The 67,793-nt window shown below is 48.6% G+C and overlaps 1 protein-coding gene across 1 annotated transcript; it reads left to right on the plus strand.

Moving 5' to 3' along the window:
- The first annotated feature begins 30,624 nt into the window (after positions 1 to 30,624).
- On the plus strand, positions 30,625 to 60,638 carry LOC134925931 (OCIA domain-containing protein 2-like). The gene is made up of 7 exons (XM_063920952.1): positions 30,625 to 31,275; positions 36,315 to 36,399; positions 39,801 to 39,854; positions 49,007 to 49,054; positions 50,648 to 50,804; positions 59,463 to 59,550; positions 60,542 to 60,638. The coding sequence occupies exons 1-6, from the start codon at positions 31,210 to 31,212 to the stop codon at positions 59,542 to 59,544; spliced, it is 492 nt and encodes a 163-aa protein (XP_063777022.1). The 5' UTR covers positions 30,625 to 31,209; the 3' UTR covers positions 59,545 to 59,550; positions 60,542 to 60,638.
- The last annotated feature ends 7,155 nt before the right edge of the window (positions 60,639 to 67,793 follow it).

The following is a 67,793-nucleotide window of genomic DNA, read 5'->3' on the forward strand; positions in this document are numbered from 1 at the left end:
AGTGCCAGATACAATGCCCCACAGTGCCAGATACATTGCCCCACAGTGCCAGATACATTGCCCCACAGTGCCAGATACATTGCCCCACAGTGCCAGATACATTGCCCCACAGTGCCAGTTACATGCCCCACAGTGCCAGTTACATGCCCCACAGTGCCAGTTACATTGCCCCACAGTGCCAGATACAATGCCCCACAGTGCCAGTTACATTGCCCCACAGTGCCAGATACAATGCCCCACAGTGCCAGATACAATGCCCCACAGAGCCAGTTACATTGACCCACAGTGCCAGTTACATTGCCCCACAGTGCCAGATACAATACCCCACAGTAACGGATACATGCCCCACAGTGCCAGTTACATGCCCCACAGTGCCAGTTACATTGCCCCACAGTGCCAGATACATGCCCCACAGTGCCAGATACATGCCCCACAGTGCCAGTTACATTGCCCCACAGTGCCAGATACAATGCCCCACAGTGCCAGATACATTGCCAGATACATGCCGCACAGTTCCAGATACATTGCCCCACAGTGCCAGATACAATGCCCCACAGTGCCAGTTACATTGCCCCACAGTGCCAGTTACATTGCCCCACAGTGCCAGTTACATTGCCCCACAGTGCCAGTTACATTGCCCCACAGTGCCAGATACAATACCCCACAGTGCCAGATACAATACCCCACAGTGCCGGATACAATTCCCCACAGTGCCGGATACATGCCCCACAGTGCCGGATACATGCCCCACAGTGCCAGTTACATGCCCCACAGTGCCAGTTACATGCCCCACAGTGCCAGATACATGCCCCACAGTGCCAGATCGAATGCCCCACAGTGCCAGTTACATTGCCCCACAGTGCCAGATACAATGCCCCACAGTGCCAGTTACATTGCCCCACAGTGCCAGTTACATTGCCCCACAGTGCCAGATACAATACCCCACAGTGCCGGATACAATTCCCCACAGTGCCGGATACATGCCCCACAGTGCCGGATACATGCCCCACAGTGCCAGTTACATGCCCCACAGTGCCAGATACATGCCCCACTGTGCTCTCTCTCTCCCCCCCCCCTCCCCCCGGTCACTCACCGCTTGCTCGGATATGTGAGGGGAGGAGAGCGCAGCGCAGCGCCTCTCCTTCCCCTCACCGCTCCAGGTCTCCGGCGGCTGTGTGGCGCCGGTTCGCTAGCCAATCAGAGCTCGCGGACCGGAAGCCAATCAGGAGCCGGGCCGCAAGCTCTGATTGGCTAACGCCGCCGGAGACTGGACACAGCAGCGCTGCTGGCAGCGGCGGTGAGGGGAGGGAGAGACGGTGCGCTCTCCTCCCCTCACATATCGGCTTGACAGGGGTGAGTGGGGCATCATGCCCTGGCCGCCGCCGCCCCCCCCCCCCCCTCTCCTGTGCCTGCCAAGGCACCCAGGGCACGTGCCCCACTCGCCCTACCCTAGATACGCCTCTGACTATTAATTATGCTTACTGTAGAGAACTATTAAGATCAATGTGTTTTGATAAACATTTATATGAAAACAAGACCTAGGTCTGGATGTACTAACGGGAAAATGCGGTAAAAAAAACAGTTTTAGGGGTTTTACTGCATTTTCTATGTGGACTAAAGCGCCGCCAGGTTTCCGATTCAGGGGTGGCGTTACCCTACAGAAGCCTTTGGGTTTCTTCTCACAATGGTGCTGTCAGAGGGATCACATTGGATTCCTTCCCGCACCCCCGCAGCCGCCACGTCAATGCACATGTGCATATGGACTCCAGGGACCATCAGCCATTGCAAAGGGCAGCGCTCATCGGGAGAGTTGCCATTAGCTGTACTAATCACATATAGAGCTAAATTAAGGCTATGGGGGGCACGGGGCACTTCAACTGGCGGGGCCCCTAACAAGGAGGCAGACTAAATAATTTTATTTTAGTCTGATGTCAGCAAGTAAAGTGCAAAAAGTGCTCTTAATAAATCATCATATGAAATTTACCAGAGGGCACCGGAGCAATTTATACTGTATGAAGTGAATGCCGATACATTTGCTGCATATATATATATATATATTTACATATACACACTTTTCTTTCATTTAATGTTAGTGGTTGGGTGAAGCCATTTATTGTCAAACAACTGTGTTTACTCACTTTAAATCATAATGACAACAGAAACTACCCAAATGACCCTAATCAAAAGTTTACATACCCCAGTTCTTAATACCGTGTATTGCCCCCTTTAACATTAATGACAGCTTGAAGTCTTTTGTGGTAGTTGTGGATGAGGCTCTTTATTTTCTCAGATAGTAAAGCTGCCTATTCTTCTTGGCAAAAAGCCTCCAGTTCCTGTAAAATCTTGGGCTGTCTTGCATGAACTGCACGTTTGAGATATCCCCAGAGTGGCTCAATGATAATGAGGTCAGGAGACTGAGATGGCCACTCCAGAACCTTCACTAGTTTATTCTGCTGTAGCCAATGACAGGTCGACTTGGCCTTGTGTTTTGGATCATTGTCATGTTGGAACGTCCAAGTACGTCTCATGCGCAGTTTCCGGGCTGATCAGTATAAATTTTCCTCCAGTATTTTCTGATAACATGCTGCATTCATCTTGCCATCAAGTTTCACCAAGTTTCCAGTGCCTTTGTAGCTCACACATCCCCAAAACATCAGCGATCCACCGCCGTGTTTCACAGTAGGAATGGTGTACCTTTCATCATAGGCCTTGTTGACGGAATGGTGTACCTTTCATCATAGGCCTTGTTGACTTGACTCCTCTCCAAATGTAAAGTTTATGGTTGTGGCCAAAAAGTTAAATTTTGGCCTCATCACTCCAAATGACTTTGTTCCAGAAATTTTGAGGCTTGTCTCTGTGCTGTTTGGAGTATTGTAAGTGGGATGCTTTGTGGCATTTGCGTAGTAATGGCTTTCTTCTGGCGACTCGACCATGCAGCCCATTATTCTTCAAATGCCTCCTTATTGTGCATCTTGAAACAACCACACCACTTTTTTTTTTTAGAGAGTCCTGTATTTCAGCTGAAGTTATTTGTGGATTTTTCTTTGCATCCCGAACAATTTTCCTGGCAGTTGTGGCTGAAATTTTTGTTGGTCTACCTGACCGTGATTTGGTTTCCACAGAATCCCTCATTTTCCACTTCTTAATTAGAATTTGTACACTGCTGATTGGCATTCTCAATTGCTTGGATATCTTTTTACATCCCTTTCCTGTTTTATACAGTTCAATTACCTTTTTCCGCAGATCCTTTGACAATTCTTTTGCTTTCCCCATGACTCAGAATCCAGAGACGTCAGTGCAGCACTGGATGAAAGATGCAAGGGTCTTTCAGGAGTCCAGAAACTCACTGAACTTTTATACACACACACTGATTACAAACAAACAGATCACAGGTGAGGATGGTTACCTTTAGTAGCCATTCAAACCCGTTTGTGTCAACTTGTGTGCATGTTATCAGGCCAAAATCTCCAGGGTATGTAAACTTTTGATCAGGGTCATTTGGGTAGTTTCTGTTGTCATTATGATTTTAACAGAGTAAACACAGTTGTTTGACAAGAAATGCCTTCACCCAACCACTAACCATGAGTGAAAGAAAAGTTTCTGAGTTATCATTCATATTCTCTGACAAATGGCCAGAAAATCACAAATTCTGCTAGGGTATGTAAACTTTTGAGCACAACTGTATATATATATATATATATATATATATATATATATATATATATATATATATATATATATACGGGTTGTAGTTATGTGACCGGTGGACAGGAGACTGCCGGTAAAAATACCTACACTGGGATCCCGTCCCCTAACAATCCCAATAGTCAGCATGCCAACTAACAGGGACTATTCCCACTCGTGGGTGTCCGCGACAGCCATACAGTGGGAATAGAACCTGTGTTACGCTCGCCCCCCCTCTGCCCATCTCCAAGCCGGGATCCTGGCGTATATATATATATATATATATATATATATATATATGTAACAAAGAAGAAGCGGCACTCAGAGGCTGTAGACATCAAAAGTGTATTTCACACTGGTATTACCAACGTTTCGGGGTGCTTACGCCCCCTTTGTCAAGGTGAACAGTGAAGTGACAAACCAAAATACGTACCTTAAATACTAAAGAAACCCCGCCAAGTGCATAGCGTCCGCCCGGCCGTGCGTGTCCCGGTGTCTCTTCCGTCTCTCTGTTACTGACGTCACCAAATCGCGTCTGGTCAACATGGCAACTCCTGACGCTGGACGGCCGGGCTGCGGCACTGTGTAACAAGAGTGAGAACAAATTACAGACACCCAGCACCAGATAAAGAAAGAAAACATGATGGATACTCTAATATGCCAATATTGAGATGATCCTTCTGGTTCTGATTTGGGTGTACAACATCAAGGTTTTCTGAACCGACGACTTAGGTCATCTTTCGACCCCATGTCTTCTAATGCCTCCATTAAATCCTTTTCAAGATTGATGGAGGATTCCATCACGATGTATAATGCGGCTTCCAACTCGTCATCATTACACAGCAATATGTCCAGAATAGAATGGATGGCATTGAAGAAATTAGGAGACTATAGGGACATTGTTATCCGCCCAGCGGATAAAGGGGGCGGAGTGGTAATTTTAGATCTGGACTATTACATTAATGAAATCTATAGCCAGTTGACTGACAACACCACCTATGAGGAATTAATCTCGGATCCGACCACACAATACCAGAAAGCTTTAATAGATACCTTGGATGCAGCAGTACTTAATGGCACACTGACACAGAAATTACATAAAGCCTTAATTCAACCTCATCCTCTGGTACCCATTTTCTTTACGGTCCCGAAAATCCACAAAAACCCCCTGACTCCGCCGGGCAGGCCTATTATATCCGCGAGAGATTCAATCTTCCAACCCGTGTCAATTTTTCTGGATGATATTCTACAGCCGCTGATACTCAAGCACAGGCACGTTATCAAGGACACCACCAGCTTTTTAAATCGCCTTGGGTTGATCAAACAAGTACCAGAGGGCACATTGATATGCGTTGTGGACATCATCAGTCTTTACACAAGCATACCCCATGAGGCAGGTTTGGAGACTATGGAAGACTTCCTGAAAAAATAGAATATGGATGCGATTGACCTCTCCTTATTTTTGGAACTCCTGCGGATGACATTAGAAAATAATTTTTTCTTATTTAACGGCAAATTTTATCGCCAGAAAACGGGGTGTGCGATGGGGAACAATGTCTCCCCATCGTTTGCTAATATCTTCATGTTCAGGGAGGAAGAAGAAGCATTCTTCAGTGACGAGTCCGTTTCATGTGACATTTTACTGTTTACACGGTACATAGACGACCTGTTCATTTTATGGACAGGAGGCACTGAGCGCTTTAATCAACTAATGAACACCATTAACGCGAGACCATCTAGTATTAAATACACTTTCCAGACCAGCACCAGTTCACTAAACTACTTAGATGTTCAAGTCACCATCCGTGATGGCACGCTACATACAGGCCTTTATCGCAAGCCGACAGATAGGAATACCCTCCTTAGAGCTAATAGTCATCATCCAAAGTCGCTCAAGGAGGGCCTCCCGTGTTCCCAAATGATCAGGACTTCACGTATCATTAGTGATCGTGATACACTGGGCAAGGAACTGGATGTTATGGTCGCGAAATTCCAGGAAAGGGGTTATGATCGACACTTGCTAAAATCTGCTAGATCTAAGATCTGCTAAAACAAAAAATGGAGGTTCTCCAGCTGTCCAGAGAGACTCTTCTTACCCCCACGGTACGGCAACAGAAGCCAGTCATCCCTTTCATTTCAAGGTTCAATATATCCAGTCCTGCTATACAGAGAGCCACCAGAGCTCTGTGGCCGATAGTGGCCTCCGATGGTTCACTACCCACACTCAAAGATAAAAGACCTATGATGTGTTACTCACGAGGTAGCAATATGAAAGACCGAATTGTGCATACGGACATCACCGGGTTCCAGACTGAAATGAACAAACAGAAAGCACCCATTTCCATGTGTTTGGGTAGAAAACCCTGGTGTTATAAGTGCATTAAATGCACTACCTGTGAGAATATGGTCACAGGGTCCAGCTTCAGGAACCCACATCACGATAAGATCTATAGAATTAACTTTGTCCTCACTTGTACTCAGGGGTGTCAGAACGTTTTTTGGTAGGGGGGGGGCAAGATGAAATCTCAGTTTGGCGCCCTTAACTTCTGACCACCTTAGACAGGACACTTGTACCTGTACTGAACTCTATGGAGTAGCTGGGAGTGAGTATCCCCTTGTACACATTATGCCAGATAGAGCCACTTATACACATTACGCCAGGTAGAGCCCATTATACACATTATGGGGGTCATTCCGAGTTGATCGCTCGCTGCCGATTTTCGCAGCGCAGCGATCAGGTGAAAAAACTGCATTTATGCGTATGTTTCGCAATGCGCACGCGCGTCGTACGGGTACAAAGACCGTTGTGGTTGTGCACAGGTTCTAGCAAAGTTTTTCTTCACACTGACGGCCGCAAGAAGATTGACAGAAAGTGGGCGTTACTGGGTGTCAACTGACCATTTTCAGGGAGTGTTTGCAAAAGCGCAGTCGTGGCTGGGAGTTCGCTGGGCGGGTGTATGACGTCAAATCCGGACATGAATGGGGGCGTGGCCACGGCGGCAAAGGACTAGGCAGCGGGACAGAGGAGCTCCCTGGATAATTAATCCTGCATCAATCCTGGGGCTCTGTTTGTGGTCTCCTCTGGACTCATCTCCTGCCTGGAGGTACTGGGGAGGCGGCGGGCACCGCTGTGGATCCGTGCGAGCGCTCCCGGCTCGCGTCGGCGGCCGCCCGGACTCCGGGCCTAGGCCGCAGTTCAGTCCCCGGCCTCGATTTTGGAGCTCCGCCGGGCGCGTGCGCACACGATCGAGCGCCCGAGGCGGTCACGGCGGCCAGCGGCACCGGAGAAGAGCGGCACCCCACTCCTGCACCCCCAGGGCTCCACATATAAATTATCCTGCTCCCCTGAAGGCTGGTGCAGGGAGGGAAGAGGGAGAAATCTGTGTGCTGGGCGGCCATTTTACCTGCAGCTCCCTGTATTACTACTCACAGCAAGGTGCAGTGTGGATGAAGACTGTACTGGGCTGGAGGATTGGATCTTGTCCCAGCTGCCCTGCCAATTGCTTATATTGTTGGAGTATCACACACTGTACATATTTATTTATACCATTGGACCCCCCTGGTCCCCCTTCACTATAACAGCTGGCTATCCCAGTGCCTGGCGTGCTGCTGATACTGCATTTACCGCCCACTGTTATACTTTTTGACACTGAATATTGGGACTCTCAGTATTGCTGGGCCTTAACACGATGGTGAGGGGCGGCCAGAGTGCGGCCGCGGCTAAACTGGAGAAGTTTGCTCGACAACCTGCAACCCAGTCGACGCAGTCATCTCCTAAGCTCTCCCCCCCTGCCAGAATGGATCCATCGGCTGGGACCGACTCGGGGGCGAACGCACAGCCATCTGCTCCTTCCATCCAGCAGGTCCTGGAGGCCATAGCGGCCAGTGAACAACGTCTGTCGGACAAGATGGAGAAGGTGCAGTGTGATCTATCACTGCTGCGACAGGACGTCCAGCGAGTACGGGAGAGGGTGGGCGAAACTGAGACAAGGGTCTCCAACCTGGAAGACCTCAGCGGTCCTCTACAACGATCGGTGTCTGCAGTCATACAACAAGTCACAACGTTGCAAACCAAACTCCTGGACATGGAGGGCAGACTCCGCAGAAATAATGTGAGGTTCGTAGGCCTCCCCGAAAAGGAAGAGGGGGCACATCCCGAAGATTTCTTGGAATCCTGGCTAAAAGAGGCATACGGTGCTGAATCCTTTACCTCTCAGTTTGCAGTGGAGCGGGCTCACCGCGTGCCCTTCCGGCCTTTACCCCCAGGCGCCCCACCACGAACTTTTATAGCAAAATTCCTGCACTACAAGGACCGGGACTCAGTCCTGCGCCTGGGACGCGTGAAGGGCCCCCTGATCCGGAATGGAATCCGGGTGTCGGCATTTCCGGACTTTGCAGCAGACGTTCAGAAAGACCGAGCCCAGTTTCTTCCCATAAAGCGACGCCTTCGTGACCTGAACCTACCCTACTCGATGCTGTTTCCCTCCAGGTTGCGTGTGGTGGCGGACGGGGAGACCAAATTCTTCAGCTCGCCCAGGGAAGCGGCTTCCTGGTTGGACAGATATGCTCCGGGGGCCCGCCAGCTGGCTCCAGACTGACATCGGGTCGCCCTCCTCTATGGGCCTACATTCCGCAAGTATAAGTCCAGGGAGCTTCCTCTCGTTTAGTGGTTCTGGACTTTGCTGAGAAGTGTTATAAACGTATAAACGCATAAAGGTTTAGGTATTTGGGTTGTTTTGATCTGTACGCCTAGTACAGTGTTGCCGTAGGCTTTGGGATCTCCAGGGCTAGAGTTCGGTTAGGGATATGGGTATGCCACAGTTCGGGGAGGTATACGCGGTGGGGGGATGCTTGGGGGCCGCTGTTGGCCCCTCAGCAGTTTTTTTTCTGTTTTCTGTTTTGAATTTACGAAGCCTATATACTTGTTATTCAGAGGGTGTGGTGGGGTCGCACTGTTTTCAGGGGTTCGGCTCGGGGTCCGGGGCCTGCGGACGACATGATTACGTGAGCGGAGCGCCGGGTGGATGGGTGGTTGCTAGGAGTGTTGTGCCCCTGTTGATGACTTGGCCGACATGCCTCCCTTAAAAATCTTGGCGTGGAATGTCCGGGGCATCAACAACAAAGTAAAGCGATCCTTAGTATTTAAAATGATCAAGAAATATGGCCCGGATATCATTTGTCTAAGCGAAACCCATTTGGAGGGAAATAGGCTGTTGTCGCTCCGCGGGCCTTGGGTGGGGTGGGCATATCATTCCTCGCACTCCTCTTATTCCCGAGGGGTGTCGGTAATGATAAAGAGGACCATACAGTTTGAGATGATCAGAGTAAATACAGATCCACATGGTAGATACGTGTTCATAGAATGTAAACTGTTCTCACGTAGTCTTTTCCTATTGTCTGTGTATGTTCCCCCCCCTTTTTCATATGTTGTCCTGCAAAAGGCCGCCTCATTTGTTGCCTCCTCCCCCCATACCCCTGTCATCTGCCTGGGGGACTTCAACGCTGTGTTGGATGCCTCTTTGGACAGATGGAGGGCTCCTCGTGATCAAGGGACGGGGGGCGGCTTAACCTCATCTGGATCTAAATTTGCAGATTTTCTAGATAGCATGCAGTGGGTAGACGTCTGGAGGATTCGGAATCCTACTCTTCGGCAATACTCCTGTTATTCGGGTACACATGGCTCTTTTTTTCCAGAATCGACCTGGCCCAGGTCTCACCTGGGCTTCTGCCTGGTGTGACGGATGTTCGTTACGAAGCACGGGGGGTGTCCGATCATTCGCCCCTGGTGCTCTCAATAGATGGGGACTGTCAGAGGGGACAGTCATATTGGCGACTGCACCCATCTTGGCTGGCCCAGCTGGGCGATTGCCCGGATTTAGCGCCCAAATGGGAGGGATTTTTTGCGGATAATGTGGGATCGGCCCCGGCCCCGGTTGTTTGGGATGCATTCAAAGCGTATTTGCGAGGTACATTGAATGGCAAAATTGCTGCCTGCAAGGTGGCTAGCAGGGCGATGGAAAGACAGCTTGAGACTGAGTGTAGGGATCTGGAGACGCGATACCTGACTGAGGGTACCCCCGCGCTGAAGGCCCGCTGGCTGGTGGCTCAGGAGGCCTGGCTGGCTCACCTTTCAGACAAAAATGCACGTTCCCTTTTGTTTAGGGCCACTAACATCTATATGCAGGCGGACAGACCAGGTAGCTTGCTGGCCCACTTAGTGCATTACGATCGACCTGGGACCACGATAGCGCAGCTGCTTGACTCCGACGGCTCCATGGTAGATACCACCCCTGACATCGCACAGATGTTCCTTGGCTACTTCAGGGAGGTATACGATAGCCGACTGACATGTTCCACGGAGGAATTAGACCTGTACCTGACAAATATTCCCCTTTCTAAACTCTCCCCTGAGGCTAGGGACGCCTTGGACGCGCCTCTGACCTTGGAGGAGGTGACGTCGGCGGTGGAGGTGTCTCCTAGTGGTAAATCCCCGGGTAGTGACGGTATTCCCACGGAACTATATAAACAATACATCGACTTCTTTGGTCCTCAGCTGCTTGACACGTACGTTGAAATGTTTGCCGCTAACAGCCTTCCTCCCTCAATGTCCGAGGCGATTCTCATAATGCTTCCAAAGCCTGGTAAGGACTCCAAGCTGTTGGAGTCCTACAGGCCGATCTCCCTTATCCCCACTGACGCCAAAATCCTGGCGAAAATTCTTGCTGTCCGGCTCAACCTAGTAATTGAATCTATAATTCATCCGGATCAAACCGGCTTCATGCCTGGGAAATCCACATCCATTAACTTGCGCAGGCTATACACCATTTTGCAGGCTCCTCGCGACTTCCCCTCGGACGCGGCTGTGGTCTCATTGGATGCAGCCAAGGCGTTCGACAGTGTTGAGTGGCCTTACCTATGGGGAGTCATGAGGAACATGGGCTTTGGCCCAAACTTTATTCAGTGGATCAAACTGCTATACCAGAATCCACGTGCCAGGGTCCTGGTGAACGGCTATATTTCCTCCTCCTTCCCTTTGACACGGGGCACCAGAGAGGGATGCCCCCTCTCTCCTGCCCTGTTTGCCATAGCCATAGAGCCCCTCGCCTGCTTGATCAGATCGCACCCGGACATTGGGGGAATAGGTACGGGTTCCTGCACCGATAAAATAGCCCTTTATGCGGATGACTTGCTGTTATTCCTTCGAGACTACGCAGTGGAGATGCCCACTGTGCTGCGGGTCATCGAGACCTTCGGTGGGTATTCGGGTCTCCGCATAAACTGGTCCAAATCATTTATTATGCCCATTATAGGCTCCCTCCCCCAGGTTCCGAAAATATCCCTGCCGCTGTGTTGGACAGTCCAGTTTAAGTACCTCGGGATTCTAATTACCAACGACCCATCAGACTTTGTGCCCTTAAACCTTGACCCTCTTGTACAGACAGTAGTGCGCAAATCGAGAGCTTGGTGTAAGCTACCACTGACAATGACGGGCAGGGTCGGCCTCATTAAAATGGTAGTTTTGCCTAAACTATTATATGTTCTATTGCAGTCCCCTGTATACATCTTTCCAGCCTTCTTCAGGAAATTAAATAGTGTCCTGACGTCCTTGATATGGGCCAATAAAAGATCTAGAATAAAATTAACCACCCTCACCAGACAAAAAAGGGACGGCGGCCTGGCCTTGCCCCACTTACAACTGTATTACTATGCTGCCCAGCTATCACATATCGGTATGTGGCTTCAAGGAAGGGAGGGGGCGGAGCTGGGTCGGGCGTTCCTTCGGTGCTATTACCCGGATCTTTCTCCGGCACAGGTCCTGGTGGGGGGAAACCCTTCTAGATTCTCACCTCCTATTGTCTTTCAGGCAATGAAGATATGGCTAGCATTGAAGGGCCTGCTCGGGTATGAGGGTATGGACCCAGATACTCCCCTATGGCACTCCACATTGCTTAATGAACGGAGGTCTCTAGAGGGCGGGGAGGTATGGGCTCCATATTCGATAGACTCGCTGTCCCAGTTATACGGTGACGGTTCATTGAAATCATTTCAGCAATTAAAGGAGGAGTTTGGACTCCCGAACTCTCACTTTTACAGATTTTTACAGCTCCGGCACGCCTTGCAGGCGCAATTCGGAGATTCCCCCCCGGCGCTCCTCCCCTTTCCCATAAAAACATCTCCACATTCACTGGGTCGAGTCAAGGTGATCTCCTTCACCTACTCGTACCTTCTTCAAACAATACATGCAGACCCGCTCTCGAATCTTCGGGAGAACTGGGAGTGTGACTTGGGTCCCATAGACGGGGAAGACAGGGAGGGCGCTCTGGGCAATCCGAGCCAGGTCACCAAATCGCTGCGGTTTCAGCAGATACAGCTTTTCATTCTGCATAGATCGTACATGACACCGAGCAGGCTGGCCAGATTTAGGTCTGATAGTGCTGATGTTTGTCCCAAGTGCGGGGCTGCCGGAGGCACATTCTGGCACCTCATATGGGAATGCCCGTTGCTGCAGGTGTTCTGGGCTGGGGTCGGGTCGATTCTGGAACATACGGGAATGCCGAGAGGATTGCTGACTCCGAGATTTTGTATTTTGGGGGTGGGCGACTCTGATTCTGGGTCCCGATGGGAAAGCATGTATGCCCGCAGTGTGTGCACGCTTGCAAAAGTGTGTATCGCGCGGACATGGATGGCCCCGCGTCCTCCCACGATACCTGCTTTCAAAAGTTTGGTAAACGATACCCTACTAAAAGAACGATATGTATATATGAAATATAATGCCCTTACCAGATACGAGAAGATATGGTCTCCCTGGATCGCTTCCACATACTCCTCCCTTGCCCTTCAAACTTAGAGGGCACTGGCTCTCGCTGCAGAAGCGCTATTTGGGCCCCGGGGCGTTGGGCCGAGCCTTTTATCTCCCCTTAATGCAGCTGGTTAACTACCTAGCTGCCACACCACACCATACACACCTTAGCTTGAATAGGCTTGAGTTTGTTTCAGAGGGTTCAGTTCGGGGGTAGTGGGGTTGTGGGCTATATATGGCCCACTAGACGGGGTAATTACACTAAAGATGCGGGGAGAAAATATTAAAATGTTAAGTATGTGAATCATGACCTGCTTACAGACTTCAAACAATATGCATATTGCGGGAAGACCGCACGGGAATAGTAACACGGGGAATGTCATTCGTATATGTATACCATTTAAAATAAAAAAGAATGACTCAGAATATTGTGATATTCCAACTGTGCTTCCCAATGTATACTGAAATGTCTGTATCTTTAACATGCTGTTGAATAAAAATTACTCTATTTAAAAAAAAATCTGGACATGAATAGGCTGAAGTGATCACAAGCGCTGAATAGGTTCAGAGCTACTCTGAAACTGCACAAACTTTTTTTGCAGAGCTCGGCTGCACAAGTGTTCGCACTTCTGCTAAGCTAAAATACACTCCCCAGTGGGCGGCAGCACAGCATTTGCACGGCTGCTAAAACTAGCTAGCGAGCGATCAACTCGGAATGACCCCCTATGCCAGGTAGAGCCACTTATACACATTACTCCAGGTAAAGCCCATTATACACATGATGCCAGGTAACCCCTTATACACATTAGGCCAGGTAGAGCTCATTATGCACAATATGTCAGGTAACCTCTTATACAGATTAGTCAGGTAGAGCCACTTATACACATTAAGTCAGGTAGAGCCTATTATACCAGGTAGCCCCTTATACACATTACGCAGGTAGAGTCTATTATACCAGGTAGCCCCTTATACACATTACGCCAGGTAGATATACACATTATGCCAGGTAGAACCGCTTATACACATTACGCCAGGTAGAGCTCATTATACACATTATACAAGGTAGCTCCTTATACACATTACGCCAGGTAGAGCCCATTATACCAGGTAGCCCCTTATACACATTATGCCAGGTAGAGCTCATTACACATTTGCACACATTTTGCCTGGCAGAGCCACTTAGGCCCAGATTTAGAAAGCTTTAGAGAGTGATGAATTGCGCATGATAACGTAACAACCAATCAGCACCTGTCATTTTTTAAACACAGACTGTAAGATGACAGTTAGGAGCTGGTTGGTTGGCACTTTATCTCCGTGCTATTTACCACTCTCCAAGGTTTGATAAATCTGGGCCCTAGTCAGAATGAGAACTCTACAGGCTCAGTAAGTGAGGGCTCATTCAGAAACAATGAAAATTTACAGCCATTGATGCCAGTTCTGCTAGGGGCCATAAAGTGCAGCTGCTCTTTGTGTTCTCTGGCACTAAGCAAATACACAATAAACAGGTTCAAAAGCCAAGTGTCATGTTTGCTAACAGCGGGATGAGCGAGTCTGTCACCTGCCCCTCTGTCACTGTCACCTGCAGCCGGGTGAGGGATATGGGGACACACATACTGGGGGCCCAGTGGAGGACATGGGGGTACACATACAGGGGTGGGTGAGGGTTACGGGGACACACATAGTGGGGCCGGGTGAGGGATATGGGGACACACATAGTGGGGCCAGGTGAGGGATATGGGGACACACATACTGGGGACCCGGTGGGGGACATGGGGGTACACATACAGGGGCTGGGTGAGGGTTACGGGGACACACATAGTGGGGCCAGGTGAGGGATATGGGGACACACATAGTGGGGGAACGGTGAAGGACATGGGGGTACACATACAGGGGGTGGGTGAGGGTTACGGGGACACACATAGTGGGGCCGGGTGAGGGATATGTGAAGGCACACAGTGGGGCCGCGTGAGGGATATGGGGATGCACACAGTGGGTCCAGGTGAGGGATATGGGGATGCACACAGTGGGGCCGGGTGAGGGATATGGGGATGCACACAGTGGGGCCGCGTGAGGGATATGGGGATGCACACAGTGGGGCCGCGTGAGGGATATGGGGATGCACACAGTGGGTCCGGGTGAGGGATATGGGGACGCACACAGTGGGGCCGGGTGAGGGATATGGGGACGCACACAGTGGGGCCGGGTGAGGGATATGGGGACGCACACAGTGGGGTCGGGTGAGGGATATGTGGAAGCACACAGTGGGGCCGGGTGAGGGATATTTATGACACACACAGTGGGGCCAGGTGAGGGACATGGGGGTACACATACAGTGGGGTGGATGAGGGGTACGGGGACACATATAGTGGGGCCGGGTGAGGGATATGGGGACGCACACAGTGGGGCCGGGTGAGGGATATGGGGACGCACACAGTGGGGCCGGGTGAGGGATATGGGGACGCACACCGTGGGGCCAGGTGAGGGATATTTATGACACACACAGTGGGGCCAGGTGAGGGACATGGGGGTACACATACAGTGGGGTGGATGAGGGGTACGGGGACACACATAGTGGGGCCGGGTGAGGGATATGGGGACGCACATACTGGGGGGGGGGGGTGTGAGGGATATGGGACACACATACACAGGCTTTAGCTACAGTGATAATAGATGATGGAACAGCACAGCATTGCTCACCTCAGATTGTCAATGAGCTGCACCCAGCGGAGGAGAAGCTCAGGCAGCACACAGGATGCAGCAGATCAGAGCTGCAGATCCCGAATAAAGGTGCTTCCATCGGCTCCACCATAATTTCTGATGACCTGCAGCGTTGAGGAGAAAGAGAGGGGAGAGGAAGCAGTGTACACTGCTAGAGCCACTACTGCTAGTACACTGCTCTGACAGCACTCGCGGCTCGCGGCTCCCCGTTCCGTTCCGCCCCGCCCCACCCCCGGGTCCACATGTACTTGCTGGTGATCACTTATATGTGGGGATCGGTGGTACGTCCTCCTCTTCCCACGGCCCTCCCGTTTCCCGTATGGCAGAACGCAGAGGCTAAGCACATTCTGGAGCCGGCTCTGGCACTGCCCGCGCTATTTATTAGCAACACACAGCGTGCTCTGCTGCAGCTGGTGGTGGCAGCGGCATGCACAGGCAGAAGAGGTTGTATGGCGCCTCTCTCATGTTTGGGGGGAGCGAGCTGCCCCCTTGCCCCCCCCATTCCGACGCCCCTGACTGTGATATATAAGAATACAGCACCAGCTGCTGCTGACTAGTCATAAGCTGCTAATAGGTTATTACTAGAACCGGATCTGGACATTCTAAGGGCACAGAGTCACTAACTCTGGCAAAATAGTGGATACAGCGATCCCAAATAAAGGTGTTCCCAAGTAGGATGTAGAAGTGTCCTTAACGCGTTTCTCCGTTATGGCATTAGAACGGTTTAATCAGAAGGTATACACCAGTTGATAACATCCTGATATTTAAACACAATCTCCTCCAATCATGTGCTGGCACTCATTATGACATACAGGTGTGCTGCAGGTATTATCTAAATAAGTAATCTTAAATCTAAGATAATCTTCAGTATAACAATACACTGTGGGAACCATGTCCCTTATAGATATCTCCACATATTATAAGTTTAACATAACTTAAAAATCCAATGGATGTACATAATAGACATTCAAAATTAAAAAAGCTATAAAAAAGCTGGCAACACGTAGGTCTGGAGAGAGCAGAAGGAGGGTAACATGAGAGACAAATGGAAGTGAGACATTGCTTATCATATTATAATCAAGTGGTTAGAGCCTCTGCCTAGCAGTTTTCAGCAGTTTCCAGCCCCGGGTTCAAGACCCACTCCCCAAGATTACAATTTTAAACTGTGATCAGGGGTGTCAGAACGTTTTTTGGTTGGTGGGGACAAGATGAAATCTCAGTTTGGCGCCCCTAACTTCTGACCACCTTAGACAGGACACTTGTACCTGTACTGAACTCTATGGAGTAGCTGGGAGTGAGTATCCCCTTGTACACATTATGCCAGATAGAGCCACTTATACACATTACGCCAGGTAGAGCCCATTATACACATTATGGGGGTCATTCCGAGTTGATCGATCGCTGCCGATTTTCGCAACGCAGCGATCAGGTGAAAAAACTGCATTTATGCGTATGTTCCGCAATGCGCACGCGCGTCGTACGGGTACAAAGACCGTTGTGGTTGTGCACAGGTTCTAGCAAAGTTTTTCTTCACACTGACGGCCGCAAAAAGATTGACAGAAAGTGGGCGTTACTGGGTGTCAACTGACCATTTTCAGGGAGTGTTTGCAAAAACGCAGTCGTGGCTGGGCGTTCGCTGGGCGGGTGTATGACGTCAAATCCGGACATGAATAGGCTGAAGTGATCACAAGCGCTGAATAGGTTCAGAGCTACTCTGAAACTGCACAAACTTTTTTTGCAGAGCTCGGCTGCACAAGTGTTCGCACTTCTGCTAAGCTAAAATACACTCCCCAGTGGGCGGCAGCACAGCATTTGCACGGTTGCTATTACTAGCTAGCGAGCGATCAACTCGGAATGACCCCCTATGCCAGGTAGAGCCACTTATACACATTACTCCAGGTAAAGCCCATTATACACATGATGCCAGGTTACCCCTTATACACATTAGGCCAGGTAGAGCTCATTATGCACAATATGTCAGGTAACCTCTTATACAGATTATGTCAGGTAGAGACACTTATACACATTAAGTCAGGTAGAGCCTGTTATACCAGGTAGCCCCTTATACACATTACGCCAGGTAGAGTCTATTATACCAGGTAGCCCCTTATACACATTACGCCAGGTAGATATACACATTATGCCAGGTAGAACCGCTTATACACATTACGCCAGGTTGAGCTCATTATACAAGTTAGCTCCTTATACACATTACGCCAGGTAGAGCCCATTATACCAGGTAGCCCCTTATACACATTACGCCAGGTAGAGCTCATTACACATCTGCACACATTTTGCCTGGCAGAGCCACTTAGGCCCAGATTTAGAAAGCTTTAGAGAGTGATGAATTGCGCATGATAAAGTAACAACCAATCAGCACCTGTCATTTTTCAAACACAGACTGTAAGATGACAGTTAGGAGCTGGTTGGTTGGCACTTTATCTCCGTGCTATTTACCACTCTCCAAGGTTTGATAAATCTGGGCCCTAGTCAGAATGAGAACTCTACAGGCTCAGTAAGTGAGGGCTCATTCAGAAACAATGAAAATTTACAGCCATTGATGCCAGTTCTGCTAGGGGCCATAAAGTGCAGCTGCTCTTTGTGTTCTCTGGCACTAAGCAAATACACAATAAACAGGTTCAAAAGCCAAGTGTCATGTTTGCTAACAGCGGGATGAGCGAGTCTGTCACCTGCCCCTCTGTCACTGTCACCTGCAGCCGGGTGAGGGATATGGGGACACACATACTGGGGGCCCAGTGGGGGTACACATACAGGGGTGGGTGAGGGTTACGGGGACACACATAGTGGGGCCGGGTGAGGGATGTGGGGACACACATAGTGGGGCCAGGTGAGGGATATGGGGACACACATACTGGGGACCCGGTGGGGGACATGGGGGTACACATACAGGGGCTGGGTGAGGGTTACGGGGACACACATAGTGGGGCCGGGTGAGGGATATGGGGACACACATAGTGGGGGAACGGTGAAGGACATGGGGGTACACATACAGGGGGGTGGGAGAGGGTTACGGGGACACACATAGTGGGGCCGGGTGAGGGATATGTGGACGCACACAGTGGGGCCGCGTGAGGGATATGGGGATGCACACAGTGGGTCCGGGCTAGGGATATGGGGATGCACACAGTGGGTCCAGGTGAGGGATATGGGGATGCACACAGTGGGGCCGCATGAGGGATATGGGGATGCACACAGTGGGGCCGCGTGAGGGATATGGGGATGCACACAGTGGGTCCGGGTGATGGATATGGGGACGCACACAGTGGGGCCGGGTGAGGGATATGGGAACGCACACAGTGGGGCCGGGTGAGGGATATGGGGACGCACACAGTGGGGCCGGGTGAGGGATATGGGGACGCACACAGTGGGGCCGGGTGAGGGATATGGGGACGCACACCGTGGGGCCGGGTGAGGGATATTTATGACACACACAGTGGGGCCAGGTGAGGGACATGGCATACCCTCCAACATGACCCGCCCCACTAGGTATAAAATGCTCTGTTTCTGGACTTCCCTCTTCATTTATGATTGCCATCACCTGTAAGGATGGAGAGGGTGACCTTCTGGTGCCCCGCCGGCTTGCTCTAATCAAATAACTGGAGACGAGACTTGTAATTTTGTGCAAAGAATAAATGGTCACAGCTTTATTTCCACCTAATACCAAAAACACACCATTGCAGGGTAAAAAGGAGAGGAAGCGGTGCACGGCTCTCCCGCTGTTTAGAGAAACGCCTCGGGCGTGCCTTACGCCGCCTTACCGGCAACGGCCACGCCCCCTCCCCGCCTGAGGCGTACCCGGCCCGCCCTTGCGGGCAGACGGACCACGCCCCCTGCGCTGGGGGACCAGCTACCATGCGCATAACACCCTACCACGGCGCGCAACCCGTATGGCCCCTGCCGCATTTAGCTGGAACTAGGCGTACGGCCTACTAATTGGTGACTCATGCGAGGCATTCTGACAATACCCCCTTACCATGCCTTGTGCACCGCTCCTTCCCCGCCACACGAGGTCCCAGCGACCTGCGGACCGAAGCCCCACCCTGCGCTACCACCGCAAACCCTCCAACGCATCCTGCAACGCATTGTTGAAGATATCAAGGCCTATGTCCGACAGGTGCACCCCATCGTGCCTGTAAAAACCCTCACATCTCCCTGCAAGGTCATTGTGGTGTATAACGCTTCCCCCGTTGGCTGTGACCACTTTACCGATGGCCGCATTGACTTTCTTCCTAGCTCTGTCTATTCCGTGCCCTGACCTAGCACCCCTCCAGGCTAGTCGCGGGATAATTTTTGACCAGACTATGCGCACGTTGCTCCACCGCCCTTTTATCCAGGCAATGTCCTCCCTGGCCTGCCTGATCAGGTCTAGCGACTTTGTTTTCCCGATATCGTTTCCCCCAAGGTGCAACACCAACACGTCGGGCTTTCCCAATGCCCGCTCGGCTTTGAGCCAGGCCTCCCTGGCCTGCTCCCATACCATGCCCCTGTTGCCCAGCCAAAAAACTGCTGCCTCTTCTCGCCTCATCCCCAGCTGGCGCCCGTACGGTCTTTTTGCGGCCCGTGCCGCTGCCCAGAATATGTATGAATGGCCGAAGATCCAACACCGCTTCCCGGCGATCCCAGCGAAGATTGGAGGAAGCGGGGGGGGGGAGGGGGGTGTTAGGACAGTTGTCAATTCCTTCTATTGCGGCGGCGCCCTGGCCACCGGCCTGACGTAAGATTTGTAACTGTTTGACTTCCACCCCCCTTTCCCCTTTATCTCTTCGGCTGAGCATCCCTGGCTTGCGGCGGATGTTGCCGCGCCGATCCTAAATGAGTGGGTTCCGAACTTCCTCGGGTTCCAGCCTAACTCCTTGATGCATTTTTTAAATATGGCTGTGAACTGGAACCTGGTACCCCTGTCCTAGCTACTACCGACCCTGTTCCTTGCCAACTCAGGGCGGGTGGGTGGGCTTCCTTTCCTGTGTGGGGAAAATGGAGCTATTAACTCTCTCCCCCCCGGCTGCTGCTTTTATCTGCCTCTCCCTCCTCACCCCCCCCCCCCCCCCCCCCCCGCCTCTGGGCCGCACCTTTTACTGGCCCAGGGCTCCCTGCAGGTGATGCAAAGGGGAGGGGGTCCCGCCTCCCTGCAGGCAACCCCCCCTCCCCCGGCGTTCGCGCCTTCGGGCCGCCCGGCACCCCTCCTCCTTATCCTGCTGCGGCGCCATTGCTGCCCCCTTCGCCCCTGTAAGGAAACAGCTTTCTTATCATTCAACTAGTTCAACACAGGTGATGGAAATCATAAATTAAGAGGGAAGTCCAGGAACAGAGCATTTTGTACCTAGTGGGGTGGGTCATGTTGGAGGGTCTGACATGGGGGTACACATACAGTGGGGTGGATGAGGGGTACGGGGACACACAGTGGGGCCGGGTGAGGGATATGGGGACGCACATACTGGGGGGGGGGTGTGAGGGATATGGGGACACACATACACAGGCTTTAGCTACAGTGATAATAGATGATGGAACAGCACAGCCTTGCTCACCTCAGATTGTGAATGAGCTGCACCCAGCGGAGGAGAAGCTCAGGCAGCACACAGGATGCAGCAGATCAGAGCTGCAGATCCCGAATAAAGGTGCTTCCATCGGCTCCACCATAATTTCTGATGACCTGCAGCGTTGAGGAGAAAGAGAGGGGAGAGGAAGCAGTGTACACTGCTAGAGCCACTACTGCTAGTACACTGCTCTGACAGCACTCGCGGCTCGCGGCTCCCCGTTCCGTTCCGCCCCCGGGCCCACATGTACTTGCTGGTGATCACTTATATGTGGGGATCGGTGGTACGTCCTCCTCTTCCCATGCGCCCTCCCGGTTCCCGTATGGCAGAACGCAGAGGCTAAGCACATTCTGGAGCCGGCTCTGGCACTGCCCGCGCTGTTTATTAGCAACACACAGCGTGCTCTGCTGCAGCTGGTGGTGGCAGCGGCATGCACAGGCAGAAGAGGTTGTATGCGCCATGCTCTCTCATGTTTGGGGGGAGCGAGCTGCCCCCCCTTGCCCCCCCCCCCCCCATTCCGACGCCCCTGCTTGTACTACAACTCACATCATTTACCTCTTAAGTTGCCCATGTAAGTTACATTATGTGGGGAAATCTGTCAGGACTCTGAGGGAAAGAATGGCGCTCCACCGTTCAGCAATTAAGCAGGCACTGTCAGGCAAGGACTCAGAGCAGCCGGTGGCTAGGCACTTTGCCTTGGTTAAACATTCTTTGGGGGATCTTCGCCATCTTATCATTGATCACGTCCCCAAACATATCAGAGGAGGCGACAGGGACGAGAGACTCTTGCAGTTAGAAGCTAGGTGGATCTTTGAGCTTAACACCATCAGCCCGAAGGGGCTTAATGAAAAAATGAGCTGGAACATCTTTAAATAGTACTTTTTACAGTTATATAATCATTGGTTTATGTGGTGTTAGAGATGGTAGCTGGGTGCAGTGTAATCAGTCCAATGTTCACAAGTTGTCTATACTTAGGCATATAGAGAATTTATATAGGAATGTAAGATCCCTTTAGTTAAAAGACTCATATGGGTGCACATTAACGGACCGTCCCCCAGCATAATCTGATTAGTTACAAGCCCCGTTCACCCTCTGGTTAAGTAATTCCCTTCCAAATCGGATGCATTCCCCAGCAATCATCTCAATATTGGCATATTAGATTATCCATCATGTTTTCTTTCTTTATTTGGTGCTGGGTGTCTGTAATTTGTTCTCACTCTTGTTACACAGCGCCGCAGCCCGGCCGTCCAGCGTCAGGAGTTGCCATGACGACCAGACGCGATTTGGTGACGTCACTAACAGAGAGACGGAAGAGACACCGGGACACGCACGGCCGGGCGGACGCTATGCACTTGGCGGGGTTTCTTTGGTATTTTAGGTACGTATTTTGGTTTGTCACATCACTGTTCACCTTGACAAAGGGGGCGTAAGCACCCCGAAACGTTGGTTATACCAGTGTGAAATACACTTTCGATGTCTACAGCCTCTGAGTGCCGCTTCTTCTTTGTTACATACACCATTCGTTTTTGAGGGCACCGGAGCAGACTTTTACATTAAGGAGGGAGTGCCGGTCCACAACGTCTCTCTCTTTCTCTCTCTCATATATATATATATATATATATATATATATATATATATATATATATATACACACACACATACATACATACATACATACATACACACACACACACAATGCCAACACGGCATAGAGCCTAAAGTTCCAAATTAACAACATGATAAATATATATATATATATATATATATATATATACACACATACACACACATACATACATACAGTCAGCGTACTTTTTTTCTCTGCAGCTGGCAGGCTGCTTGTGACACATTGAGACATAGGAGAGTGAGAGCTCGCTCCTCCACGCTGCCACTGCTGTTAGGTTTACACACCATTGGACAGCTGAGCTGTCGCTCAGCTGTCCTGTACTTCTGTGAGGCGCCAGCAACGCTGCCTATATGGAGCCGCTGGGAACGCAGTGCCGCAGATCAGAGGTCCGATTTTTGTGTGGGTGGTGGGGGGCCCTTTTAAAGAGGGGGGCCCGGGGTATTTACTCCCTGCCCCCCCCCCCCCCTCTTAATCCGGCTCTGATCCCATATGTTAGTACACATGCGATTAGTGTCAGCGAGATGTGTGGAGGGAATAGGTTGGTATATCCCGGCCAAAACCAAAATGCTCTACTTATACAAAGTGTTAATTAATTATAATTATCATTTTTCAATCACCTAAACAATAATATTCCTGGGGCCATTCTTTCTTTTTCAGTACTGTATATAATCTTTAAGCATTGGGTATGCTATGTCAGCATACCGACACCGGGAACCCGGCTGGATTAAGGGAATAATTGCTATATGAATGGCTGTACTGGTATGTATCTTTACCCCCCTAACCCTGCACACAATACTGTACCCTTACCCCCCTAATCCGGCACACACTACTGTAACCTTACCCCCCTAACCCAGCACATACTACTGTACCCTTACCCTTCTAACCCTGCACACACTACTGTACCCTTATCCCCTTAACCCAGCACATACTACTGTACCCTTACCCTTCTAACCCTGCACACACTACTGTACTCTTACCCCCCTAGCCCTGCACACACTACTGTACCCTTTCCCCCCTAACCCTGCACACACTACTGTACCCTTACCCCCCTAACCCTGCACACACTACTGTACCCTTACCCCCCACATACTACTGTACCCTTACCCTTCTAACCCTGCACACACTACTGTACCCTTTCCCCCCTAACCCTGCACACAATACTGTACCCTTACCCCCCTAATCCGACACGCACTACTGTAACCTTACCCCCCTAACCCAGCACATACTACTGTACCCTTACCCTTCTAACCCTGCACACACTACTGTACCCTTATCCCCTTAACCCAGCACATACTACTGTACCCTTACCCTTCTAACCCTGCACACACTACTGTACTCTTACCCCCCTAGCCCTGCACACACTACTGTACCCTTTCCCCCCTAACCCTGCACACACTACTGTACCCTTACCCCCCTAACCCTGCACACACTACTGTACCCTTACCCCCCTAACCCAGCACATACTACTGTACCCTTACCCTTCTAACCCTGCACACACTACTGTACCCTTTCCCCCCTAACCCTGCACACAATACTGTACCCTTACCCCCCTAATCCGACACACACTACTGTAACCTTACCCCCCTAACCCAGCACATACTACTGTACCCTTACCCTTCTAACCCTGCACACACTACTGTACCCTTATCCCCTTAACCCAGCACATACTACTGTACCCTTACCCTTCTAACCCTGCACACACTACTGTACCCTTACCCCCCTAATCCTGCACACACTACTGTAACCTTACCCCCCTAACCCAGCACACACTACTGTACCCTTACCCCCCTAACCCTGCACACACTACTGTATCCTTACCCCCCTAACCCCGCACACACTACTGTATCCTTACCCCCCTAACCCCGCACACACTACAGTATCCTTACCCCCCTAACCCCGCACACACTACTGTATCCTTACCCCCCTAACCCCGCACACACTACTGTACCCTTACCCCCCTAACCCGGCACACACTACTGTACCCTTACCCGCCTATCCCGGGACACACTAATGTACCCTTACCCGCCTAACCCGGGACACACTATTGTACCCTTACCACCCTAACCATGCACACACTACTGTACCCTTACCCCCCTAACCCTGCACACACTACTGTACCCTTACCCCATAACCCTGCACACACTACTGTACCCTTACCCCCTAACCCTGCACACACTACTGTACCCTTACCCCCCTAACCCGGCACACACTACTGTACCCTTACCCACCTAACCCGGCACACACTACTGTACCCTTACCCACCTAACCCGGCACACAATACTGTACCCTTACCCCACCTAACCCGGCACACACAACTGTACCCTTACCCCCCTAACCCGGTACACACTACTGTACCCTTACCCCCCTAACATGGCACACACTACTGTACCCTTACCCACCTAACCCGGCACACACTACTGTACCCTTACCCACCTAACCCGGCACACACTGCTGTACCCATACCCCCCTAACCCGGCACACACTACTGTAACCTTACCCCCCTAAACCTGCACACACTATTGTACCCTTACCCCCCTAACCCGGCACACACTACTGTACCCTTACCTCCCTAACCCTGCACACACTACTGTACCCTTACCCCCCTTTCCCCCCTAATCCGGCATACACTACTGTACGCTTACCCACCTAACCCGGCACACACTACTGTACCCTTTCTCCCTTAACCCTGCACACACTACTGTACCCTTACCTCCCTAACCCTGCACACACTACGGTACCCTTACCTCCCTAACCCTGCACACACTACTGTACCCTTACCCCCCTTTCCCCCCTAATCCGGCACATACTACTGTACCCTTACCCTTCTAACCCTGCACACACTACTGTACCCTTATCCCCTTAACCCAGCACATACTACTGTACCCTTACCCACCTAACCCGGCACACACAACTGTACCCTTACCCCCCTAACCCGGCACACACTACTGTACCCTTACCCCCCTAACATGGCACACACTACTGTACCCTTACCCACCTAACCCGGCACACACTACTGTACCCTTACCCACCTAACCCGGCACACACTGCTGTACCCATACCCCCCTAACCCGGCACACACTACTGTAACCTTACCCCCCTAAACCTGCACACACTATTGTACCCTTACCCCCCTAACCCGGCACACACTACTGTACCCTTACCTCCCTAACCCTGCACACACTACTGTACCCTTACCCCCCTTTCCCCCCTAATCCGGCATACACTACTGTACGCTTACCCACCTAACCCGGCACACACTACTGTACCCTTTCTCCCTTAACCCTGCACACACTACTGTACCCTTACCTCCCTAACCCTGCACACACTACGGTACCCTTACCCCCCTTTCCCCCCTAATCCGGCACATACTACTGTACCCTTACCCTTCTAACCCTGCACACACTACTGTACCCTTATCCCCTTAACCCAGCACATACTACTGTACCCTTACCCTTCTAACCCTGCACACACTACTGTACCCTTACCCACCTAACCCGGCACACACTACTGTACCCTTACCCCCCTAACCCGGCACACACTACTGTACCCTTACCCACCTAACCCTGCAGACAATACTGTACCCTTACCCTACCTAACCCGGCACAGGGGTGTGGCCACTGAAAATGGCCCACAGTGCTAGTTACATTGCCCCACAGTGCCAGATACAATGCCCCACAGTGCCAGATACATTGCCCCACAGTGCCAGATACATTGCCCCACTCGGTGCCAGATACATTGCCCCACTCGGTGCCAGATACATTGCCCCACTCGGTGCCAGATACATTGCCCCACTCGGTGCCAGATACATTGCCCCACTCGGTGCCAGATACATTGCCCCACTCGGTGCCAGATACATTGCCCCACTCGGTGCCAGTTACATGCCCCACTCAGTGCCAGTTACATGCCCCACAGTGCCAGATACATGCCCCACAGTGCCAGATACATGCCCCACAGTGCCAGATACATGCCCCACAGTGCCAGGCCCCACTCAGTGCCAGTTACATGCCCCATTTGGTGCCAGTTACATGCCCCACAGTGCCAGTTACATGCCCCACAGTGCCAGATACATGCCCCACAGTGCCAGATACATGCCCCACAGTGCCAGTTATATGCCCCACAGTGCCAGGCCCCACTCAGTGCCAGTTACATGCTTCACTGTGCCAGTTACATTGCCCCACAGTGCCGGATACATGCCCCACAGTGCCAGATACATTGCCCCACAGTGCCAGTTACATGCCCCATAGTGCCAGTTACATTGCCCCACAGTGCCAGATACATTGCCCCACAGTGCCAGATACATTGCCCCACAGTGCCAGTTACATTGCCCCACAGTGCCAGTTACATGCCCCACAGTGCCAGTTATATGCCCCACAGTGCCAGGCCCCACAGTGCCAGATACATTGCCCCACAGTGCCAGTTACATTGCCCCACAGTGCCAGTTACATTGCCCCACAGTGCCAGTTACATGCCCCACAGTGCCAGTTACATTGCCCCACAGTGCCAGATACATGCCCCACAGTGCCAGGCCCCACTCAATGCCAGTTACATGCCTCACTGTGCCTGATCGCTAGGGTGCGTTTTTTGCATCCCTGAGATCAGGTAGTCGCCACCTACAGGGGGAGGGGGAAAGCGCTGTGCAGGGGTGCGATCGCATGTGCAGGAGAGCTGCTGAAACAGAAGTTTGTGCAGTCTCTGCACAGCCCAGATTTACTCTTCCAGTGCGATGATCGGGGCCGGAGCTGACGTAAGAAACCCTCCCTTCAAACGCCTGGTCCCTCCTGCGTTTCTCAGGACACTCTTTAAAAACGGTCAGTTGCCACCCACAAGCAGCCTCTTCGTGTCAGTCACCTTGCGATCGCACGTGCGATCGATTTTCTCGCACATCCCGTCGCTGCCTGACAATCCCTGTCCCTGCGGACCGACGCGTCTGCGCATTGCGGTGCATACCCATGCGCAGGCTGTACGAAAACGCAGCCTAGCGATCAGGTCTGAATTAGGCCCTAAGCGCCCAATTCAACATCATTAGCAGAACTGCGGAAATCGCTATTCGGCGAATAGCTATTTCTCGCAAAACTCCAACTTATGCTGAATCAGGGCCTTATACAGAGTTGTTAGCATACCAAAAATTTTTAACAATTGGGCAAAACCATGTGCACTGCAGGTGGGGCAGATATAACATGTGCAGAGAGTTAGATTTGGGTGGGTTATATTGTTTCTGTGCAGGGTAATTACTGGCTGCTTTATTTTGACACTGCAATGTAGAGCTCAGTTTGAACATACCCCACCCAAATCAAGGTGGGTACACACTAGGCGCTGTGCTCCATAAGCGACATCGCCTAGTCAGTAGCGGCTCTTGCTTTTTGCCTGGGGTGCCGCCACCCTGAGGACACCGCCGTGGCAAGAGCCGCTACTAATCCTCCCTCCCCGCTCCCCGGCTCCCGGCTGCAGCGAGCGCCGTGTGCTCCCGCTGCAGCCGGCGTCACTGACTGAAGCTAGAGGTCAAAGTTGACCCCTAGTGTCAGTGCGGCGCTGCTATGGGAGAGACATCATGACGTCTCTCCCATAGAGAGGAGCCGGCGCCCGGAGACAGCAGCAGCGGCAACAGCGGTCCGGAAGCAGGAGCGAGGCTGGTAAGTATTGCTTTTTTTCCTTTAGGCTTTGAAAGCATCGCTACTACTGGGGACACATACAGGGGGCACAGCTACAAGGGGCACAACTGCATAGGGCACAGCTACAGAGGGCACATACTGGGGGCACTGCTACAGGGGGAACAGCTACTGGGGGCACATACGGGGAGCACAGCTACTGGGGGCAGATCTACAGGGGGCACATACTGGGGGCACTGCTACAGGGGGAACAGCTACTGGGGGCAAATCAACTGGGGGCACAGCTACTGGGGACACTACTACAGGGGGCACTGCTATAGTAGGCACTATTACAAGGGGCACAGCTACTGGGGGCAGATCTACAGGGGGCACATGCTGGGGGCACTGCTACAGGGGGCAAATCAACTGGGGGCACAGCTACAAGGTGCACTGCTACAGAAGGCACAGCTACAGGGGGACCAGCTATTGGGGGCAAATTAACTGGGGGCACAACTACTGGGGGCACAGCTACTGGGGGCAAATCTACAGGGGGGCACAGCTACAGGGGGCAGATCCACTGGGGGCACAACTACTTGGGGCAAATCTGGGGGCACAGCTACTGGTGGCATAACTGTGGCCACGACCCTCCCCTATGAAGCCATGCCCCTATTTTTCTCAAACTAACTGTTTTGCGGGGAGGGGGGGGCGCCAGTGGAAACTTTTGCACTGGGCGCTGCAAGGTGTAGAACCGGCCATGCGCCTAGTGTATTCAACATCCAACAGGAGATGTGGACGCAACTGACAGCACAACAGGCAGAGGATAGAACAGATGGGAAAAGACAACGGGCCGGTAACAGGTTTTACCGCTGTGTTACTGCTTATACATACCACCCTTATACTGGACAATAGAAAAGTAAGTTTATAATTACCAAAAGTTTTCAGAATCTTGATTTGGATCTTAAATTGTAAGCATACGCTACACCCCTGTGGATTCTACTGTCTATATGATTAACCTCTCTGTATCCCCAAGTGATTAGGAGTCATCGTACTTATATATAGGGCAGTAGCGAGCCTTGTTGGGCCCAGGCATATCTCCCAACATCTAAGGTAGTGGAAGCAGGACCGCGTCCGATTTTGAAAGGGGTGTGGCCTATGGAAAGGAGGCATGGCTTTGTGAGTGCCGCTATCGCAAGCCACGCCCAGTTTTTGTCACTGAGGGGGCATGTCCAGCGTTCTGTGAGCTGCTGGCATGCCCCCTCTTTCTCTGTCTCCAGTCTATTCACCACTGCACTGCTAAGTAGGGCAGCGAGTGCGCACACACACACATACACAAACAACCAGGGCCCTCTTAACAGCAGTGTAGGCCCCTGGACACAGCAATGCACTGGGCCCCATATCCATCCACAAGCGGTAGGGGTGGGGGGTGCTATCAATGGCAGCTTTGATGTCCCGCGGGCGGTAGGTGTTGTTCTATCTTCCGCTCAGCATGTAGGACTTGGAGCAGTAATTTCTGCTAATTACTCCTTGACTGCACAGTTGGGGCAGGAGGGAGAACACTAAACTGTAGAAGGGGGCATTGGGCTGAATGAAGAAGCCCTGGTACATGACTTCCAGGGTGGTAGGGGGTGTTTAATATGTAGGGGAGGGGTGGATAGTAGAGTGGGTTTAATATTTATCATTTTCCGGTGGGAGGGCAGCTTGCTTGACTGCAGATATCTCAAGTTCCTGAAAATATATTTCTTAGCTTTGAATGGGATAAAAAACTAGAGAGTCTCACCTTTAAGAAGGTTCTGGGGACTTGGGGATCAGAATTCAGGAACCAGAGCAATTTACCAATGAAAATCTAAAACTGCATATTAGGCGTGTGGAGCTGGAGCAGGGACCAGCTGCTTGAAGTCTGATATCTCTGGTTCTGAGCACAGTAGAGACAAGGAGCCAGTGTCCACCAAAAACGGAGAGTCGCAGCTTTTGGAATATACCCTCAGAAAAACGTCACACAGAACCTGAGATATCTGGCTGGGAAGAGCAATTAACAGGCTTGGATGAGGACCACTGCTTTCAAGTCGGATATCTCCAGTTCCCCAGGGCCGATTTTCAAAAATCTGGTACCCCTGGAAAGAGGGGACCCTCAGCTATCAGCCTATGGCCCTTATACTCCTGGGGCCCTTGGGCAAGAGCCCACTGAGCCCATACGAAAAGACGGCCCTGCACATAACCCCCACCCCCCGCGGAACACTGCAGCCTGCGGGTAGGACAGCGGGACAGTCCTATAAAAATGTGACTGTCCCACGAAAATTGGGACAGTTGGGAGGAATGCCCAGGTACTTTTCAGGAGGTGTGGCCATGCACCCTTTGAATAAAATACAGAAAAAAAAATATTTTAAGTGCCTCCCTGTTCACAATGCAGCCCTGCACACAGCAGCGTATGCAGGGCTGAGGAGAAGAGCTACAATTGCTGCTGCTAGGGAGGTGGTGGGCCCTGGGGGTTAGGGCCTGGGCCCCTCGATCAGACCTGGGCCTAGGTAATTTGTACCCTCCCCCCTCTCTCGGCGCCTCTGCTTATATATTCTGACTATGTCCTGTTCACTGAAAAACAGTTTCCTATACAGGTTGGTATCGAGACCCCGGCGTCGGCATTGTGATTGATGTCGGTATTCCAACTGCCGGCACCCTGAACGCTGGTATGGTGACTGCATCCCTACTACACAATGACCCATGGACTTAAAACACACATGCACCGATATGCATTATAGGCTTACCATACTATCCCTTTAACCTGGGACTGTCGTGGATTACACAGGTTCTGTGGCTGATTAAACCACATAAAATGCAGGCTTAAAGTCAGCCAGCCACAGAACCTGTGTAATTCATTAGTGTCCTGGTTTAAAGGGAGAGTATGGTAAACCTATGCATATATATACAAACGGCTTTAGATAATTATCTATCCATTTAACTTATACAATGAATGACCTGGCTTGGCCAGTTTGTACAACTATGGGAATTGTGATGAAACTCAGCTACAATCGGGAATGAAGGCACAGTCTAACATTTACCCCTTCCGGTCCCCAGCTCAGATTACCAGCGTCATCCAGCAGTGGGTAGGCCCAGCATTATCTCCTGTCTATATACACAGGCTGCAGCATGCTCCTATAAACATTACACGCACAGAGCTGGGGTTTGTGTATACACATAAAGCTCCCTTTCTCTCCAAACTTCTACTACATTGGCCCAGCAAGAGACATGGCTACCGGAGCAGGGCAAGCACCAGGACAGGAACCAAACCCTGCTGAGCCGCCGAAATCTATAGTAAGTTGTTATTTACAGTACTTTATTATTAAAGGGAAAGGGGAGATGAAGGGCTGCAAAGTGCTGCATTTACATGTCACACATCTGCACTGGCAGGCAGGTTGGATATGAAATCCCAGCGGACGGTCACATATGCCTGCCTGCTCCAGTCTTCACCTATGTTTGGGACAACTTGTGACCCTTTTATCCCTAAGAATAAAATGTGATGCTGCCATATTTACCAACGATTGCTCCCTGTAGCTAACACCTGAAGAAGGGGGTAACCCACTGTACTACACATTGGGGGTAATTCCAAGTTGATCGCAGCAGGACATTTTTTAGCAGTTGGGCAAAACCATGTGCACTGCAGGGGAGGCAGATATAACATGTGCAGAGAGAGTTAGATTTGGGTGTGGTGTGTTCAATCTGCAATCTAAATTGCAGTGTAAAAATAAAGCAGCCAGTATTTACCCTGCACAAAAACAAAATAACCCACCCAAATCTAACTCTCTCTGCAAATGTTATATCTGCCTCCCCTGCAGTGCACGTGGTTTTGCCCAACTGCTAAAAAATGTCCTGCTGCGATCAGCTTGGAATTACCCCCATTGTGCCCAGATAGCATTGGAAATGCAATTTGATAAATGCCCCCTTAATGTATGATTGCCGTCGTGATAAAAACAGCTTTCTCATCAACTAATTAGACAACACAGGTGACTGAGATCATAAATGTAGTGGGCAGTCCAGGAGGAGAGCATTTTGTGTGTGGAAGAAGGGGTCATGTTGGTTTATCTGTTTAAAACCAGGAGTGGCCAACCAGTCGCAGTCTAATAGTCCACTTTTCATGGTACCTCTCGTACCGATGGGGTAGAGCCCTTTCAACCTAACTCTCTGCATGTAACATCTGCCCCACCTGCAGTGCAGCATTGTTTTGCCCAATTGCTTACTTTTTTACTTTTATATAACTCTGAATAACCCCCTCAATTTATTAAACTGGGATAAGCACAGTTTGAGGAAAAAACATACTTAGGATATCGTAATGTATACTCATATGATGTGGCGACTCCGGTATTTATTCTTCACATGTTCAGAGCCAATTATCAGTACAGCAGTGATTTCAAATAATTTCTCTTCTTGAATCTGCTGTTCTTAGGCCCTCATTCCGAGTTGTTCGCTCGCTAGCTGCTTTTAGCAGCATTGCACACGCTAAGCCGCCGCCCTCTGGGAGTGTATCTTAGCATAGCAGAATTGCGAATGAAAGATTTGCAAAATTGCGAATAGACATTTCTTAGCAGTTTCTGAGTAGCTCGACACTTACTCTGCCACTGCGATCAGTTCAGTCAGTTTCGTTCCTGGTTTGACGTCACAAACACACCCAGCGTTCGCCCAGGCACTCCCCCGTTTCTCCAGCCACTCCCGCGTTTTTCCCATAAACTGCAGCGTTTTTTCACACACACCCACAAAACGGCCAGTCTCCACCCAGAAACACCCACTTCCTGTCAATCACACTCCGATCACCAGAACGAACAAAATTCCTTGTAATGCAGTGAGTAAAATACCTAACTTTTGAGTAAAATAACTAAGCGCATGCGCTCTGCGAACATTGCACATGCGCAGTAAGCGACTAATCGCAATAGAGCGAAATTCGGCAATGAGCGAACAACTCGGAATGAGGGCCTTAGTTCACACATGAGGTCTTGTCTATTCTGCACATGAGCAAGATGACATTAGCAAAGAAGAAATGGCTGGAGGAGTTTGCGGTTACACTGACTGCAGCTGGTAAAATTAAAGAGCAGGAGAAATGGTTTTTCAAACTACTGTACCTCTGCAGAGGGTGTAAACCATGTAATAATATTGATAAATGGTTGCAATACTTGATTCTGTATCACAAAGATGTGCTGCAATACAGTACAGTATGTTAATTACCACAGTTAAAAGAACAATTATCTATCTTATGGTATACACATACATTGAAAATATAGTATTATTTAAAATACCTTGGTGATAAAAAAAAAAAAAACATTTTAAATGTGCTGCAGTTTTTGACTAAGTAAGATTTTTGTTAAGTCTTAACTCTATCCTCATGTGCCTGTTATAAACCCATAATACATATTTATAGGGGTGGCCAATGTCAATAATGGTTCTCCACCATCTAGGTCTGTCAGGCAGTGTTTGTTTGTTTTTTCTTCTCGACACTGGTGGCATGGAGCTTAGCCCTGCTCCCCAGCGGGCTGCTATGCTGTGCCTCGAGTCCTTCCCTGAATGGACCAGCCTGACATTGCCCACAGCTGTAACCACCATCGATGGGTGCAACTGCAAACAATTGATTGGTCCCTATCTATGCTTTCATGCCATCTATGTTAACACACCAATGACCATCTCTAACTCTTCACATGGCCATCAGACATGGCATTCCCACACATGCCCCTTAGAATAGGGCCATCTTATCATATAGGTACACTGGGCAGCTGCCAAAAGCCCCACGATTTTAGGGGCCTTCAAGTGGGGGAGGGGGGTGGGGGGTGGTTGGGACCTATGGAACTTCATTTGGAAGGCAGATAGAATGCTGTCCAGCCCCTCTGATTGTGAATTACACAGTTAAAGTGGCCTGGCAGCAAAAAACGGCTTTTAGACAAATTGGTTAAGAACTGTGAATTAGCCAGCACTTCCTAATGTGCCCTACGCATTTGGCGATGTTTCCGATTTGGACGATGTTCGTTTTCAATGATTAACGACCATCATCCAAATTGGCTTGCTATGCTAAACGAGGGAAAATCAATGATGAACATCTGCAGGGACACGCATCGTTCATCGTTGTTGTATACACAGTGAGCGATATGAACAATTTATCGTTCATTACTGAACGAGATCGTTCATATCGCTCATACATATTACCAAAGTGTGTAGCGCCCATTAAATGCTACGGTAGTCCTCATGGATCCTGTGCTGCTGTGCTCCAATACAGGGACTACAATAGCTACAATTAAATCCTTGGTGATGGATGGAAATTGGTAACATATCCATTACATCTCAATGGACCATTCACCTCATTCTGTATAGTACTGTAAAATATGCACCTTTCTCAAGCAGAATTTGGTTTCAAAACTTCCGTGCAAGGTGTCCCTCATCAATTTTGTTCTGTCTGGAATCCAAACCCCAACGTAGAGCAGAATTGAGCATCGTTTTATTGGCTCTACTGCTAGACTGTACATCACACAGACGGCTGTGGAACGGTGGAACAGAGAGCGGAACCCTGCAGGTCTCTTTAGAGAAATGATCTGTAAAAGAGAAGCTATGAGGTTCTGCTGTCTCTGGATGACTAGTTTTTCTGGTCTCTTTTCTGTCAGCAGCCTGGACCTGGCTAATCATTGTACAGCCTGTTACAATTACAACCTTTCTCCCACTTCTGTTACATGTGTGGGTGTGTTAAACCCTTTGTTATGAGATTCTGTGTGCACAACTGCTGGTTATTGTCAACAGACACCTGGAAATATTATTTCAGAAGGAATAAGCTTTGTATTGCTGCACCTAGATGTGGAACGTGGGTGTGGCTATCCTCCCTATCTCTGTAAAGCTGGGTACACACGGAAAGACCAAAAGATTGAAAGACTGAAAGATAAAATCTTTCACTTTCAGCTCCCTGCTCCTGACTCAACGATCTAGAGTGTGCACATGGAAAGATCTAGAGTGTGCACATGGAAAGATCTAGAGTGTGCACATGGAAAGATCTAGCCAAATCTATCAATCTTTCAAAGATCTTGCCTAGATGGTATTTGGCTCCAAATTTAAATATTTTCTTAGTGACTAGATGACATCATCTAGCCAAAATCGTTCATCGTTCATACTCACTGTGCAGACAGTGAACGATCTAGTGACGATATTGTCGTTTACCCGCAGGAGCGCGCCTAGTGAACGATCTGGCCTGTACACATGGAACGATATTATTGTTCAACGACCTATCTAGCCAACTATTTTGGCTAATCATCCCGTGTGTACCCAGCTTAAGATGCAAGGTACTGTACAAAGGCCATATAAAATATATAACACAGATGTGGTCGTAGCTCCTGAAATTCATCTGTCAGTTGCCCAAAATGTCTGACTGCTATTCACCTATACAATACGCATGTAGTATACATTCAGAAATGTTTGTAGGTGTATGTGTGTATTAAAATTTCTGATAACATCAGAAGATCTAATAAGTTTAATGGGGATGCGGTCGGGATACCAGCAGTTGAAAGAACAACGGGAATTCCTACACTACTTGGAATGCCGGTACCAGCATCCTGACTAGGGTCACAATTTCCACGCCAGAATCACGAACGCGGTATCCTGAACAAGCGTGTGCTGGCCCATCTGCCAGGTAAGCCACGTGAAGGGGGGGAGGGGTAGATTTAGGCTGTTGGAAGGGAGATTTGGGGGGCCATTGGGGGAAGGTAAGTATAGTTACATTCCCCCTGTTGAGATTCTTAACATCGGGATGCAGTTGTCTGTATTCTGACCGCCAGCATTTCATCCCTAACCTGTTTAATGAGCTTGTGGCTACAAACTAGATCTCCCATTTCTATTTGTTTTACCAAGACCGTTCCCTTTTTGTCACCCCAAATCCTAAGCTACCAGTACAAACATCAACATTTTTTTCCATCTTATTTGGGACCTAAATTGAGGTTTGGGTGGATTTTATGGCCAGTGCAAATACAGTACGTCACAAACTTGTCCTACTTATCTCAATGATGGGACCACCAACATAAACAATTGCCATAGTTTATTGAAATTTCATGTGTGTGTCTCATCTACATTGTCGGTGGGTATGAAAGCTGGACCTAAGGATTTATTTGCAAAGTGATTGACACTCAGGTAGTATTTGTGAGAGGTAGCAGTGGTGAGGGGTGATGACTTAATGGCAGGCGTATCGAGACTCAGCAGGTCCTCAGTCCCGATATATAACTAGATATTTCTATACTGAAGATTACTAATAATTATTAAATAACATCAAGATAGCTACATATTCAGAATGGTAAGACAGTGACTTTTTAGAAATAAATGTGAATAATTTTTCTTTTCAGAAGCACTGCCCATTGTCTCATGCACATAGGGAAGACGTTGCTAAAGTCTTCAAGGAATGTAAAGAGGAGAGCATCTGGCATAGAGGTAATATAACATACATTTCTCTAGTTGCACACAAGGGTGTAGCTACCATAGGTGCAGGGAGTGTAGCTACTATGGGGCCCAGAGCCGACGGGGCCCGCCCTGCCGGTCACAGTTACATGTGTTATATATACTTTTCACCAATGGGTGGTACATAGGGGCCCTTAAACATTTTATTTTTGTTGTGTCTTTGTTTGTTTTTTAAGTGGATTCATTCAAAAAAGAAAAATTGCCTAAAGTGTCAGAGTGCTGGGTAATCAGAACACAAGTCACCCAATGTGTCCATCCTACATGACTGGTCACTGACATTCATCCATTGACTAGACAGAGTGGTGAGCAGCAATACAAGCTTCAGCAGGGGCCTTATACTGCTTTATCCATTTACATAGTATGCTTTTCCAGGACAGGAAATCATACATTATGCATTGTTGTGCTCTCAGTATATAATGAATGGACCATACAAGCACTGATCATTACAGAGTCCAATTAGATGAAGCTGAGATTCCAAAACAGATGTAGCCAAAAATGCAGTTAAAAACCCTGTTTTGGGGTGTTTTACTGCCTGTCCAAATGTTCTAAAGCCCCTTCGCTTGGACGTTGATTTTTTTTTTCAAGGAGCAATCATTTACATCCCGTACCATCAGCAAACTCAGACACAATTACATATGTCCACATGTGTTCATCTAGCTCATGCTGCCTGATACAAACACAACCACTCTGCTCCCCTGGTAGGGAAAGAGACAGATGGGCTAAGACAGGAGTAGGTGGGGGAGAGAGAGCGGGCAACCCGTGAATTTCCCAGGTCCTGGATTTTTGAACTGTGCAAAAACCTATGTGTTTGATTTGGTAGACACCCCTTTTCGCACCACAGTTTGGTCCCATGTCAACCCCGTTCACACTGAATCTGGGAAGGTATCTGACACCTGAGTACCTTTGCCCACCAGTACCCACAATCGGGTGGTCTTCAGTTTGCCGGCTGTCGGGATCCCGGCGCACAGTATACCGGCGCCGGAATCCCGACACCCGGCATACCAACACCTTTTCTCCCTCTTGGGGGTCCACGACCCCCATGGAGGGAGAATAGATACTGTGGCACACGCCACCGTCTCTGCAGAGCGGCGAGCACACAAGGGGCTCATTTGCGCTCACCCAGCTCTCGGTATGCCGGCGGTTGGGATTCCGGCGCCGGTATGCTGGCTGGCGGGAGCCCGGCCGCTGGCATACCACACTACACCCCCCACAATCAATGCCTTATGCACTTGGGCAGCTACTTGGTAGCTAGGCACCCTTACCCAGGTTACAATACCTGGAATATATACCTTGTGTTAGCTGCCTGGCACCTGGGCACACACACGTATGTGCAGACAGCACTTACAGAGTTGTCCTCTGGGTGATTGGTGGCACATGTGAGCCTTCCACTATGTACCAGATGTCCCTGATGGCCAAGTACGCACACACTTTAGCAAACTTGACCACCCCCGGCACTCAGACACACACCGGCAGCTATGTACATGGGGTCTATTCATAAAGCAGTGAAAAGTGTGGAGAAGTTGCCCATGGCAACCAATCAGCTGCTCTGTATAATTTTATAGTATGCAAATTATAAATGTTACTTCAATGCCGATTGGTTGCCATGGGCAACTTCTCCACTAGCTCACTTCTCCACACTTTTCACTGCTTCACGAATAGACCGCAGGGTTTGGAAGCCATCGCTGCGGGGGGCGGAGCTGCTGCTGCTGCGGACGTGGCCGTCTAGCCAATCGCAGCATTCTGCCCAGATCCGGATCTAGACACCCGGGTCCAGCGCTTTCACGCTACAGAAATCCCCGATTCACCCTGCGCAGTCCCGGGAATAACCCAGGTAAATTGCAGGGTTGTGGACCTGGGACTCCCAACCTGGGCAAGTAGTACCGCTTTCACATTGCAAATGTCAGGTTGCACCCGGGAATTGGAAACAGGTCCTTCCCGGGGTGACCCAGCATTGGACCCTAACGCTGGCTTCCCTGACCTGACAATATCCCGGGTCGGGTTGCTATCTGAAGCGGAGACCGCAGCATCATCGGAGGTGGCGCTGGGAGATGAAATAATTTCCACGCTGCCTCTCCCTATGCAGTGAACGGATCCCAGGACACATTGACCCGGGTAACCCGTTCACACTGCACCTGACCCGGGATTAACCCTTCTTTATTCCCGGGTTGAATTACCGGGTCAGGCGACGCGGTATTTCTGGAGTGACCCTTTCACACCACACAGAGACCCACGTCGACCTGGCAATATACCAGGTCGATGCCAGGTTATTTGTGCGCTGTGAAAGCTTTCACGCTACCACTAGACCCGGGTTGTTGAGGCAGGCTCAAAAGAGATAAAGTGAAGTTGTGTAGAGCTAACAATCATCCTCTGTAATATTATAGACTGTTTTAGATAAATGATAGCTAACTGTTTAGTTGCTATGGGCAACTTCACTTTAACTCTTTCAGAGGTTTGATAAATCTCCCCTTAAATATTTGAAGCAAAGTATTCGTAAACAGCGAACTGCCCTTCGTTTTATTTAGCTGCTCGCCTCCAATATTACCATAGTATTTTTTTCAACTTTGTATTGGCAGATGAAAGTTTAGCCTGTGCAATGTATTGTGTTACGGCAAAGTTCTCCATCTACTTGTTTCATTTTAAAAATGAAAATTATGTGAACATGATGACTTTACTTCAACTAATCCTTTTTCACTCATTTGATTAAAAAAACAAAGAACTCAGGTGATGCAATGAAGTATCACTAATCATCCGTTCTCAGGGGGTCATTCAGACCTGATCGCTCGCTAGCTGTTTTTTGCAGTCCTGCGTTCGCATAGTCGCCGCCCACTGGGGAGTGTATTTTAGCTGTGCAAGTGTGCGAACGCATGAGCAGACGAGCGGTACAAAAAGATCTTGTGCAGTTTCGGAGTTGCCCAGAACTTACTCAGCCGCTGCAATAATTTAAGCCTGTCTGGGACCGGAATTGACATCAGACACCCGCCCTGCAAACGCTTGGACACGCTTGCGTTTTTCCAACCACTCCCTGAAAACGGTCAGTTGCCACCCACAAACGCCTTCTTCCTGTCAATCTCCTTGCGATCGGCTGTGCGAATGGATTCTTCGTAAAATCCATCGCACAGCAACGATCCGCCTTTGTACCCGTGCAACGCACCTGCGCATTGTGGTGCATACGCAGTTCTGACCTGATCGCAGCGCTGCAAAAAACGCTAGTGAGCGATCAGGTCTGAATTACCACCTTTGTCACTCATCCTGTGACCTACGCACACTAACAAATACAGGTATCTATTGCAGTTTTGATACTTAATAAATGATGATGTCCTAATAATCCAATGTGGCGCTAAATGTAATCCTAATGCCATTTGTTTTTTTTGCAGCTATTCCGCTGTCCCTTGTTAGCATGCTAGCCACTCAGGGCCTCATTTACAAAGGTTAGTAAATATATGTTTATACTTTTTTCTGTTAGTGTACCTCTTTGAAGTGATACTTAATATCTATTAGCTGGGCCAAATGTATGTGCTCTTCCGTGAGAACACTTTACATAGACTGTGGCATTTATTACCACGTCAGATCATATTCCTTGTAAGTTTTTAAGAGGCCCATTAATTAATCTGGGCGCAATATTCATTTATGTATGACCCGGCACACAGGGGTGTAGCAAGGGTGGCATCAGTGGAACTTGTGCTCCAGGAGCCTGCTCTGACAAGGCCGCCACAGCTGAAGTTCCGCCATAGCTGCCTCCCAGGCCAGATTAGGCAAATGGCAGAGCTCGAGTGGTAGGCACAGCAGTTTGGAATTGGACTGCAGACTAAGGGACACTACTGTGTGGTGTAATGTGACAAAGGGATACTAGTGTGTGGCATAATTTGAATTGATGGCAGGTAGCTGCATAGACCCTGGGGGCAGGAGGTTGGAGAGGCGTGGCTGGAGTGACACAGGCAGGAGGAAGGAGTAATGAGGCAGGAGGCTGGAAAGACTGGGACAGGGACTCCTAGAGATTCCCATCCCTGTGATGCATGCAGTGTGGAGCTGGGGCCGCTGTACATGCGTGGTCAGGGTGACTGCCATTTCTGATGGAGGGTTCCTGGGGAACCCTGCCGTAACTACATCCTGTGAAGTTTAGGCCATAGGCAATGAAAAGATTGCGGTAGCTGCGGGGGCCAATATCCGTAAATCTGCCAGCAACCTATGAGGGATGTGGCTGAAGGCGGCAATGGAGAGATCGACTGCTGCAGTCTCTCCTTCTTACATTACAGGGATACATAATACTTGTAGCTAGCCCCCGAAAACTGGTGTTTTTGGGGCAATAGCTGCAAATATTCAGGCAGATGTATTAACCTGGAGAAGGCATAAGGAAATGATAAACCAGTAATAAGTGCAAGGTGATAAACGCACCAGCCAATCAGCTCCAATATGCAAATTGACAGGAGCTGACTGGCTGGTGCGTTTATCACCTTGCACTTAATACTGGTTTATCTCTTCCTTATGCCTTCTCCAGGCTTAATACATCTGCCCCATTGTTTGATAAATGGGCCCCTAAATGTTCTCTGAAACCCACCTCTTTGCTAGAGCCTACTGTACTAGACTACTTAATACTGTCCTAATATCCACTTTGAGCCACACTTGTCCCATACTTGCCTACCTGACCCTCTCCATGAGTGAGAAAATGCTCTGTTCCTGGACTTTCCTGATAATGTATGATTGCCATCACCTGTGGTGAGCTAGTTAATGGATAAGAACGGTGTTTCACCACAGGTGATGGCAATCATACATTACCAGGAAAGTCCAAGAACAGAGATTTTCTCCCTCATGGAGAGGGTCAGGTATGCAAGTATGACTTGTCCCAGCTGTGCCCTGTTCATACTAGATTTTAAGCTCTCCTATGATCAGGGCCCTCCCTCCTGTTTTCTTTGTAAATAGTGCCTTTTGCTTTGGGCATAGCTACTGAGATTCCAGCTTGCCAAAGGGCTTGTGGCCAGAAAAGTCTCTTCCCGGTCTGTAATGGAGAGATCTGGTAATAGAAGTTCCAGGCAGCAGGGTAAAAATGTACCAAAGATGATGGTAGAAAATAGACCCTGGCACTGTGCCAGAGTCTCTAGTGCTCAGTGCGCTAGCAGCGGCGGTGACGGCTACAGGAGAGGAAGGGGCCCACACACCTCACCGATGGACGCCGGAAAGGTAAGTATAGAAAAAATGGGTGCAGTGTGTGCCCCCTCTGGACTCAAGGGCCCACTATAGATACGCCAGTGACTGGGCGGACGCCCAGTATCCTCTACGGACTACGAGAAAAGGATTTACCAGTAGGTAATTAAAATCCTATTTTGTCTTACGTCCTAGAGGATACTGGGGTCCACATTAGTACCATGGAGATGTACCAAAGCTCCCAAACCGGGTGGGAGAGTGCTGTGGTTCCTGCAGAACTGATTGACCAAACTGAAGGTCCTCAGAAGCCAAAGTATCGAACTTGTAAAACTTAGCAAACGTGTTCGAACCTGAAATAAATAGTGGAAAACTGCTCTAATCAAGCTGGTAACAATCCCCAGGTGCTGCGGGAGGGGGTTACTCTAGACAAGAAATACAAAAGGGATTTTTCCCACGCACTCTGCTGGCTGTTAGTAAGAAGAACTATATACTATGTAATAATAGGAAATTTAGAGCTCTTCGTTACATATGTTTTGCAAAAGATATGATAAGCCTCCAGGCCACTTCACGGCTGCTCTATTACTGGAGGTCCCTAACTAAGCATAGGTCCAGGGCTTGGACCCCACAAAGTCGGCTCAGGCCCGACCACCCCAGGGCAGCACACCATTGAAATACTAAAGTGTTAATATGTGTTAAGAAAGAAGCAGAAGCTATGGGTTAGAAAGTGCTACAAAAATAAGGGTGTTAATAAAATACTCAAAAGAGTAATATTAGTGAAAAAATAGGAGTGTTACATAAGTGCTAAATAAATAATATGGCATGCTACCCCAAGGTGGCCCAGCCCCACCAGACCAGAGGGGTACCACTCCCCAAACCCATACACAGCCTAATAATAATAACATCCACTATGGGTCATACAATTGCTTAATGTATGGCCACATGATAATGGCACATACAGAACATATCCAGATTGAGAGCTAGTTTACCTGGAGGCACCCCTGTATCCTCCAAATGGCACCACAGGACCCAGCATGCCCTCCTAATGCTGGCTCCATCTATGCCTCTCTGAACTGCAATAAATAGTGGAAAACTGCTCTAATCAAGCTGGTAACAATCCCCAGGTGCTGCGGGAGGGGGTTACTCTAGACAAGAAATACAAAAGGGATTTTTCCCACGCACTCTGCTGGCTGTTAGTAAGAAGAACTATATACTATGTAATAATAGGAAATTTAGAGCTCTTCGTTACATATGTTTTGCAAAAGATATGATAAGCCTCCAGGCCACTTCACGGCTGCTCTATTACTGGAGGTCCCTAACTAAGCATAGGTCCAGGGCTTGGACCCCACAAAGTCGGCTCAGGCCCGACCACCCCAGGGCAGCACACCATTGAAATACTAAAGTGTTAATATGTGTTAAGAAAGAAGCAGAAGCTATGGGTTAGAAAGTGCTACAAAAATAAGGGTGTTAATAAAATACTCAAAAGAGTAATATTAGTGAAAAAATAGGAGTGTTACATAAGTGCTAAATAAATAATATGGCATGCTACCCCAAGGTGGCCCAGCCCCACCAGACCAGAGGGGTACCACTCCCCAAACCCATACACAGCCTAATAATAATAACATCCACTATGGGTCATACAATTGCTTAATGTATGGCCACATGATAATGGCACATACAGAACATATCCAGATTGAGAGCTAGTTTACCTGGAGGCACCCCTGTATCCTCCAAATGGCACCACAGGACCCAGCATGCCCTCCTAATGCTGGCTCCATCTATGCCTCTCTGAACTGCAATAAATAGTGGAAAACTGCTCTAATCAAGCTGGTAACAATCCCCAGGTGCTGCGGGAGGGGGTTACTCTAGACAAGAAATACAAAAGGGATTTTTCCCACGCACTCTGCTGGCTGTTAGTAAGAAGAACTATATACTATGTAATAATAGGAAATTTAGAGCTCTTCGTTACATATGTTTTGCAAAAGATATGATAAGCCTCCAGGCCACTTCACGGCTGCTCTATTACTGGAGGTCCCTAACTAAGCATAGGTCCAGGGCTTGGACCCCACAAAGTCGAACCTGACCAAGTAGCTGCTGGGCAGAACTGTAAAGCAGAAACACCCCGGGCAGCCGCCCATGAAGACCCCACCGACCTAGTAGAGTGGGTCTGTACAGATTTTGGACATGGCAATCCATCCGTGGAATAAGCATGCTGGATAGTGAGCCTGATCCAGCGAGCAATAGACTGCTTTGAAGCAGAACACCCAATTTTTGGGGGATCATAGAGAACAAACATTGAGTCAGATTTTCTGTGATGAGCTGTGCGCTTCACATAGATCTTCAAAGCCCTCACAACATCCAAGGACTTTGAAGTAGCAGAGGTATCGGTAACCTCCGGAACCACAATATGTTGTTTGATATGAAACGCAGACACCACTTTTGGAAGAAATTGCTGACGAGTTTTGAGTTCAGCCTTATCTTCATGAAAAATCAAATAGGGTCTTTTGTGAGACAACGCCCCCAGCTCCGACACACACCTCACAGAAGCCAAGGCCAACAGCATGACTGCCTTCCAAGTAAGAAACTTGACGTCAACCCCTCTAAAGGCTCACACCATTCCGATTACAGGAACTGCAACACCACGTTGAGATCCCAAGGTGCCATAGGAGGCACAAAGGGCGGTTGGATGTGCAGTACCCCCTTCAAAAATGTCGAAACCTCAGGGAGAGAAGCCAATTGTTTCAGGAAGAAAATGGATAAGGCCGAAATCTGGACTTTTGTGGAGCCCAAACGTAGGCCCACATCCACACCTGACTGCAGAAAAAGGAGAAAATGTCCCTGTTGAAATTCCATCGCGGGAAATTTCCTGCACTCACACCAAGAGACGTATCCTTTCCAAATACAGTGGTAATGTTTAGACGTTACCCCCTTTCTGGCTTGGATCAGGGTTGGAATAACCCTACCCGGGATCCCTTTCCAGGCTAGAATTTGACGCTCAACCTCCATGCCATCAAACGTAGCCATGGTAAGTCTTGATAGATGAACGGCCCCTATTGGAGAAGGTCCTCATGACGAGGTAGAGGCCATAGGTCCTTTAGGAGCATCTCCAGTAGATCCGCATACCAGGCTCTTCTTGGTCAGTCCGAGCAATGAGAATTGCTTGAACCTTTTCCCTTTTTATTGTTTTGAGAATCTTTGGGATCAATGGGAGTGGTGGAAACACGTACACCATCTGGTAAACCCATGGAGTCACCAGATCGTCCACTGCCACTGCTTGTGGGTCCCTCGACTTGGAACAATACCGCTTGAGCTTCTTGTTGAGACGAGAGGCCATCATGTCGTTTTGTGGCATTCCCCACCGATGTGTCAAGCATCCAACACCTCCGTGTGAAGGCCCCACTCTCCTGGGTGGAGGTCGTGTATGCTGAGGAAGTCTGCTTCCCAGTTGTTAACTCCCGGAATGAAGATCACGGAAAATGCCACAGCGTGTCTTTCTGCCCAGAGGAGAATCCTCGTTACCTCTGACATTGCTGCCCTGCTCTTGGTTCCGCCTTGTCGGTTTATGTACGTTACTGCCGTCACATTGTCCAACTGAACCTGGGTTCCAGAATGTTGATTGGAAGAATGGCTTCCTGACGTGACAATTTTCCTTTGGAACTGTTCCCCCTGGGTGACTGCTCCCCAACCTCTGAGGCTTGCATCTGTGGTTAGCAGAATCCAATTTTTAATTCTGAACTTCGGCCCTCGGTCAGGTGAGAAGTCTGGAGCCACCACAGAAGAGAAATCTTGGCTTTTGGCGACAGACTAATCCTCTGGTGCATGTGAAGATGCGATCCGGACCATTTGTCCAACAGATCCAGGTGGAAGGGCCTTGAATAAAACCTTCCATACTGCAGCGCCTCATAAGCGGCTACCATCTTTCCCCGAAGGCGAATGCATAGATGCACCGATATCCGGGTTTGTCTTAGAACATCCCGCTCCATTGACTGGATCACCAATGCCTTTTCCAAGGGAAGGAATACCTTCTGTGCCTCCGTATCCAATATCATCCCTAGGAACGGCAGTCTCCGTGTTGGTTCCAGATGAGATTTTGGTAGGTTCAAAATCCACCTGTGTTCCTGGAGTAGTCGGGTTGAGAGGGCAATGTTGACTAACAACCTTTCCCGGGATGGTGCTTTTATCAGAAGATCGTCCAGGGATGGAATTATGTTCACTCCCTGTTTGCGGAGGAGAAAACATCATCTCTGCCATTACCTTGGTGAACACCCTCGGTGCCATAGAGAGGCCAAATGGCCGGGCCTGGAACTGGTAGTGACAGTCCTGTAATGCAAACCTTAGATAAGCCTGATGAGACAGCCAAATCGGAATATGAAGGTACGCATCCTTGATATCCAGAGACACCAAGAATTTCTCCTCCTCCAGACCTGAGATCACCACTCTCAGAGACTCCATCTTGAACTTGAACACCCGTAAGTACGTGTTCAACGACTTGAGATTTAAAATGGGACTTACCGAACCGTCCGGTTTCGGAATTACAAACAGGTTGGAATAATAACCCTGGTTTTACAGCTGAAGTGGAACTGGAACAATGACCTGAGTCTGTACCAGTTTCTGAATTGCTGCCTGTAAAGTCATACTTGCTTCTTGAGAAGCTGGTAAGCCTGATTTGAAGAATCTGTGAGGTGGGAGTTCCTGAAACTCCAGTCTGTAGCCCTGGGCTATAAGATCTTTGACCCAGGGATCCTGGCATGACGTTGCCCATATGTGACTGAAGAATCCCAAATGGGCTCCCACCTGCTGTCTTCCAGGCAGTGCGGTCCACCGTCATGCTGAAGGCTTAGAGGAAGCAGAACCGAGGTTCTGTTCCTGTGAACCTGCAGTTGCTGGTTTTACCTCTTGCCTTTGAAGGCCGTAGAAGAACCTTTGATTTTGTTTTTAAACTTCGCTGTCTGAAAGGACTGCAGAGTTGGAACAGTGTAGGATTTTCTAGCCAGGGGAGCTGCGGAAGGAAGGTATGTAGACTTACCTGCCGTAGCCTTGGATATCCACGTCTCCATTTCATCTCCAAAAAGGGCTTCACCTGTGAAAGGTAGGCTTTCCACGCTTTTCCTGGAATCTGCATCCGCAGTCTACTTGTGTAGCCACAAGCCCCTGCGTGCTGACACTGCCATGGCAGTGGTGCCTGCATTGAGTAACCCAATTTCCTTTATGGCCTCCACCATAAAGTTAGCAGAATCCTGTATATGTTGTAGGAGTCAAATTATCTCCCCCCCCCCCCAGATAAGGAATCTAACCCGTCAACTAGATTACCTGACCATTTTGCAATGTCCCTAGAGATCCATGCACAAGCTATAGTGGGTATCTGGGCCACCCCCGCAGCTGTGTACAGAGAGTGGAGAGTGGTCTCAATCTTGCAGTCTGCAGCATCCTTCAAGGAAGCTGCCCCAAGAACAGGTAAAACTGTCTTACGAGACAGCATAGAAACCGATGCATCAGCTATCGGTGGGTTTTCCCATTTTTTCCTATCATCCTGAGGAAACAGGAAGGATGTGAGCAACCGTTTTGGGACCTGAAACTCCTTGTCAGGATTTACCCAAGATGTTTCAAATAGGGAGTTTAATTCCTTAGATGCAGGGAAAGTAGCTGAGGATTTCTTTTTCACATTAAAAGAAGATTCCTCCTCGTCCTCGGATACCTTATCAGGGATGTGCAGGACATCTCTAATAGCTTCCATCAGGGCCTGTATTCCCTGTGATAATGCTGCATCTCCCCCTTCCCTCCTGAGTCCACCTCACCCTCCTCTGGGTCTGATACATCATCCATCATTGGTATTAGCCTGCATGGTTTGGGCCAGAGTACGCTTCTATGGACAAATGGCAGGGGTCTGAGACGCTGGAATGATCACTGTATCTCTATTCATCAGGTCATCCACAGACTGTCTTAAGTATTGCGTCTCCTTCTCATTTTGGGATAATTTATTCAAAATATTTGAAATCATCCCTTTTAATGATTCTAACCATACTGGTTCAGATCCACTAGCCTGAGAATGTGTACTATCCTGAGTACACGGCAGTGATCCCCCAGATTGAGAAAAACACTCTGCTCTGCATGATACACACTCCTTTGACATAGTAAATGTGAAAGAACACACATACATACACACACACAGAGGAAACAGATTAAAATCACAGTTAACCCACACAGAGCCCTCTAGGGAGACACAGAGTATAATGGAGCCAGCCACACAGTGCCTCTATAGCTAAATAACAAGTTTAGCTGGGTCACAAACTAAGTATAATAGGGTTTAGTACACCAAATATTGCTCCCCCCTGATATGACCACCTGGTACCGCTGAGGTATTCTGGAGTCCTTGTGGAGGAGCTGCGCTTCCCTGTCAATCTGCCTGTGTGTAGCTGCAGAGGGAAAATGGCGCTGGTGAGCTGCTGGATCTGCTCCCTTAATGGCGCACGGTCTTCCCGGTTTTTATACTGGCTGAGGTAAAGTTTCTGCACTACAGTGGGTTAAAACCCCTGTAGATATGCTGTCAGTGTGGGTATACCAGTTGTGGCTTCAGCTCGTTCCTCACAGCGGTCACTACAGTGTCTCTGAAGCCTGGAGCGCAGCCTGCATGTCAGCGATGCGCTCCTTCCCTTGTGCCGCCATTACAGCCGGCGACCCACTAACCAGGATGCCGGCCACCTACTCACCACTCTTCTGACTTCTGGCTCTGTTAGGGGAGGCGGCGCGCTGCGGGTCTGTATGCTCGCCGTGGTGGGGCATGTGAATAGGACCCTCAAGAGCTCAGTGTCCTGTCAGCAGGGAACGGGACCATTAACCCTAGGGAGGTTGGGCCGTTCCCCCGCTAAGTCCCACAAAGCAGGCAGTCTGGTGCCAGCCAGACCTGCCTGAAAACAATAAAAAAGAAAATAAATGCAGAAAACTCTTCAGGAGCTTCCCAAGCGTGACCAGCTCCTCCGGGCACATTTTCTAAACTGAATCTGGTAGGAGACCCCAGTATCCTCCTAGGACGTGAGAAAAATTCCTGTCCCCCCCCCCCCCCCCCCCCCAAAAAAAAGTGCCAGTACAATCAGGAAAAAAGCACTGTTTTTACTGTATGCCGTTGTCCTCACTGACCTGTGCTGCACAGAGCTGTGCTGTATTACAAATCAATGTCAATAAAACTTCTATTCTACATTCTACACCTAGAAAGATAATTCACACACAGGTGTGGCCCGTAGCAATGTGTTTAGATATGGAGCATGTGGCTAGAACACAAAAATAAGACTGCAACACCACAAGGACTATGTGCCCTACAAAACAATGTCTACTTTGTTTCATATATGTTGATAATTAACGGACGAGGTGTAACTAGATTGCTTCCTTCTAGAATTTGAATACTAGAATAACTTGTAGATAGACTCATTTTTTCCCTCTCTCTCTACAGGATATCTGTCAAAAAGCGCAAGATTCGGCGTCATACCAAAAGTTGCTTGTAAGTATATGAGCTTAGCATGTAATCAGCCATCTGAACATGTGTGTGTATAATATATATATATATATATATATATATATATATATATATATATATATATATAGCTTGTGGTGTGTCCGGCACTCCAATAACTAAGAGCAATGTGTCCCTGGTGCCTTCACTGTCCACACGGATAGATACAATAAAGCGCTGTGCGGCACTCAGGTTTTCAAGGAATAGTCACCACACTCTGCCTTTCTTCAACGTTTCAATTTTTACTCAAAAAATTGTCATCATCAGGAAGCAAACAAATAAAAGAACACACTCACCTTATATCCCCCACCATTGTGCTCGTGTGTCACGCCCGCCCGGCGAGGTCCGTCCGGCGCCTGCAGCGCTGTGTGATGATGTCATCGCGTATTGCGTGATGCACGTCCAAGTGAACCCATCACCATGACAACCCGGTGATACTCTCCTGTATGCGTATAAACAATACCATATGCTAATACCAGCATGTTAAATACAGTAAAAGACATAACAACAAGAACATGATTATGAGCTGCAAGAGAAAGAAGTGTGAGGGGGAGGAGATATGTTAGTAATCATAATGCCCGGCATGAACAGGTAATAACGTGCATCGCCCATGTCACTGATAGAGATAGTGGGGCTAACAATGCTCAATTGCAGATGACTGGAGGTCTGATCCCGGATAATGGATACACTGTACAAAGAGCTATCCAATCACAAGTACGGGCCCTAATTGGCTCAATGTTAATGTGTTAATGACTACCCCTTAGTGATCCTTAAAGAAAAAGAATCAGGAGGAATAAGGAGTATTGTTAATATGTAATAAAATGTAAAATATGTACACAATAAAGAGACACACACTTAAGTGGCTCCGTAAGCAGGGTATGCATAATGGACCAATAATCACTAAATTAGAGAAAGATAAAAAAAAGCATGCTAGAGAAGTGGTGCAGCACGTGAAAAATCTTGGAGGTAGGAGTGGGAGGAAGTAATCCGTAGGCAGGAGAGTCGGCGTGCATTAGCAGAGCGAAGAGGAAGGGTGGGAGTGTAAAGGGAGATAAGGTCAGAGATGTAGATGGGTGAGGAGTGGGTGAGGGCTTTGTAAGAGAGTGTGAGAAGCTTGAAATGGATTCTGAAAGGGAAGGGGAGCCAGTGAAGGTCTAGTAAGAGAGGAGAGGTGGACGTATTGCGTTTTGTGAAGAAAATGAGCTGGGCAGCAGCATTGAGGATAGATTGGAGTGGAGAGAGGTATTTGTCAGGAATTCCAGTCAGGAGGAGATTACAGTAGTCCAGCCTGGAGATGACCAGTGAGTGGATAAGAGTCTTAGTAGCATCCTGGGTCAGAAAGGGTCTGATCCTGGAAATGTTTTTTAGATGACAATGGGTCCAAGCTGTTATGGCAGCACAAGGAGGACCCATACATTGTTAAGCAGGTCATTTTAATGTTGTGGCTGATGGGTGTGTCACAAACACAAAAGAATTAAAAACAAATAAAATTATATATTATTATATAGAAAACAGAAAGCTATTCATCTTATTATACATGTTGTAATTTGTGCTTACCTTCTACTTTACTCTGTGATCCAGTGGCTGGGGTACTGGGGTTCGTCATTGGAAATGTCTCATACATGGGAGAGTGCAAGAGAAAGTTGGAGAAGCTGGGGCTGCAGAATACACCTGAGGGTGTCTTTGGGCCTGCCTTTACTGGTGCTTATGGTCCAGGATTTTTTGGACGCAATCACAAGTTAGTACCTTTTATTTAAATGGAATAGAAATTGTGCATTCCACAAAGCCTGCATTACCATAGGGCCTGATTCAGAGATGCCATTGCAGCTGCAATCCTGTATGCAACAGCGGTGCAGAAATAGGCAAAATGTTGCAGGCAGGATTTCTATTGAGGCGCCCACTTGATTATGGTAAAAAAACATGGATCATACACTTGGTAAAGAAAATAGGATTTTAAATACCTACCGGTAAATCAATTTCTCGTAGTCCATAAGGGATATCGGGGACAGAATTAGGACGATGGGTATAGACGGATACAAAGGAGCCAGTACACTTTAAATGTCTTCAACTGGGTGTGCTGGCTCCTCCCCTTTATGCCCCCTCCCACAGGCAGTTATAGGTAAAACAGGGAGCCAAAGGAAAAAGGACATATGAGAGAAGGAAACATGACAACAAGAAGTGTGGTGAGATTTTCACACCAGCACACCATAACATAACCTGTCTGGCAACAGAAAAACAGCAACAGCTGTACAGGAAACACAGAACAGATAACCTGCAGAAGTCACCGCACAGAGGCGGGCGCCCAATATCCCTTATGGACTACGAGAAAAGGATTTACTGGTAGGTATTTAAAATCCTATTTTCTCTAGCATCCATAAGGGATATTGGGGACAGAATAAGTACGATGGGGATGTCCCAAAGCATCCAGAATGGGCGGGAACGTGCGGAGACTGCTGTAGCACCGCCTGCCCAAACTGGGTATCCTCTTTGGTCAGGGTATCAAATTTGTAGAATTTCACAAAAGTGTTCTTCCCTGACCAGGTAGCCGCTCAGCATAGTTGCAAGGCCGAGACTCCACCGGCAGCCGCCCAGGAAGAGCCCACTGACCTTGTAGAGTGGGCCTTCAGAGACAGAGGAACAAATAAGGCTGCCGACACATAGGCCTGTTGGATAGTAAGAATAATCCAATGAGCAATGGTCTGCTTTAAAGCAGGACATCCCTTTTTCTGCGCATCATAAAGCATGAATAAAGAATCAGTCTTCCTGACCCGAGCTGTGCGCCTGACATAGATCTTCAAGGCACGCACAACATCCAAAGACTCCGGAGGAGCTGAAGCATCAGAACAGGACGGTACCACAATAGGTTGTTTCAGGTGGAACGCAGAGACAACCTTCGGCAGGAACTGCTGTCTAGTCCGGAGCTCCGCTCTGTCCTCGTAAAAGACCAAATATGGACTTTTACACGATAAGGCCCCCAATTCTGAGACGCGTCTAGCAGAAGCTATGGCCAATAACATCACTGTCTCCCATGTGAGGTACTTGTATTTTACCGTCATCAGAGGCTCAAGCCAGGAGGACTGTAGAAATGTCAACACTGCATCCAAAGCCCAGGGTGCCGTAGGCGGCACAAAGAGAGGTTGTATGCAGAGTACCCCTTGTAAGGTCTGAACTTCTGGCAACACAGCCAATTTCTTCTGAAAGAAAATTGAGAGCGCTGAAATCTGGTCCTTATTGGAACCCAGACATAAGCCTTTATCCACACCAGCCTGTAGGAAACATGCCAAGTGAAACTCTGCAGGCGGATACATGCGTTCCTCGCACCAAGAGACATATCTCCTCCAGATATGATGATAATGTTTTGACGTCACAGGCTTTCTGGCTTGCACCATAGTGGCAATGACCTTTTTGGAAAGCCCTTTGTGAGCTAGAATATTCCGCTCAACTTCCATGTCGTCAAACGAAGCCGCCGTAAGTCCGGGTAGACGAACGGTCCTTGCTGGAGGAGAGCCTTTCTTAGCGGCAGAGGCTAAGGGTCTTTTATGGACATGTCCAGAAGAGTTGTGTACCACACCATTCGGGGCCAATCCGGCGCAATCAGGATTGCTTGGGCTCTTTGATGTCTGATCTGCTGGAGCACCCTTCGGATCCACGGAATCGGAGGAAATAGGTAGACCAGCCAGGAAGGCCAAGGCGACGGCAGTGCATCCACTGCACTCGCCTGAGGGTCCCAGGTTCGCGAGCAGTAGCAGCGAAGTTTCTTGTTGAGGCGAGACGGCAACATGTCGATCTGCAGGTTTCCCCACCTGTCGATAATCTGTTGAAACACCGGAGGATGTAATCCCCCCTCTCCCGGGTGGAGGTCGTGGTGACTCAGGAAGTCCACTTCCCAGTTATTCACTCCTGGAATAAAAACTGCGGACAGCGCTCTTGCATTTCTTTCCACCCAGATAAGTATTTTTGACACTTCTCGCATGCAGGCCCTGCTTTTTGTCCCTCCTTGTCGAATGACGTATGCCACTGCCGTGGCGTTGTCTGACTGAACCTGGATCGCCTGATCCCTGAATAGAGGGGAAGCCTGAATCAGAGCATTGTAGATAGCCCAAATTTCCAGAATGTTGATCGGAAGTAGGGACTCTTGGGCAGACCACCTGCCCTGGAACTGCCCCCCCTGGATGACAGCTCCCCATCCTCTCAGGCTTGCATCCGTCGTGAGGAGGATCCAATCCTGAAATGTAGATCTTCTAGCAGGTTGGAAGGCTGTAACCATAAACAAACAAAGAGGAAGGGGGGTGCAAATCCCCACCCCCAAATTCCCTTCCGCACACTGAAAATTACCTGTAACCATCCCTGAATCTATCTGGTAATAAAATTCAGAGAATTAGTCACAAATGTTTGCAAACACATGTTTAGCTGCTGGCCACTTCCCGGCTTCTCTGATACAGCAGTCCTAACTACTTGATAGCAGTGCCCACATTGGGCCATGTAATTTGTCACAGTACGCCTCATAATAAAGGCCATTACTAAAACAGTTCCAGACTGAGAGCTAACTTACCAGGGAGCCACCCCCAGGATCTCCCATTGGCACCACAAGGAACAGCATGCCTTCCAAATGCTGCTCCCATTCAATGCCTCATGCACACAAGCAGACAAACAATTTGGAAGCTGCTCAATCATACCTGGAGATAATTATATATCAGGTGCTGGAAGGGGGAGGGGTCAAAGACAAACAAACAAAGAGGAAGGGGGGTGCAAATCCCTACCCCCAAATTCCCTTCCGCACACTGAAAATTACCTGTAACCATCCCTGAATCTATCTGGTAATAAAATTCAGAGAATTCGTCACAAATGTTTGCAAACACATGTTTAGCTGCTGGCCACTTCACGGCTTCTCTGATACAGCAGTCCTAACTACTTGATAGCAGTGCCCACATTGGGCCATGTAATTTGTCACAGTACACCTCATAATAAAGGCCATTACTAAAACAGTTCCAGACTGAGAGCTAACTTACCAGGGAGCCACCCCCAGGATCTCCCATTGGCACCACAAGGAACAGCATGCCTTCCAAATGCTGCTCCCATTCAATGCCTCATGCACACAAGCAGACAAACAATTTGGAAGCTGCTCAATCATACCTGGAGATAATTATATATCAGGTGCTGGAAGGGGGAGGGGTCACAGACAAACAAACAAAGAGGAAGGGGGGTGCAAATCCCCACCCCCAAATTCCCTTCCGCACACTGAAAATTACCTGTAACCATCCCTGAATCTATCTGGTAATAAAATTCAGAGAATTCGTCACAAATGTTTGCAAACACATGTTTAGCTGCTGGCCACTTCACGGCTTCTCTGATACAGCAGTCCTAACTACTTGTTTGTCTGCTTGTGTGCATGAGGCATTGAATGGGAGCAGCATTTGGAAGGCATGCTGTTCCTTGTGGTGCCAATGGGAGATCCTGGGGGTGGCTCCCTGGTAAGTTAGCTCTCAGTCTGGAACGGTTTTAGTAATGGCCTTTATTATGAGGCGTACTGTGACAAATTACATGGCCCAATGTGGGCACTGCTATCAAGTAGTTAGGACTGCTGTATCAGAGAAGCCGTGAAGTGGCCAGCAGCTAAACATGTGTTTGCAAACATTTGTGACGAATTCTCTGAATTTTATTACCAGATAGATTCAGGGATGGTTACAGGTAATTTTCAGTGTGCGGAAGGGAATTTGGGGGTGGGGATTTGCACCCCCCTTCCTCTTTGTTTGTTTGTGACCCCTCCCCCTTCCAGCACCTGATATATAATTATCTCCAGGTATGATTGAGCAGCTTCCAAATTGTTTGTCTGCTTGTGTGCATGAGGCATTGAATGGGAGCAGCATTTGGAAGGCATGCTGTTCCTTGTGGTGCCAATGGGAGATCCTGAGGGTGGCTCCCTGGTAAGTTAGCTCTCAGTCTGGAACTGTTTTAGTAATGGCCTTTATTATGAGGCGTACTGTGACAAATTACATGGCCCAATGTGGGCACTGCTATCAAGTAGTTAGGACTGCTGTATCAGAGAAGCCGTGAAGTGGCCAGCAGCTAAACATGTGTTTGCAAACATTTGTGACGGATTCTCTGAATTTTATTACCAGATAGATTCAGGGATGGTTACAGGTAATTTTCAGTGTGCGGAAGGGAATTTGGGGGTGGGGATTAGCACCCCCCTTCCTCTTTGTTTGTTTGACGGTGACCCCTCCCCCTTCCAGCACCTGATATATAATTATCTCCAGGTATGATTGAGCAGCTTCCAAATTGTAAGGCTGTAACCATCACAGGAGTGAAATCCTGGCCTGGGGTGACAGCTGAATCATTCGGTGCATCTGATGATGTGAACCGGAACACTTGTTCAGGACTTCCAATTGGAAGAATCTGGCATGGAACCTGCCAAACTGTATCGCCTCGTAAGAGGCCACCGTTTTCCCCAACAATTTTATGCAAAGATTAATGGAAACTCGAGCAGGTCGGAGAACCATACAAACCATCTCTTGAAGTGTTCTCACCTTGTCCTATGGGAGGAACACTCTCTGAGCTACAGTATCCAGTATCATACCCAGAAACAGGAGCCTTTGAGATGGTTCCAGTTGAGACTTCTGTAGATTGAGGATCCACCCGTGGTGAGACAGAAGTTGGATAGTGCAATCTATATGGAGCAGTAATAGCTCCCTGGAACTCGCTTTTATCAGGAGATCGTCCAGGTAAGGGACAAATGTTGGCCCCCTGGACTCTGAGCTAGAACATCATTTCCACCATCACCTTTGTGAACACCCTCGGAGCTGTAGACAGCCTGAAGGGTAAAGCCTGAAACTGGTAGTGATCGTTCAGTAGGGCGAACCGTAGATAGGCGTGATGAGGAGGCCAACTCGGGATATGGAGGTAGGCGTCCTTGATATCCAGGGACATGAGGAATTCTTGTTGTTCCAGGCCCGTGATCACCGCTCTCAAAGATTCCATCTTGAATTTGAAAACTTTCAGGTAAGGACTTCAGATTCAAAATGGGTCTCACAGACCCATCTGGATGTGGCACTACAAACAGACTGGAGTAGTAACCTTGTCCTCACTGTAGCAGGGGTACTGGAACAATGACCTGGGACTGGACCAACTTGTCGATGGCCAGTAGTAGCGTAATACGCATATTTTCCAAAACTGGCAAGCCCGATTTGAAAAATCGTTGGGGAGGAGCACCGTCGAACTCCAGCTTGTAACCCTGAGAGATAAGGTCCCTTACCCAGGCATCTTGGCAGGACCCGTCCCAGATGTGGCTGTAGTGACGTAACCAAGCTCCCATCACGAGATCCTCTTGGGGTGGGTGGGCCCCGTCATGCCAAAGTCTTTGTGGAAGCTGAACTGGTGCTCCGTTCCTGAGAGCCGGCAATGGCTCTGGAGCCTCTAGCTGCATTGAAGGCACCCCGGGCCCTAGATCGAAATCTGGAGGACCGAAAGGACTGAGTAGACGGTCCCGGGTAGATACGCCTAGCAGGCGGAGCCCCTGAAGGGAGAAACGTGGATTTCCCAGCAGTAGCTTTGGAGATCCATGCGTCCAATTCACCTTCCGAAGAGCCATTCACCTGTGAAGGGAAGTGATTCCACATTACGTTTGGAATCAGCGCCTACAATCCATTGACGCAACCATATGGCTCTGCGTGCAGACACAGCCATAGCAGTGGTTTTAGCATTTATATTGCCAATCTCTTTAAGGGAGTCACAGAGGACTCTTGCCGTGTCCTGAATGTGTTTCAGGAAAGTTACAGTAGTAACCAAGGTCATATCACCCGAAAGACCCTCCTGAATCTGAGTAGCCCATGTATGAATGGCATGTGTCATCCAGCAGCCAGCAATGACCGGCCTTTGAGCTACACATGCAGCAGTGTACATAGATGTTAGCGTGGTCTCTATTTTTCTATCGCCCGTGTCATTTACCGTAAAAGAGCCCGGAGCAGGGAGCACCGACTTTTTAACTTTTTAGAAAGGAGAGTCTACTGCTGGAGATTCTTCCCAGAATTTCCTGCCTTCAGAGACAATCAGGAAGGTATTTAAAAACCTTTGGACACCCAATATATTTTATCTGGATTTTTCCAGGCTAATTTAAATAAATCATCCAATTCTTTGGAATCAGGAAAGGTGACAGTCAGTTTGTCTTGTGGGAGGAAAAATGACTGCCGATTAGTAGCGTCCTCCAGGGGGAGCTTTAACACATCCCGTATAGCCAATATGAGGGGTTCTATACCCTGTGTAGGGGTGGAATCCCCACTAATGGGGTCCCCCTCATCCCCATCCACCTGTACATCATCAGAATCTGATAGGATTGCAGGTAAAGCACGTTTTTGTGCACCTGTAGACAGCGGGGGATGGGAAGCATCAGCCTTGGCAGTTAGGTTAGCCACTGCTTGTTGCAGTTCTAGTGTTTTATTGGCATTGGCAGTGAGCGGAGATGACATATCCGACATCATAGTTTTTATAACCCCCAGCCAGGAAGGCTCTGGACTACCCCATGGTGTTATCAGCATTTTGTGATTACTGACTACACTGCTCACATGATATGGAGCCAGATAAAATAGGGGAGAATCTGGCATTACATACACTGCATAACTTCTGTTTCACCATAATGAAATACAGACAATATACACATACAACACAGACTGAATACAATACAAGCCTGTCCTATTGCATGTGAGACACAGAAGAGAGGACCCCAGCGCACCCAATGCTGCACAGCCCCAGTGAGACTGTCAGCATTTTATGTAGTACAATAAAACAGTGATACTGCTGTACAGATAATTTGTAAACTGTGCACTAATAGCGGCTCTCCCCCTGTACACCCGGTACCAGCGTTCCTGTGACCGCTTATGCTGCCAAAATGCCGCTGAGCCCGCTCTGATGCAGCTCCACCCCCCACTCTGATGCCGGAGCTACTATAAGATTTTTATACTGGCAATGTCTCCACAGGCTGTGCAGCCTCACAAAAATGCTTGGTACAACACACCTCCCGCCAGTCTCACGCAGGGGCACCCGTAAGTCCCCCCCAGGAGGGCCTCGTACGCCTCACCCACGCATCTGCTGCACAATGAACTGGGGGACCGCCGGTTTGTACTCCCCACGACGATCCCCTTCATGCTGTTAGGGGTGTGCGGCAAGCTGCTGCTACGACAGCTAAGGCGCAGTGCCCCGCTGAATAAACAGCCCCTCAGGACGGTGGTCCTGCAGTGCAGAAGCGGCTCTGCAGCTCATGGAGGCCGGTGACCGTCTCCCCCCCAAACTCCCACAGCGCAGGTATGCTGTTACCCAAACAGCATACCGAAATAAACAAAAGTTTTAAATTAAATTGAAGAACTGGAGCTGCAGAGTGTGCATCATCTACTGAGGGCACGTTTTTTCTAAACTGCCTGTAGGAGGGGGCATAGAGGGGAGGAGCCAGCACACCCAGTTGAAGAAATTTAAAGTGCACTGGCTCCTTTGGACCCGTCTATACCCATCATACTAATTTTGTCCCCAATAACCCTTATGGATGCTAGAGAAATTTCAATGGAGATGATATGGCTTACTGGCAGTAATCACATTGTGTCTGATACATTTAGGGCCTAATTCAGGGTTGATCGCAAAGGCAACATTTTTCTCTAATGGGCAAAACCATGTGCACTGCAGTGTAAAAATAAATCAGCCAGTATTTACCCTGCACAGAAACAAAATAACCAACCCAAATCTAACGCTCTCTGCAAATGCGATATCTGCCCTCCCTGCAGTGCACATGGTTTTAATTTTGGGAGGCATTTCTGGGTGTGTGGGCAGGGCTTTAGAAGGGGCAGTGTGAACTCCAGTGGGGCATTTGCACTGGTGGGACAGTGTGAACTTGAAGCTGCTGACCGCATTGTGCTTCTGCTCTGGTCCGCAAAGTGCTGTGTAAAATGGAGCCTGGGAGTGGCTTCAAAGTTCCAGATCTTTCAAATCACTCATATTGGACATTTGTACGTTGCATACACACATGCCACTATGAGCGATTTCACCAGCGACCGTAGAGAAGATTGAGCTGCATGCATGGACAACCGACGACCCACTTCAAACGAGCGCGGGTGCGCGCATTGTTCACCATGTACACACTAGACAATTTGATCGATAGATCATTGAAAGCCATCTTTATTGCTCAAATCGCTAGAAAAATTCTAGTGTGTGTGTATGGGCCTTAACTGTAGCTGTAGGGACATTTGTCTTATTAGAAAATAAAGAAAGAAACTAGTATCTTTAATGGCCAGCTAAGCTCAAAGCAACTTAGGATACAGCTGCATGAAGATTATATTTACTTATTAACTTATGGCATTGATGAATGTGTGTATATATGACATGGACAAGTCTAGTAACTAATATTTCTATACATCAGGCATTGTCACCATTGTGAGGAATGCAAAAAGCAATGCACTAAGGACAAAGGAGGATCTGCCCAGTCCAACACTGTCTCCTGAACTTCTGTAAGTATTCTAACAGTGACCATTGGCAGAAGTTCATCAATGTCTGACTGCCCCCTCTGAGCCTCTCACCTCCTGGTTCAAACCGGGATGAACAGTGTTAACGGCTTGTGGCTCAGCTTACATTATTGGGCACTGTAGGCTGCGGGACACGATAATGTGGAGGGATTCTTACTCTCCATTCATACCCATTTTCCGTCACATGTCACACTGATACCTCTGTCGCTAGTGAGAGGAAACAAACAAGTTTTCAATATTGTATATACAAAATATACTGTGCAATTAGTGTAGTAGTTGTGCATTTTGGATTTTGTCACTAGTGCACTGATCCTTTGTATAGATTATTTCAGGGGGTGCAACAGCTAGTTATTACCATAAATAAAGTAACAAAATGTGAATGGAAAGATCGACTATACAGGAAGTCTATTGGAGCGATTCAATTAGCCACAAGGTTCCATTGGAACCTCGCAGGATAATATATCGTGAGATATCTAGGACAAAGAAATCTTACACGTTTCAGCAAAACCATCTCCCAACTATCCCTGTCAAAGCATTGATCATCATTTAATCATACGATGCCATAGACTCCGCTAACGCTTGACTTACACCAGAATAGTGAGCATCATAACAAGTATATACGTGCAGCTGAGCAGAACAGTAAATGCATGGATGCAACTCACAGAACAGATTTGTACTTAGCAATGTGTGTCTGGTGTGTTAAAACACCTTTGAACTAAAACTACTGAAGATTGCTAATTCCCTGATTTGAATCATGATGAATGACTGGCGTCCTGTGTGGAGACATAGAAATGATGCGTACATCACATTCCACAGCAGCTAATTAACTTAAAAAAACATCTAGAAAAAAGCACGCACAACCACACACCATTGTTACAATGCACTCTCAGAGTAAGAGTCTCCTTTCCAGAAATACTGTAGAAAAGAACCTGTGCTCTGTTCTCTAACTTTTTTTTTTCTACGTTCTTCCCCCTAGGTCGCTCTGTGAAAGTAGACACACCGATTGTCTTTATAACGTGAATATTTTTTGTATCCTTCATTTCTTGTTTATAATAAATATTTTTTTGAAAATATATGCGCCTCTTCTTTTTTACAATGCCGAATTAATAATGTAATATCAAAGAGAACCAATGATGCACAGTGGAAAATGTCCTTCCATGATTGTTGGGTATGAAATGGTCTACGATGTAGCTAATGGTATTAGTGTATGGCTACCAGACATTCTAGGTACCAAGGAACAGTCCCACTTTTGGAGATTATGATCATATAATGTGCTTATTATTTGTGTGCCATAGACAAAATGACAGTTGTGTACTATAACCTTCCCTTATAGTACTGTATGCATACAGTAATTTTTTTTTCTGAATGTTACAAGTCTTGATTTGCTTTTTTTCCTTCCCCCCCTTCTTATATATATTATATGCTGGTCATTGGCTGAGAATGATGATAGGGGTCCTGAGGACAGAGTTTGAGAACCTATGCTATGATATATCCAGTGTAAGCAATAATTGTGTCAATACAGCTGAACTTATTAACATTAACACTATGGGGCTGAGATAGTGTTGAACACAAATTGATTTACAATAAAAATTGGTAGCAGCCTTGCGCTCACTAACTGCTGCTGGTTCCTAGGTAACGGAGGGGACACCTGACTCCTCCTAATCTATCCAGAATTACACACACACAAGTAACCAGGAACTAGTGCTACATAGTAGACCATACAATGTAATAAAATAAATAGTCCCACGTAGTCTCAACGATCCCCTGCTTTATCTCTTACTAGCAACACACTTACAGATTATTTCTGTCACGTATGCCCATAAAGGTATCTTTTCAACGCAGGGATTTCGATAATTCATCAGAAATACAATGACACCGTGAAAACTTACGTTAACGTTCTGTCTCGAGTGCCTGATCGGTAGCTGATGGAAGACACGCAATCTCACAAACCGGCTGCAGACAGGCAATGGATGCCTGTCTTGCAAGATCTGGAACAATCGGTGATTCGGACTCGGAGATCATACACTTACCTGTCTGCAGCCGGTTTGTGAGATTGCGTGTCTTCCATCAGCCACCGATACCCAGCTCTTTGTGTTATGTGCGGAGATTCTGTTTTATGTACTTTTTTATTAAAAAATCCTGTTTGTGGATACCAGTCTGTTGGATCTGTTCTGGGGAAAACTTTTACCTGAGATCAGCACGGAGGGAAGAAAGATACCTTTATGGGCACTCGAGACAGAACGTTAATGTATGTTCACACGGTGTCATTGTATTTCTGATGAATTATCGAAATCCCTGCTTTGAAAAGATACCTTTATGGGCATGCGTGACAGAAATAATCTGCAAGTGTGTTGCTAGTAAGAGATAAAGCAGGGGATCGTTGAGACTACGTGGGACTATTTCTTTTATTACATTTTACGGTCTATGTAGCACTAGTTCCTGGTTACTTGTGTGTGTATAATTCTTGAACACAAATTGGTTTGCAGTGCAAGTCTTGCATGTTTTTGCATTGAGCATGCTCCAGAGCCAAGTGTACACGTCTACAGGTGATGCAGAATTGTGAGCACCTCAGTAGTCATATCGCCACTTGCAGCTAAATGGCCACAAGAGTGACAATGGTGCGGTTCCACATAAGCTATGTTATGTGACTGCGTATATACACCTGTTTTCTCGCAGCAGAGATACAATAGTGCAAGTGTGATGAGTGCGATGAAGCCAAGTGTACAGCTAGGGGTCGGCCACTAGCAGAGAGGTGTACAAGTCTGCATACAGGAAATTACATGCATTTAGCACCACGCACACAATGCAGGCTGACGTGCATTCAACTCTGCATCAGCCCCTTTAACTACTAAGGGGGATTTGTCCCAAACACTACAGCAATTCAGTAGGAGGAGACTCATACCTAACAGTTCCCACCTTACAGCTGTTGTTTGGACTTGAGTGGGGTCTAAGTGACAGCCAGGATGTGATGGTATCTATAAGCCTCACCTCTTCCAGACAAAACACTGCAGCAGGTTTTAAAAACCAGGAAACCATGACACCTACAGAGTCAGGGTACCTTGGGGTTAATTCAGACCTGATTGCTGCTGTGCATTTTTGCACAGCGGGCAATCGGGTCTGAACTGCGTATGCACCGCAATGCGCATGCACGATGAACCACAGCACCAGGGAGTGCCGGGATGGTGCGACAAATCTGATTGCACCAGCGATTGCAAGAATATTGACAGGAAGAGGGCGTTTGTGGGTGGCAACTGACCGTTTTCAGGGAGTGTCCGGAAAAACTTAGGAGGGACCAGGCTTTTGGGAGGTAGGATTCGTGACGTCAGCTCCGGTCCCGATCATCGCAACGGTTAAGTAAGCCCTGCACATGCGATCGCACACCTGCACAGCGAATTCCCCCTCCCCCTGTAGGCGGCGACTACCTGACTGCAGGGATGCAAAAAACGCAGCCTAGAGATCAGGTCTGAATTACTCCCCTTGTTTGATAGAGAAGAGTCCACTCTTTCAAATTATGTGATCAACAGACAATAACATTCTACTCTACAGAAAGCACAAGGAAGTGCAGAGATGGAGGGATTTTAATGCAAAAGGTGTATCCCCCTTCCTCCCCGTACAAATAGATACATGGATCCTATCATTTGAGAGGTAGGTTAGTGTTTTCAAGCTCAGTCCTCATGGAACCTTAACTGTGCGTGTTTTAAAGCTATTATCAGTAGTAATTAGTACCACCTGTAGATCTATTGTGTTAAGGCCCCCCATACATTAGCAATGGGATGTAGTTATGTGACCGGCGGTCACAATACCGACCCCCATATCCCAATATCCAAATTCAGACAGTCGTGATGCAGACTAGCAGGGACTATTCCCACTCCACTCGCAAGGGGCTTCATGGCGCTGCTGCACAGTCTAAATAGTGATATAAACAGACAGCAATTAACACTGTTGAGAAAGTTACATGTGCATTTTAGCTGGAGAGACGCTGTACATGTCATACCTGAACCAGTAGCAAATTATTACTTATGTTTCCTTCTTTCTGAATTTTCGGGTGGCTAGCCGGTATAGACGGTAATACTATACCAGGTGCTGGAGTGGGAGATGCAGTGACACCGATTGGCAGGAGTACGGAGAAAAGAGCCCTCTACCCATTCCCGCAAATACATCCACACTTGGACAGCAGACAATGGAGGTTATTCAGAGTTAATCGCTCGCTGCCGTTTTTTGCAGTGCAGCGAACAGGTTACTACTGCGCATGCACCGCAATGCGCACGTGCGTCGCACGGGTACAAAGCGGACCGTTGCTGGGCGATGAATTTAACAAAGAATCCATTCACACAGCCGATCGCAAGGAGATTGACAGGAAGAGGGCTTTCATTGGTGGCAACTGACCGTTTTCAGGGAGTGTTTGGAAAAACGCAGGCATGTCCAGGCGTTTGCAGGGCGAGTGTCTGACATCAATTCCAGGACCAAAATGGGGATTTTTGTTTACTTACCGTAAAATCTCTTTCTCAGAGTCCATCTGGGGGACGCTGCGCCGTTACTTGTAGGTTAGAGATGTGTGGTAGTGGAGTTTGGCACAGAACCTATCAAACACACTGCCTCCTCCCCCCTCTAACCCCTCCCATCTCCTTCCTGCCTAGCCAGCAACTCAGTTAACGTTTAGACAAGCCAAAGGAGATAGACCAGAAAAAATAACCGAATAAACCAGACAACTTACGGGAGGGATCGCAGCGTCCCCCAGAAGGACTCAGAGAAAGAGATTTTACGGTAAGTAAACAAAAATCCCCATTTCTCTGACATCCATCTGGAGGACGCTGAGCCGTTACTTGTGGGATTTCCCAAAGCAAGCTAATGAGAGGAGGGAGACGTAGACGGCACAGCGGTCTGCAAAATATGACGCCCAACAGAGGCAGTCTCTAAACCGAAAGTGTGAAAACGGTAAAACTTTGTGAAAGTAAGTATTGACGACCAGGTCGCCGCCCTGCACAGCTGCTCAATAGATGCACCACCGCGAACAGCCCAAGAGGCTCCAATAGCTCTAGTCGAATGAGCTCTAAGGGACTGAAACATTTGATGACATGTACGCCTGTCTGATGGCCGAAGTTACCCAACGGGCCACGGTGTTCTTGGAAGCCGGCCAGCCTCGTTTGGGAGCATCAATAATACTAACAATGTATCTGTACGACGGAAATATTCCGTGCGAGACCAATAAATGCGTAAGGCCGACAACATCCAAGAAATCCAAATGGAAGTTCTCCCCGGAAGAAGCAGACGGAGCAAACGCTGGAAGGACAATGTCCTGATTTAAATGGAACGCCGAAAACAACCTTCGGAAGGAAAGAAGGCTTAGTCCTCAGAACCACCCGGTTATAATGAAAGACTAACAAGGGTGGTCTGCAAGAAAGAGCCACTAACTCAGACACCCGTCTAGCTGAGGCAATAGCCAAAAGAAAAACAACTTTTAGGGTTAGATAACGTAGTTCTACAGATTCCAAAGGCTCAAACTGAGATTTTCGAAGAGCAGTAAGGACTAAGCTTAAATCCCAGGGCGGAAACGGAGGAATGAAAGGTGGTTGGATCCGAAGTACTCCCTGAAGGAATGTCTGAACCTCTGGAATAATCGCTAGTTTCTTTTGAAAAAGAACCGACAAGGCCGAAACCTGACCCTTTATCGAAGAAAGTCTCAGACCCTTATTGAGACCCTCCTGAAGGAAAGATAGTAGACGAGGAAATCTAAACAAATGCAGTCAAGTCCCGCTTTTCGCACCAAGCAATGTAAATACGCCATACCCTATGGTAAATTCCAGAAGTCACCGGTTTCCAAGCCTGAATCATCGTCTGCACAACAGAACAAGAAAATCCTTTTGCTCTTAAAAAGTCGGATTCAAGAACCAAGCCGTCAAAGCCAGCAGACTTAAATCTGGGAGGCGACATGGTCCTTGAAGAAGAAGATCTGGTCGCAGGGGGAGACGAAAGGGTTCCCCGACGACCATGCCGCGCAGAAGAGTGTCCCACTGTCGGCGTGGCCAATTTGGAGACACCAGAATGATTGCAAGACCTTCTCGCCGAATGCGTTGAAGTAGACGTGGAATCAGTGGGATTGGCGGAAACACGTATCCCAGTTGAAACTGCCACAGGGCTGTCAGGGCATCGATTAGAAGTGTTTGAGGATCCTGCGTCCGCGAGCCATAGTGAGGAAGCTTCTTGTGGAGACGGTTATGTAAGCCACTGCCGTGGTGTTGTCGGACTGAACACGAACTGGATGACCCTGTACCATGGTTTGAATCTGGAGTGCATACCGGATTGCCCTCAACTCCAAAATGTTGATTTGTAATTTTGACTCCTGACTGTTCCAGCACCCTTGAAAGTGATGAGTTTGGAATACCGCTCCCCAACCGCTGAGACTTGTGTCTGTGGTGACCATCATCCAAGACCAAATCATGAACGGAGCTCCTTTTGTCAAATTGTGGCTGTGAAGCCACCAGTGAAGTGACTGACAAGTCTTTACCGACAAGCAGATCAACTGCAATTCGAGACGTGGTTCCATCCGAGTCCAACAGCTGAGAATCTGAGCCTGAAGAGGTCGGGCATGAAATTCTGACGTATGGGACTGCCTCGAAGGCTGACACCATCTTGCCTAACACCTGCATGCATCTGAGGACAGAAACTACCTGTAAGTGCAGCAGTGTCCAAATTCTGGACTGCAGATCCTTAATCTTGTCCGAAGGAAGAAGCACCTTCTGGCTGTTGGTGTCGAATAAAAGTCCCAGAAATATCATTTTCTGGGAAGGAAGTAAAAACAACTTTGGAAAGTTCATTATACATCCGAATGACTGCAGTGTCTCTATCGTTGGACGCAAGTTCTGATAGAGGATCGACTCAGACAGGGCCTTGACTAACAGATCGTCCAAGTATGAAGTGATGTTGACCCCCTGACAACGAAGAACCGCTACTACATGACCCATGACTTTTGTAAACACCCGAGGAGCCGTGGACCGACCAAAGGGAAGAGCCTGGAATTGAAAATGCCAAGGTCCGACTGCAAATCTCAGAAGAGATCGATGACCCATCCAAATAGGGACATGTAGGTATGCGTCTTTTATGTCTATTGAAGCCAAATATTCCCCTGGCTCCATGGCGGCGATAATTGAGCGAATGGATTCTATTTTGAATTATTTATTTATTTATTTTTTGGGTTGAGAGATATGGGTTAAGGGCTTTGCGATTTAGAATGGGTCGAAACGAACCGTCCGGTTTGTCCACGAGAAAAAGACCCGAGTAAACTCCCCGACCCCTCTGCTGAGTGGGAACCAGTAGGATTACTTGTAAGAGGGTGGCTATTGCCTGAAGAAGAGCTTGACGTCTGGAGGGATATCTGGATATGACCCCCATCACCCACCGATCTGGTTTCGACAGGAGCCACACCTCCTTGAACTGAAGTAACCGAGCCCCAACCTTCATCGATCCCTCCTGAAGTCTTGAAACGTCATGTAGCAGGCTGGTCGGTAGGCTTACTGGTTGGTCTGCGAGTAGCCTGAGATCCTCTACCTCTGAATGACCCTCTTCGTGGAAATCTGGAGAAAGCACGAAAGGAATAGAAGCTACCTCTGCCCTGCGTACGAAAGGACCGAAACTTATAGAGTTCGGTTTTTGAGGCGCATCTGGAAGAAAGGGGCTCTTGCCTCTTGTAGTTTGTGAAATCATCTTCTTTAACTCCGACCCAAAAAGAAACTCCCCTTCTAAGGGTACTGCCGTCAAGGTTTGCTTTGAGTCTGAATCAGCATTCCAAACCCGAAGCCAAAGAGACCGTCTTGCTGACCCGGTCAAGGCAGAGACACGGGACTGTAGCGCAGCAGAATCTAACAAGGCCTCACCCACATAAGTAAGAGCCTCCGAGATCTGTCCTGCTAACTGAATGGCTGCCGACGGATCATCCGACTGCATTCCAGATACGACCTGTGCTAGCCAGTCAGACACGGCCTTAAGGACCCAAGCTCCAGCGAGAATTAGACGTAGAGAGACACCTGATAAAGAAAACATAGATTTTAGTATTGCTTCTATCTTCCTATCTGTAGGGTCCTTTAAAGTCACAGACTGTACAGAAGGAATAACCGTAGCTTTTGCCAAATGTGAAATAGGAGCGTCTACCTTTGGGGCTGTTTCCCAAAATTGTGTGTCTTCCTCTGTAAAAGGATATAGAAATTTTAATTTCTTAGGAGCCTGGAAACGAG

The sequence above is a fragment of the Pseudophryne corroboree genome, chromosome 1 (genome assembly GCF_028390025.1).
Source record: "Pseudophryne corroboree isolate aPseCor3 chromosome 1, aPseCor3.hap2, whole genome shotgun sequence".
Classification (NCBI taxonomy): domain Eukaryota; kingdom Metazoa; phylum Chordata; class Amphibia; order Anura; family Myobatrachidae; genus Pseudophryne; species Pseudophryne corroboree.

Excerpts from the sequence above, each read along its gene's own strand:
- LOC134925931 (XM_063920952.1), top strand. The coding sequence starts at position 31,210 with ATGGCTACCGGAGCAGGGCAAGCACCAGGACAGGAACCAAACCCTGCT. Across the intron at positions 36,400-39,800 it reads GGAGAGCATCTGGCATAGAG|CTATTCCGCTGTCCCTTGTT; the intron begins GTAATATAACAT and ends TTTTTTTTGCAG. Across the intron at positions 49,055-50,647 it reads CGTCATACCAAAAGTTGCTT|TGGCTGGGGTACTGGGGTTC; the intron begins GTAAGTATATGA and ends TCTGTGATCCAG.